Source organism: Rattus norvegicus, chromosome 4, assembly GCF_021556685.1.
Source record: "Rattus norvegicus strain SHRSP/BbbUtx chromosome 4, alternate assembly SHRSP_T2T, whole genome shotgun sequence".
Taxonomy (NCBI): Eukaryota; Metazoa; Chordata; class Mammalia; order Rodentia; family Muridae; genus Rattus; species Rattus norvegicus.
In genome coordinates this window covers 142,943,221-143,002,095 of record NC_141537.1, presented here as the reverse complement: position 1 = coordinate 143,002,095, position 58,875 = coordinate 142,943,221, and the positions used below count along the sequence as shown (strand labels likewise).

Here is a 58,875-nt window from a genome sequence, read left to right as displayed (position 1 = left end):
AGGGCTGTGGCTTTCTACACTTGGAGCGCCTGTAAGAGCTTATTTTGTGAGAGACAAAGGCCCAAGCAGTATTGGGGGTGGGGGGGAGGAAGAGAATGAGAGAGAAAAGTGACTGGACTAAGTTGCTGGGGACCAACTCACTCCAGTTCTTAACTGTTTCTGCCTCCCTCCCTGGAGCTAACACAAACTGAATATGAACATTAAGATATGCTTTGTTTCCTCCTTAAGCTACTTCTGTGCAAATTTTAGCTTAAGTTTATCTTGCACTCTAGTCAGCTGTCAGCCACTGTGACAGCAACTGTTCTCACGCTGTCCTGATTTTAAAAGATGAGTCTAATAACTAGAGAAAACCACCCAGCTTATGAAAAATGCTTTCCATGGCACAACAATAAGTGTCAGTAGAACAGGTTTTTGGAACACTATGGCGGTATTCCTATTTTATCTTCATTTTTTAAAAAACTAAAGTGGAGTATCTGTGACTGGCCCTCAGATTGAATTCATTCTCAGACTGAATGTAGCTGATGAAATTAAGACATCTCTATCTAATCAGAATACCCAGCCTTAAATATGAAAACAAATTCTGAGACAGGATCTCACTATGCAGCCCTAGTTTGCCTCCAGCCTGTAATGCTCCTGTCTCAGCTCCAAGTAAGATATTATAATCTTGAACCACCATACCTAGCACACTCTTGTTCTCTCTCTCTCTCTCTCTCTCTCTCTCTCTCTCTCTCTCTCCACACACACACACACACACACACACACACACACACACACGAGAAAAGGGTTGTGATAGGTTTTTCTAAATACATACATTCTCATAAAAATATCTCAGGACAAGCATGAAAGTCACTTTCATTTTAGTTATAGCTTTACTGTGCAGCTCCAAAGAGACAGCTGAGAATCCAATCAGAATCTTGCCTTCATAACCTTGCTAAGTTAGTTTCTGCACCTGTTTCCCCTGCTGCAAAATATTCCCCATTTTAAGACATAAACAATACCACAAACTCTCTCAAGCCCAAAAACACACAAAAAAACCAACAAACAAAAAACTTGTAGTAGTAGGCCCTGTTAAGAATGAGACTCTGTGTGTGTGTGTGTGTGGGGGGGGTGTTGGGGATTTAGTGCAAGGCCCTGGGTTCGGTCCTCAGCTCCAGAAAAAAAGAAAAGAAAAAAAAAGGATGAGACTGTATTTTGTATGAATAAGAAACTTGTAAGTCGCTAGGCAAAGGTTACTTTTATGTGGGTGGGACCAAGACAATCTCTTGTGGACTGTTAATTTCTGAAACAAGTAACTTTACCTATTAAAAGTTAACTTATCCAGCCAGCCGGGGTGGCTCACACTTTTAATCCCAGCACTTCATAGTCAGAGGCAGGCAAATTTCTTTAAGTTTGAGGCAGCTTGGTCTTCATAATGCGTGAAGTCCTCCTCAGATGTTAAGGAAAGAGGACTGCTTTAAGACCAAAAGACTAAGACTAGCCTGAGCAGTGTAGTGAGTCAACTGTCCCTAAAAATAAAAGATAGTGAGCTTCCTTCCCTTCCCCCAGTCCTGCTAGCCCAAATGCTGCACCTACCCATGAAGAACTGATATTATGTGTGTACCCTACCTGTGGGCACATACCCCCCCCCCCCGCTTTCTTACTTATACTGTCACAAAGGGAAATCACCTTAATGTTCAGTCTTTCTGTGGACTGAGGCAGACGGTTTAACAGACAATAGCAATGTGAATTTCTCTTTGAAGAATAGGACTCTAAATAAATTATAAAAATGGATATAAAGTTTAAAAGACACAGAAACAAAATAACCCATCATGTGGAGCATACTGTGTAACAACTGAAGGCTGGACACTGTCACAGATGACAAAAGGGAGGGAGATACAATAACTGACTGGCTGCCGTTCTGCTTCCCATGTCAAAGGGAAGCCAGAGGTCTGCATGGTTCTGTAAACCCAGTAAACACAGTCACTAAGCAAGTGGGGAGTGAGTGAGTGTGTGTGTGTGTACACGCACACACGTGCGCACACACGCATTAGCTACTATTCACACCTCTAGTGTGCCGGAATCACTAAGAAGCTTGGTTAGGAATCCTCATTGGATAGACTGGAAAGACTTCAGCAACTCACGGGGGATACCACCAGTCAATGACAAAGAAAAGGGGGCATTCCCCCAAGTGCTAATCTGACCCTCATCGGCATCAGGCATGAGCATGTTAAACTAATGCTTCTTCACTACATTCCCTTTTGCCAGTGACTCCCCTACTGCTTAGATTGAGTCTACTCCTGCATTCTATCTAGAATGTCACTGACCTGTTCCTCTTTCCCTGAGAAACATGAGGCATCAATGACAAGGGCACCCACTTTTATTAATAGCTCAGTTTTAAACAGAAGTCTGTGAAGGATATTTACCAACAGGAAACACCTGCCATGCACTGCCAACTTGTAAAAGAGCAAACTTAGAGGAAGTCTGTAAGGCTACTATTTGCATGACAACTTTTCTCCTCAGTCTCCTGACTCACAAGTGTGCACTGTTGGGGGCAGAATATTCCATTTTCAATAAAATGTTAATAGTTTAAATAACAAGCACGGTGATCTCACAGTGCTACATTTCCAGAGTCCTTGGCCAGCAGGGTGTTACAGACTGGCTTCTACCTTCCAGACCTTCTGAGAGGCTGTAATTACCAAATCAACATGCTTCAATGTCAGATGCAAAAGGAAATCACTTTCCCACACAAAAATAAAGTGCACTGGGGTTGGGGATTTAGCTCAGTGGCAGAGCACTTGCCTAGCAAGTGCAAGGCCCTGGGTTTGGTCCCCAGCTCCGAATGAATGAATGAATGAATGAATGAATGAATGAAGTACACTAAAGCAGCCATGGTCCAAAACACCCAGTTTACTTTATCATAGTCAAAAAGACAAAGTTTAGAAATCTATTTTGAGCCACATACCCATCATCCCACCACTCAAGAGGCTGAGGGTGCAAGATCCTGAGTATGAGTCCAGCCTGGGACACAAAACAAAACCTTGTCTCAAAACAGAAAAAAAAGCACTTGGAAATAATGAAGTTTCTGTTTCTGAACTAAGCTAAATGTGTACTTTGTATTCTCCAGCCCCTCCAGACTCACAGTCCTTATTAATGTCAATTTCTCCATAGTACATTCTTGTGATAGAAATGCCAAACCAAATACCCAGGGTTGCAGAATGACAGAACACACGACAACAGCCAAACTCAAACCACTTCTACAATGGCTCGTTTTAAAACTCCACATAGCTTATAATCCATGATAACATTAACGAAATGGGACAAATGCCTTACTCTATAAAAATAGGGCTTTGGAAAAAATCACTATTTTTATTTCTTCATGTGTATGGTGTGCATGCCTGTATATGTATATTCCCATGTATGGGAGTACAGAGGTGTCTACACTTGGAGCGCAGAGGATATGTTGGGTAACTACTGAGGCAGTGTATCTCAGATGGCCCCAGAGCTCGCTCACCTCAGCTAGTGTAGCTGGCCACATTGATGCCTCTCTCTCTACCCTGACAGGCTCTACAGTTCTGGGATTGCAGACAAACCATGATACAGGTCTACCACCTACTGCTGGGGATCCCAACCTCAGTTTAAGAGACAAGTGCTTTATCCATTAAGCCATCTCCTCAACCCCAAAACCAGAGGATGAAAATATTTGCATTCTGAAGTAGACATTGAAATTTGTTAATTATGGCTTTGATTTTTATTTTTAAAGCTGGGATGTAGCTCAGTGGTACAGGGCTTTCCTAGACTATGCAAGAGCCTAGGTTCAGTTTCTGACACTGTAATTTTCTTAAATAAGCTGAATGATAAAATTCTTGACTTGGCCCTACCACTGAAAAGTCCTAGATTTAGGGAGAGAAGTAGCACCAGAGTGCCTGCCTAGCATTAGCGAAGATTAGACTCAATCCTCAGTACCTACCCATCCACCAAGTGCCACTCACGACAATGTGTAAGTAATAGAATCCTCTCCGAGCAAGGGGGGGGGGGGGGTCATAGCAGAATTTTGGAGTCGCTGTAAACGTTTATTTCTAGTTCATCCCACCGACACCTCTGACAGCTGAAATGACGACCTTCCCAGCACACGGTCTGTGGAGCCCTTTCCACAGTGGTTATTCCCCCACTCCAGTCAGAGCTCTGCATCCTTCATCATGATATACATTTTAAGGTAAGACTGTCAATGCAACCCTCAAAATGCAAGTTTATTGAATAAAGCTGAGAGGAGCAGTAAACAGACAAAAAATGCATCCACACCTAAATAAAAAATGTACGTATTTACAAAGTTCAGTAACTGTTAGGTTTTCACATGCAGAGGTTATGCACAGGAAAATGTTGGTAGTAGCTTTTAGATGTCCTGAAATGCTGGAAAGCAATGGAAAGACACATAAACAAATTAAGGTTTCTATAGGTCAATTAACAAAAAGCTACACAGTCCCCGCTTAGTTAAACATTCTGGTTCCAATCCCTCCTTCTAGGCACAAGCAAGTTGCCACATTCTTTGAAATGGTTCACAATGACCATTAGTCATGTCCGGCTACAGGAGCAAAGTTTAAATATCCTTTTATTTAAACCACCTATCCCATTCAGGAAGAGTGCAACATGCCTCCATGAAAATAAGAAGAGAACTTTAAAGCCCAGATTCTACTCATTAAAAACGTGAATGGAGAAAACAAGTAGTGTCTGTGCAACACAGTGCAGTTATCTGTACAGAATGTTCTTAAGGCCGTGGCAGTCTATAAATTAAAGCGGTATTCAGGTACTATTGACTACACTTGGAGTGCTCAACACATATGAATATGTACTGTTGACATGGGTGCTGCTTGACAGAAGAGACAAATCACACACAGTGTGAGCAACACATAAGCAGGTGGGCCATGGGCTTTATCTACTACATCGGCATGAGTAACGGTTTCTAAGTCAACCATTATTAATATGTCCCTTTATGTACGTGGATCACTAAGCTACAAAATATGTTCATTGTAAGTTTTTGTACAGCTCTGTATCATAGAAGCAAACAATAAACAGCATTGGTTCCTCTGTTCTCGGTGTGGCCGGTCATTAAACAACCTGCAGACGTTGCACATGATTACATTAGATGAAGCAGGCAGGCCTAGAGTTGTCACAATCAGTAAGTCGAGTGGCACCAGTGAAAAGAGTGCCAAACCTTACATTGGTAAGAAAAAAATAAGAATTTGTTTATAAGTATCCTTTGTGCTGAAAGTCAACTTCATGACTAGATATAAAAAGTCAGGAGTTAAGGGTATCATGCAGCAGCACAGGGTGGGTGATTGGAGACAAATAACAGACGTGTGTTCATATGAAGTTAGACATTCTTAAAGGGTTTATTACACTAGCTGGAATGCTCTAAACTCATGAAAGCCTTTGGGAAAAAGAAAATCTGTGATTCCCATCCCTTTAAAAAAGTGTGTTAAAAGGGGGAAAAAAACTGATGATCTGGACAGATACAAAAGAGCATGCTGTAACTCCTCCCCATCTCCCCAGTGCTATCTGGTGACAAAGGAGTTTCAGACAGCAGTTTTTAAAACTCACCAGGTAGGAAATCTCCAGTGTTCTGTTCTGACCTGGTGCCTCTGTTAACTACTGGCAGACCAATTATTCCTACAGTTTAAGTCTACATTTCACATGCATGTGTGAGATGGGATAAACAGTATGCCCGTATCCCACAGAAGTCAGGCTTAAAGTTTGTCTAAATACTGTGTGTGGCACTAGGAATTCCATGCTGCATCAAGTCAGTACCAGTAGAAGCTACTGGACTCTGTAATGAAATAGGTAGACATTTACTGAAAACCACTACAAAAATCTGGCCCAGAAAGACCAGAATGGTAATATGCAATTTTCTTAATTAGGATGGTCAAAAATGTGGGTGTTTTTAAAATAGAAAGAAAGAAAGAGAACAGGCCTCAACACACTTGACACATGTGTGAAGCCTTTTAGTGTGCGCTGACTTTTATCATGACAACTCCAGCTGATTTGTTATGAAGGATAGGAATACACATCTTCAGCAGTGCACATGAGAAATAAACTCTGAAAAAGGCAATTTCTTGGGTTTAGGAAGGACCATGTTCTGGGAAGTACTTCAGAGGAACGACAGTAGTTCTAGGATTATAGCCAAGAAGGACTGGAAGACTCAGAAGATGTCTCAGCTTCTCCGGGATTTTGAGTGTTGAATAAGCCACTGAAGTGTGATATCTAAAGATGGGGAAAGTGAGAGTTAAGAGATCAGCATTAAGAAATCAACGCACAGATAATACATTAGATGTTCACAGTGCTAGGTCTCTTCTACATCTGCAGTGCACTGTCTGAGCTTCCACAGGGCAATGTGAGAAACTACCAGACATGGACCATAATACTACCCGTCAGATCAGGAGCTAAGCACAAACTGCCAGGAAGGCAGATATGAAAGAAACTCTCTGGGGTTGGGGATTTAGCTCAGTGGTAGAGCGCTTACCTAGGAAGCGCAAGGCCCTGGGCTCGGTCCCCAGCTCCGAAAAAAAGAACAAAAAAAAAAAAAAAAAAAAGAAACTCTCTGACCAAGAAACTTGTATTTGTAGTAGAAAGTAAAATAATCACTTGAGCTTTGAAGTCACTCAGAGATTGGCTTTCAAAGGAAACAACAAAAACACGAAGTCTCAGAAGACATCACTCACTGTAGAGGAGGGACTGCTAAGTCACAGCTAAGGCACAAGGAGAAGGGCATTGCTAGACCAGGGCTTCATATCCTTGTCATTGTGGCCCTTCAGGCTGAATGTTCCCATTTAACGAGGTGAAGCTTTCCTGTGCCCCACAGATGTTTTAGGGCATCCACGGCCTTAACCACTCATTTTGTGCCATTATCATGTCCAGTACCACTGTGACGATCAAAATGTTTCTAGACATTACAAAATGTCTCAGTTTTATTCAGTCATAAAGAACAAAACTATGCCATCTGCCCGCCCACACATGTGTAATCCCGCACATGTGTACACACGTACACACACACACACACACACACACACACACACACACACACACACACACACGAGGCCTAAAAATAGAGATGGGAGGGACACTTGGAGAAAAGTGAACTGAAAGGAATAGGGAGGGGACAAAGGGGAAGAAAGAATGTGAGTAAAGTATAATTTTTGTGCATGCAACTGTCATAATGAAACCCATCAGTCTGCACTAAAAATTAATTTAAAAGCAGTATCTCCTGGGGAAGCACATGTATTTGAAAACCACTAAGCTAAAGTGAGGCTAACAAGTTAGGACTTTATTCAAGTCAACAGGAAATTATTAGAGAATCTGAAATAAGGAAGCTATGTTAGCTTATTTTAACAAGCCAGCAAGTACAGTAGAACTGGGAGGGCTACAATAAGCAGCCTGCCTAAGCTGAACTGGACAGGACAGGAAGGAATAAAAACCTGAAGCAACCCAAGCACAGTATACAGAGAAGCTGAGGAAGAGGCAGACTGGGAAGACTCAAATCCTCTGGCCCAGTAAAATATTGTCTATTTACCCTGGCTAGCTTCAGGTCCACAGAAACACACCTGCTTCTGCCTCCCCAGTGCTGGGATTAAAAGCATGTGCCAACCATGCCTAGGCACAACTGGTTTGCTTCCCGAGTCGCTCTCACATCTCAAATTCTAGAGGATCTGACAAGAGGCATTTTAATCCTAAAGATCTGCAGAAGAGAGGCAACTAACAAGGAACCAACACACAGTCAAAGCTACAGGGCCAAGAGAGAGCCAGGGGAAATCCACAGACCGAGAAGGCAGCTAAGTCAAACACTGAATTACTGTCCTGAGCTCTTTAAAATGTACTAACTACCTCGAGGCTATGGGAGAACCCATTAGATGCAGCACTCTATCTATATATAGTTTGAAAGATAACTAAATTCAGTCTTACACATTCCCAGCTAATACATATTATAGAAATTGTAGACCACATATTCCAAGTATAGATTAGTGCTGGGAGCTCTACAAAAGTGACCATGATTTGACAATTGTTGAAACACATCTTTACATCTTTTACTACACCAGTGTGAAATCGAAGGGAAAAGTAAGCCTGAAGTAAAATGACCACATTATCATATTTAAGAAACTTAAAAAGAAAAAATTTCTATCCTTCAGAACCACTGGACAGAAGGTAAGATCCCAAAGACAGGTAAGATCTCAATGTCAGACAAAACACAGAAGGAAGATAAGATACTCTACAGTCACAGGGATATAGGAATAAACACTCTCTCTCATGTTTCCAGGACACAGTGCTCAAATCAGGACACCACCCCTGGCACATGAGGGGACAGTAAAGACACAAAACCATGTGCACGTAAATACCTTTTGGAGCAATTCATTAAATTCATATTTGTGGAACTAAAGTATGTAAGAATGTTGGAAATTAACATCTTGATAACTCAATATTCCATTTGGCTATCAATTTTATTTCTTGCTCCACATATATAGGCATTCTGATTCCTATAAAGCCCAGTTTGAAACTAATCTAGCTTTAGGAGTCTCAGTGACACTGAACACATGAAGCACTGAAATTACAAACTATTACTTCACCCTAGTGAGCCATGATCAGCCTCAAACACTACTCAACTCTTACCACCATGGCCAAACCCTTAATAAATGAACCCAAGACTTCCTTTCTCTCATCCGCCTGTCCCTACTCCTCTCTCTGAGACAGGGCTCTGCTACCAAGCTGTAGCTGGCCTAGCACTCACCATGTATCCCTGTCAGGCCTCAAACTCACAGTAATCTTCCTGCCTCAGCATCTCAAGAGCTAGGACTACAGGTATCCACCACCCTGCCTGGCTGACCATTTTGTTGTTGTTGTTCTTGTTCCTTTAGAAAATTATCTGGCTGATTCTTGACAGTAATAAAAGATTATGTTTCCTCCCAAAGTTTTCCATTTCTAATTTAGTAAATATTAGAAAATATTTAAAGTAGTTGGGTTTAAAGAAAAGTACAGAGCCCTAAAACGTGAAGTGAGGAGCAGCCTTCCTTCCACTGACATTCTGTGCTAATTCTTTGCTATAGGGATTGAGAGATGCTTAGAGGTCTCTATCCTTTCCAGTTATGAGAAACAAAAGAAAATGTCACCATACATTGCTATGTCTCCTAGGGTAATAATTAAGGTAACAGTTAAAAATATAAGCATACATTTAAAAGAAAAAAAATCCCACCATCTAACAATATCCTCATTCCCATACATACAGGGAAAAGCAGGGTCCTTCTCCATAGCACTCATTTTTTCCAAAACCACCATTCCTTACCTATATTATCCTTTTCTTTGCAAGAAATTGAATAGCAGCAAATTTCTCTATCTTGAATAGCAGACAGGTTCCTATAAGAAACACAACTGGTCAGCACTGATGGCCACTGTCAGGTTCATCACACTCTACTCAGGCTCATTCATGGTCACTACTATACAAAAGAATACTTTCCACTAATTAAGTTTTAAAGATCTACTTTCTTGTTGCCTAGTTCATCAAACTAAGAACATGGCACGATCATTTCTGAGTAACATTTTTATGCTTACAAAACAGAGGGCAGTCTATAATACACAAACACGCCTCTCAACATTGCTCTTCTTAGGACCTACATTTTTTCAATTAGCTGTTTCTCATCCAAGGCATTTGGAAGATCTCTCTTGTTTCCAAGTACTAGTACCTTTAAAAAGAAAAGATTATGAGTAAGTCTCATGTATAAAAAGGTCACAGAAACATATTATAGTATCTTAATACACCAAAACTGCTTTCATGTTACATATGCCTTAATCTTAAAGTGCACATGAGAAGTATTAAATAAATAAAAGCACGTTTGAGTGATTAGTAGCCAAGCCTCAATTCAGTCTGTGGCCAACTTTTATTTAAAATATTCAATGTCTGATACTCTTGGAGCTGAGAGATGGGTTAGTGGGGAAAGGCTGATGACCTGAGTTCAATTCACATAACAGAAGGGGTGAAAGGATTCCCATAAGTTGTGGGATCATCTGACCTCTAAACCCAAGCCATAGCACACATGCATGAAATCCAATGATTTAATCTACAGCATTAAACAAAAACTCTAAGGCTGTGATGTACATTCCGAGATGTCTACTCCATTGTTGGTGGGATTGCAGACTAGTGTAACCATTCTGGAAATCAGTCTGGAGGTTCCTCAGAAAATTGGACATTGAACTGCCTGAGGATCCAGCTATACCTCTCTTGGGCATATACCCAAAAGATGCCCCAACATATAAAAAAGACACGTGCTCCACTATGTTCACAGCAGCCTTATTTATAATAGCCAGAAGCTGGAAAGAACCCAGATGCCCTTCAACAGAGGAATGGATACAGAAAATGTGGTACATCTACACAATGGAATATTACTCAGCTATCAAAAACAATGACTTTATGAAATTCGTAGGCAAATGGTTGGAACTGGAAAATATCATCCTGAGTGAGGTAACCCAATCACAGAAAAACACACATGGTATGCACTCATTGATAAGTGGCTATTAGCCCAAATGCTTGAATTACCCTAGATGCCTAGAACAAATGAAACTCAAGACGGATGATCAAAATGTGAATGCTTCACTCCTTCTTTAAAAGGGGAACAAGAATACCCTTGGCAGGGAATAGAGAGGCAAAGATTAAAACAGACACAGAAGGTACAGCCATTTAGAACCTGCCCCACATGTGGCCCATACATATACAGCCATCCAATTAGACAAGATGGATGAAGCAAAGAAGGGCAGGCTGACAGGAACCGGATGTAGATCTCTCCTGAGAGACACAGCCAGAATACAGCAAATACAGAGGCGAATGCCAGCAGCAAACCACTGAACTGAGAATAGGACCCCCGTTGAAGGAATCAGAGAAAGAACTGGAAGAGCTCGAAGTTGGCTCGAGACCCCATATGTACAACAATGCCAAGCAACCAGAGCTTTCAGGGACTAAGCCACTACCTAAAGACTATACATGGACTGACCCTGGACTCTGACCTCATAGGTAGCAATGAATATCCTAGTAAGAGCACCAGTGGAAGGGGAAGCCCTGGGTCCTGCTAAAACTGAAGCCCCAGTGAACTAGATTGTTGGGGGGAGGGCGGCAATGGGGGGAGGGCGGCAATGCGGGGAGGGTGGGGAGGGGAACACCCATAAGGAAGGGGAGTGGGGAGGGGGATGTTTGCCCGGAAACCGGGAAAGGGAATAACACTCGAAATGTAAATAAGAAATACTCAAGTTAATTAAAAAAAAAAAAAAGAAAAAAAAAGAAAGAAAAAAAAAGAAAGAAAAAAAAAGAAAGAAAAAAAAAAAAAGAAAGTCATAACTTTCACTGTTGTCAGGTGAGGCAGAGGTTGGCAGATCTCTGTGATTCTGAGCCAGTCTCTCTACATATTTAGATCCAAGAAGTTATCTTTGAAAAGAAACAATCTTCACAGCTAAGGGTTTATGTGTCAATCAAATGCAGACACGGAGATTCCAGCTTTTCTTTCAACAACAACATGGGCACATAACCTAGAGTCAAAGACACCCTGAATACCAAGCTCGTCAACATTCTAGCAAAAAGGGGGAAAGAAGCTCAAATACCCCCACCCCTAACTGAGGCTCTAGTATAGATAATGGCCTCTAGAGGAATGTCAGTTTGCTTTAAAGGTGTGGACTCTGGTAAACTGACCATGCTCCAATGGATAGTCCCACATACATGAGAATACAGCAGCATAAACTGGATTCAGTGGGTCATCAAAAAAATCTATTTTTAAAGGGACCAAAGCTGAGTGAGGGTGGACTTGGGAGGAGTTAGGAAGAGGAGTGAATTGAAAATATGAACAAAATACATTTTATGAGGACCAGTTCTAGTAGCCACTGACTTTTATTCCAATATTCTGGAAGCAGACAGATATTTCACTGCAAAGCCAGCCTGGTATATGAAGTGAGACCTTTTCTATAAACCCAGACACACAGACAGACAGACAGACAGACAGACAGACAGACAGACACACACACACACACACACACACACACACACACACACACACACACACACTGAAATGTTCAAAATTGATAGAAGTTTCATAGGAAAAGAAAACCCTAAGAATTGCTATTACACAGAGCTCTTCCCATGAGATAACTTGGCTCACAGCTGCCTTCATCTCTAAAACCCTTCCCTGCATGTTGACTGACCTGAGCACTACCCTATCACAGAACTCCAAAGAAAGCTTCCTAAAACCATTCACATCATCAGTCCCCTCTTCACCACTTCAGCTCATTCTACAACAGTATCAGTGATATGTTTAAACCCATGCAATCTTTAAGTGTGTCACATGCAGATCACATGTCACTCAACTTAAGACATCCCCATGGCTCTTTGTTCTGGAAACTGCTTCTTTCCACCAAGGGCCTGTGCCTGGAACTCTTCCCTACCCACCAACAAGACACATCCTTCACATTCTACTCACCCTTCAGATCTCCATGATTCACCTTCCTCCTGCAGCTCTACCTATATAAATGTCTGCAATTCTTGGACACTTCTGTGCTTGTCTTCATACTGATTGATCACCAGACTGCACCATTAAACGCCCACTCAATCTCTCAATCTATTTCCCCCTTGGCATGTAGTATTCCCAGAACCAAGCACTGCTCTCACTACACAGTTTGGTGTCTATCAGGTTAAGGCATCTATGGACAGTATAATATCCAGGATCCAGCAGACAATGAGCAAAGGTGACCCTAGTCTTTGAGAACACACTCCAGAAAAGTGATTATTCTCCCACACAGAGATCTTTACATCAACACAGAACTTTTCCAGGCTGGCCTAGAACTCATAGCAATCCTGCCAGTTTCCCAAGTACAAGGATTACAGACATAAGCAACCTCACCAGGTGAGACAAACAATTCTTAACAAAAATACTTCAAATAATTGCTTCAGTGAGGAAATGCCATAAGCAGTAGAGAAAGATCTGAAAGATATATTCAATTTTACAATGTTGGAGCCATTCCTCTTAACCTTTACAAACAAACACATTTTACTAATTGCAAACATAATTATCTAGACTCACAGGCTGGGCTATGTAGCAAGATGCAGGCCTCCCTGAGATACAATGAAATCTGTCTCAAAAAAACAAAAAACTAAGCCAAAAAATATTGGGGGAGGGGAGAGTACTACAATTCCACTGAACGTACAGACTTCCCTTTGCTGAGGTTCCCTAAACAGCACAGTCAGCAACTATTACAGAGCACTTCTGCTACGTTACATATTATTAGTAATCCAAATGTAACTCAAAGAACATGAAAGAAGGTATGCAGTTTACATGTAAATACTATGCCATTTTCCACAAAGGACCTGAGAAGCCAGTATGGTGACAAACTACCATTATTCCAACACTTGGGAGGCTGAGGCAACAAAATCACATGTTCTAGGCCACCAGGGCCACATCATAAGGCTTAATCTCAAACAAGGATAAGAAAAGAAAAAAAAAAGAGAAGAGAAGAGAGAGAAAGGAAGGAAAGAAAAGAAAGGGTAAAGGGAAGCAAAAATCTTAAGGCTTCTATATTTGTGGAAATTTGGGATCCTAAAACCCATCTGTAGGGATATCAAGATTGACTCAATCCCAATGTTAAATATGTAACTGCAAATATAAAAAACAGAGTCTCCAAACTTACTGGGATTCCTTGTAACTGTGGCTTATCTAGAAGATTGTGCAGTTCATTTCGAGAGGCTTCTATCTTTTCTCGATCTGCAGCATCTATCATGTAACTTAAGAAGAAAGCAAAGTGATCTCAATATGCTATCACTATAGTCTCAATAAACTACAGTTATAGATTTTACATTTCTCAAGACTTACAATACTGAAGACTGCTGGTGAACAGACATTACAAAACAAATTCTTTGAAGAAAAGGGAGCAAAAGGAAACAACAACAAAAGAGGCAACAACTTACACAATTGCATTGACGCCTCTGCAATACCGCTCCCACATGCTCCGGAACCGGGGCTGCCCTCCTATGTCCCAGATCTGTGATGAAAACAAGGCAGTTCTTAATAAAGATACATCATAGTCATTGATGAGGAAATCACAAAGACCTGCTTGGACAAATATGATAAAGTGATGCTTAATCACTATTAGCCAATACAGGCCTAATCATGGATCCACACAACTTTAGGATAACAAGCTTAACATCTACAAAACCACACAACGTCCAGATGTGGATGTCAAAACAAAACAGCAGCTTGTCTACTAAAGGTGAAGCGCATCATTTTGAATTGCTCTGTAAGTACCAGAGTCAACATTCCTTCCCTTAGAATTTCCCATAAAAATATCACTGTTCGGCCTGCTCTATTAGGCACTGTGCTATATATGGTTACATAAAACTCATGAAGACTGTTGTCAAAAGAGCCACAGAGAACTTAGCAAGCACATCTGTCAACAAGAACTGGGTAAAATGGTCTCTGGTTCAGGCTAGAGGCCTAAACTCGTAGAATTACAGAATGAAAGTAAGAGCTACAAGAAAAAGTTAAATCCCCTAACAGGAACTAAAAAGAAATTATACTAAAAATGAGCTATACTTTTTACACCTATTTTGGTTTCCACTTTAAGCTTAATAATGAAGAAAAAACTGAGTTACAATATCTACTACCAGAAATATACTGAGCTAAAATTAATGTAAGTAATTACCAACTTTCAATATAAAACATTACTCAGGCAGAACATGGGACTGTTATTTTCTGGAACTCTCAAGATATGTTACTTCTACTAACCCATATGGTAAGTTGACTTTTAAGGGCTTCTACAGTTAATCTCTTAAACACTTTAACCTATCAGAAAACATCAATAACTGATCTACAGTCTTTCAAAACATGTCATCCATTACTGGCAATTGTAAGTAGCAGGTAAAAGCAGAGAAAACAGAAATTTTTCTGATTACAATTTAAATCAATTATAAAAAGGACAATACATAACACACATGCATGCATGCATATATACATATAGACACATACATATGAATGCATACAACATACATGTAAAGTATAAGAATCCAACATACCTTTATTGTGACGTTACCTTTAGTTACTTTCCTCATGTTGAAGCCCACGGTGGGTATCATATCTTCACTGAATTGACCAGACTAAACAAAATAAAACATTTTAAATTAGATTAATTAATAATAAAGAATCATAACATTATATAATCTTCTAGTTATCAATATTGCATTTGTATCTATTTTTAAAATGGAAACATCTGATTTTTAAAAGGGTATTTTGGAACCAGGGAAGCACTTGCTAAATGGGCCTGGAAACCTGAGGTCCAATCTCAGAACCCACATAAAGGTGAAAGGTGAGGAATGACTCCCCAAAGTTCTTCTCTGACCTCCACATATGCACTTTGGTAAGCATACTACACACATACATACATACATACATACATACATACATACATACACACACACACACACACACACACACACACACACACTACTAATAAGTGAATAAAAAAATATATTATTTTGAGGCAGACAGTACATCTCACATCTGTAATCCCAGAAGGAGGAGTGCTAAGGCAGAACAGCCACAGGTTTAAGAGCTGCCTGGCCTGGGCAACACCCCGTCTCAAAAGAAGGGCATTTTGGAAATGTACTGGTATTTCTTATAGATGTTCCTAAATTGAAAAGGGAAACTTTTGCCAAACACAGTAATATATATACCTTTGTGTCACAGGCATGTGTCTGTGAGTTCAAGGTCAGCCTATTCTCAACAGCCATCTCTAGGCCAAATAGGTCTATATATAAATAGAAATTGTGGGGGTTGGGGATTTAGCTCAGCGGTAGAGCACTTGCCTAGCAAGCGCAAGGCCCTGGGTTCGGTCCCCAGCTCAAAAAAAAAAAAGAAAAAGAAAAAAAAAAAAAGAAAGTGTGAGGGGCAGCTGGGGAAACAGCTCAGCGCCTAAGAGCACTGCCTGCTCTTCCAGGCGGCCCAAGTTTGATTCCCAGAACCCACAGGGCAGCTCATAACCGTCTGTAACGTCATTCGGTCCCAAGGATTTGACGCCCTCTTTTGGTGCGTGTGAGCGCTATATGCATATGGTAGAGATACATTCTTGCTGGCAAAATACCCACACGCATAAAAGAAATCTTTTAAATGCAGAAGAGTTTTTACAGTATGACATGAAAATTTACAAATTCTCACTTCTCCACACATTTTCACAAAGAAATGAGAAGTCAAGAGGAAAACTTTATAGTTTTTTCTTCGGTAGCTAAACTGCTTTGGCAATAAATGTTAAAACTTAATGCTGAAACAAACAGTTCTGAGAAAAAATACTGAAGAGTAGATTATTTCAGTTTGTCTCTAATAGAACTAATAAAATGCACTTTAATTTAGAACTTCATTTTATGAATCAATCAATTTGTTCCCTTTTTGGCTTAATTTTAGTATCTGTGTTAAGACTAAAATTAGATGCTTTACAATAGTTTTATTAATATTTTACATTCAAAATGCTTATCCGGGGCCAGCAAGACAGCTCAGCGGGTATAGGCGCTTACCAACAAGCTTGAGAGAAAGCAGAGTTTTTTGTGAGTCATCTGAACACACACATGCATGTCATGGTACGCATACACATGCATGCAAACACTCAACACATAAATAAATGGAATACTTAATACTCCTCTCTTTGGAATTTGATTATGTACTTTCAGAAAGTTTCTATTTTCAACTGGACGACCAATAACCATTATATCTCACTGCTTTTAAATCTACCCTTTCCTAATTAGAAACGGCATGCTAAACATCATACAGAGAAAAATAAACATCTGGGTCCTCATTTTTTCCCATTATTGTGTATTTCTGAATAAACAGTAGATTTGTGTTGTAATATTACAATGTATCAAAGATTAAAAATTTAGAATGGTTTCAAATTGTCTTGATTCATCTCCCACATTCCAAAGAAATCTTACAAATTAGTAACTTTGTTAACACATCAGTCAGAATTATTGCTACCCTTTGTCAGTGTTCAGTATTTAATGGCTACCAAATCACTCCACAAAGCACCTGATTTACCCACTGGGTTATTATTCTAATCTTTTACAGCTTCTATACACTGTCATATTACTCAGGAGTCTCACATTCCACACCATATCCTCTGAACCACGGTCAATGCTAAATGGATGTGTTTCTATCCTAGACACTTTACCGACTAGAAGCTTTCTCAGTTGAACTTCCGAACTGGTCAACATGGTGCTGGTTAAACAACAGGACTACTCTCAAGAGACAACTCAAGCAAGTAAGATTTTTTTTTTCCTGTGAGGCCCCAACACTGGTTTATTGTGTACTGTGACTTTATGTCACCCACACCAGCATTCTATACTTTTAAGTTCTCAGCAACACGGACTCCAACTTTACAAATTCATTTCCTGTGCAGAACTCAGAAAGTTTTTTTTGTTTTGTTTTGGTTTCCTGTCAGTTCAGCAGTGTTCTGTTTGATCTAGAAAGTAAAAATTTAAGTAACTGAAATCATTACTTTCGAATATATACAACATCACTCTCGGAATTTTCACATAATATATGTTTGCTTGAAATAGTCTCACTAAATAGTTCCAGCTGACCCTAAACTTATGCAAATACTCCTGCCTCTCTCTACCTCCCAAAAGCTGGAATTACAGTCATAGAACTCTACATTCAGTCCATACAAATTACACATTAAAAAAAAAATCTAGTGCTAGTTGGGCCATGGTGGCATACGCCTTTAACCCCAGCACTTGAGAGGCAGAGGCAGTAGGATCTCTTTGAGTTCAAGGCTAGCCTGATCTATGCAGAAAGCAGCCAGAGCTACAAAATGATCCACTATCTCACAAACAACAAAACCTAGTGCTATCAAAATGATAGCATGATGTGCGACACACACATAAGCCCATGAAAAGATGTTTTACATCACTAGTCATTAGGGAAACACATTTTAAAACAAAGATAGTGTTGTAAAACATTAAGACAGCTACTAAGAAAATAAAGTTTAAAATTCAGAAAAGAAGTGTTTCTAGGCTGGATGTAAATACACCTGTAATCCCATCTTGACTTGGAAGCTAAGGCAGTAGAATCACAAATGTAAGGCCAAAGACTGAACTACACAGGTGGATCCTGTCTGAAAAACAGAAAGGAAGGTTGCAAAGAAGCTGAAACCTTTGCTGTGTACAGAGGGCAGGAGACTGTGTTACACAGCTGCTAGCAGAAACAGTGTGGGGCTCTTCAAAAGCCAACAATGGATCTCTGACATGCTACAGTCAGGATGCAGCTCGTGTCCCTAGAATTCATGTTCAAAGTTTGACCCCATAGTGGCACTACAATGTGGGGTCTAGAAGACATGCTGGTTTATCAGGAGCACTACCTGAGAAAAGACTAGTCACTCCCATGCCTACCAGAGCTAGTTCTCAGAGACCAGCGCTGCATGCTAAGCCTGACCCTGAGTCTTGCAATGTGATCACTTTCTCTTAAAAATGCTCACCCTACTGTGAGGCCAACAGCCAGAAGGTTCTCACAGGAGCCAGAGTCAATCAAGGAGGTATATGCCTGTCAACACCTGGACCTGTGGGTTAAACTGACATTCTTTTTCTGTAAAGCTAAAGCTATTGCCTGAATTAAAGGTGGATGGGGAGGGTTTTATTTTTATTTTTCTATCCTTTTTTTTCCTTCAATTTATGACCATACTATTTTCTCCCCATATCCTTCTCTTAATGACTAACTGTAGAACTACCTGAATTGCACTGATAAATGGTACAAGCAGCCTGTAATCCCAGCACTCAGGAAACTGAGGCAGTAAGATCATAAGTTTAACACCACCTAGTCTACACCTAGTCTACACAGTGAAATCCTGTCTAAAAGGAAAACCAAAGCCAAACACAAAAGACCACATATATTATGATTTCATCTTTTACAAAATATCCATAAAGGGTCTTATGGGGAAAGAAAGAGTTAGAGCTATATGTCTATCCACAACTATGCAACTCAGACCATGTGTTGAAATAACTAATTTGCACATCTGAAATTGGTGAGTTTTATGGTAAGTAAATTGATACTTCAGTGATATTTTAATGAAGTAGGAAGGACCAAGAGCTAGAAGTCACTTAATAATGAGCATTTGCCCAGTTCTGTAGAAGACTGGGTTTGGTCCCCAGCAAGATAGACAACAGAAAGCACTGACACATTCCCCTTTTACTAGCCACTTCCTGGCCACACTGACAGTCACAATTAAGAGGCAATTGTCAATGGGACCTCATGAAACTGAAAATCCTCTGTAAGTCAAAGGACACTATTATTAGGACAAAGCGACAGCCTACAGATTGGGAAAAGATCTTCACTAACCCTACATCTGACAGAGGGCTAATAACTAAAATATATAAAGAACTCAGGAAGCTAGACACCAACAATCCAAAAAACCCAATTTATAAATGAGGTACAGAGCTAAACAGAGAATTCTCAACAGTGGAATCTGGAATGGCCATGAAGCACTTAAAGAAATATTCAAAGTCCTTAGTCATCAGGGAAATGCAGATCAAAACACCTTTGAGATTCAACCTTACATCTATCAGAATGGCTAAGATCAAACACTCAAAGGACAGCACATGCTGGTGAGGTTACAGAGCAAGGGAAGCACTCCTCCACAGCTGGTGGAAGTGCAAACTTGTGCAATCACTCTGGAAATCAATCGGTGGGTTCTCGGTAGATTGGAAATAGTTCTACCTCAAGACCCAGCTATACCATTCCTGGGCATATACCCAAAACATATGCTAGAATACCACAAGGACACTTGCTCAACTATGTTCATAGCAGCTTTATTTGTAGTAGTCAGAAACTGGAAACATACTAAATTAAATGTCTCTCAACTGAAAAAGAAATACAGAAAATGTGGTATACACAATAGAATACTACTTAGCTATTAAAAACAAAACATCATGGAGTTTGCAGGCAAATGGATGGAACTAGAAAATGTCATCCTGAGTGAGGTAACATAGACCCAGAAGGACATACATAGTATAGTATGTACTCACTTATAAGCAGACATTAGCCATAAAGGATAGTTAGCCATAGCAGGATAACCCCGCTATAATCAACAGACCCAAAGAAGCCCAAGAACAAGGAGGGGACAAGGGAGAATATTTGACTCTTTTTAAGATGGGGAAACAAAATAAGACACTGGAAATTGATGGAAAAGGGAAAAGGGAAATCAGTAGAAGGGGGAATGGGGAGGGGACCAAAGGAGGGGATGACAGGGAGAGCAGGGGAGAGAAAAGGGAGATCAGCTGGGTGGTAGGGGCAATCCTTAGGACTTGTCAGAGACCTGGGGTGGGGAGAAGCCCCAGAGGGCCTAAGGGGGGTGACTCTAGCTGAGACCCCTACCAGTGGGGAACAGATATGAACCTGAAGTGGCAACTTCTTGTAGCCAGGCAGGCCTCCCGGTGAAAGGAGAAGAACAACAACCCACCCACAAAGCCTTCCAAAAGATGTGCAGGATCACAGAGCAGAGACTGAGAAAATGGCCAACCAATGAGTGCCCCAAAGTGAGACCCATCCCACTGCCAAGAACCAATCCCTGGCCCTATTAATAATATTCCATATGCTTGCAGACAGGAACCTAGCAGTACCTGTCCTCTGAGAGGCTCCACTCCACCCAGCAGCCAATGGGAAGATGCAGAGTCTCACACCCAAACAGTAGATGGAGCTCAAGGAGGATTACAGAGTTGGGAGAAGGACTGAGGGACCAGAAGAGGACAGGGACTCCACAGGAAAACCAAGAGTCCACTAACCTGGACCCTTGGCACTCCCAGAGACTGAATCACAAACCAAAGAGCGAGCACAGGCTGGACCCAAGTCCCCCACCCAGCACATATATAGCATATGAGCAGCTTGGACTTCATACAGGTTCCCCAAACTGGAGCAGGGATTGTCCCTAAGCCTGTCCCTTGCTTGCCTGCCTGCCCACCCACCTGCCCCTAAATGAACAGCCTTGTCTGGCCTCAGTGGGGGAGGCTGTGCCTAGGCCTGAGCAACTTGATAGGGGGAGGGGGGATGACACCCAGAGGTGGGCTTCCCCTTCTCAAGAGAAAAGGAAGGGGGAATGGGAGGAGGACTTATGAGGGGGCACTGGCAGGGGGAGAGGAAGAGTTGATATTGGGTTGTAAAGGGAATAAATAAATTTAATGAAAAAAAGGGGGCAATTGTCAATACAAAGCAAAACCCAGCAGTGATGGAAACCAGATGCATAACCCACACACAAGCCACTGACTAATCAGGTTTTCTTCAATTTACAAGCACAAGATGCTCTGGACTAAGCTAAGAACTCACAACCCACATTCCAGAACTGGACATTAATGAACTACATTGTGCTCACCTGGTTCTGGTGGCACACTCGAAATAGTGGCAGACATCGACCTCCCATCCTCCAACACCCCATTTTTTCTGCTAATAAAGCATTCTCTACTCCTATCACTGTCTCAAGTTACTAGCTTTCTTCAGCCACAATCTTCTGCAGCCCCAGACCTTTCAATACTGTTGCCAAAAGTGAATTATTATTCCATATGACCCAGCAATTTTGCTTCTGGATACTAACTCAAGGAACTGAAAAAAAGCAGGGATTCTAAGAGATTTTTGTGAGCTCATGTTCACAGCAGCATCGTTTAAAATACTAAGAGGTAGATGAATTCCACAGGTACATGAGAAGACAGGCAAACTAATTGTGATATACATACAGTAGAATATTAAATACATGCCAGATGAGCTAAGTCAATCACCAAAAAGAACTCGCACATGTTCTTGTTGAATGAGGTCCTCAAAGACAGCCCATCTGTGATGGTGGCCAGTGGGCAGGCATCACAGAAAACTTTTTAAATGAACGCACACTTGGACACTTCTCACAACCTATGGACTGTGAGTCAATGTTCTTGTGTCCAGGGACTTCTCAACAATTAGATAACAACTAATCTCAGTGGGGAGATTAGGTACATAGCCCCAGCATAGATGGATGGAAAGTGGGGACAAGGGAAAAGGAGAGAAGGGGAGAAGAGTCTACCTGAGATTGATGTAGAATTCCAGCACTCTGAAAGACTGAGATAGATCAAACAGCTCATAGTATACCAGTAGGCCTTGAATTCAATTTCCAGTGCCACCAAAAATCAATAAGTAGGGCTGGAGAGATGGTTCAGCAGTTAAGAACAATGACTGCTGCTGCTTCCAGAAGACCTGGGTCCAACCCCTTGCACCTATATGTTGGCTCTTAACCATCTATAAATCCAGTTCTGGGAAATCTGACACCTCTTCTGGCCTCAAGGGGAACCAGGCACACACATAGTGCACAGATGTACATGCAGGCAGAACACCCATACACAAGAATAAAATTATTGAACAGGGTAAATAGAGAGTTCAAAGCACTTCTCTTACAAAGGACCCAGGTTTCAGTTCCCATGAGACTCTAACACCCTCTTCTGGCCCCTATGGGCAGTGCATGCAAGTATTACATAGACACATATTCACGCAAAACACCTTTGCTCATACTGGGAGAAAAAAAAAAAGATTTCTTTTTAATGAGGGAGAGGCTAGAAAGACTTGCAAAAGACATAGGTCCAATTTTCAGAAGCTGCATGGCAGCTCCAAACAATATGTAACAGCTTGAAGGAATCCAATTCCTCCTTCTAACTTCTTTAACCACAGGCATGTTCAGTTAGTTCACACACATAAGTGCAGACAAAACATTTAGACAAATCAAAAAATCTAATAAATTTTTTCTTATTTTAAAAATATGTAACAAATGAAGAGAGGAGAATGCAAGGAGAGTAGAAGGGGAGGGGACAGGCAAGCTTACTCTCCTGACTAAATATTTAAAATTGTGATCATCAGTAACGCTTCCATAAGAAAACACAACGGTGTAGAGAGCAGTGGTGTTCTAGGGTGTACCTGAACCTTCTTAAGGGATCATTCATGTCTTTCTTCACCAGTATTACTCAAGCAAATTACTGAAATGTACTGACAATAATATCTTGCCATCGCTACCAATAATCTACAACAGCTAAATAGTAAACTGCCCCAGCTGGAGACACCTCTCAGTGGGTAAAGTCTTTGCCCTGCAAGCAGACCTAAGAGTGGATTCTTCAGGACATACATAAAGCTGGACACAGTAGCCTATGGCTGTAAGCCCAGTGCTCCTACAGTGAGGTGCAAGACAGAAACACAACAGTCAGAAGCTAGCAGGCCAGCTAGCATGGCATGTGCACTAACAAGAGGCCCTGCTTCACTTTCTCTTATTTTGCTCCAGATACATTTTACTTAACCAAGTTTCAGGGATTCTATCTTGTGACTTTGGTTCATAGGGTATGCATGGATAGCCATACAGAACATCACACAACCAAATGAGTAAAATAAAATGCTGATAAGAGCTTGATCCTCCTGAACGGCATATGAGTGTTCTCCAAAATGCTTCTTAACTGCGCGATTTTTCTATACACTAAAAATAATTTCCAAAGATAGCATTATTAATTTTTTTGATGTACTAGAAATCCAACCTAGGCTTTTGGTCAAGCTAAGCAACTGTTCTTTTCAGAGCTACATCCCTGGGGGCAAGTAAACCGTGCCACTGGACAGAAGAGGTAAGGTTGTGTGAGCCCAAAGCCCATGAAACTCCAAATTGAGTACAGTAGGCACAGGGCCAGCTCCCAGCCAAACTCGCCTCCTCTGGAACACATAAGCACATCTTACTGAGAGGACCATGACAATTAGTCACATAGGGAAACACCTGACCTGCTTCCCCATGCTACTGCAGCATCACCAGCATCTCAAGCTGAGCCACTGGGAAGCATCTACCCCTGGATCCCATGCTACTCCTCAATGTTTATAATGTCCCTGTCCACATGGAACAAAGTTGTTTCGTCTGAGAGTGGCTGTTTTACTGAGTCGTAACACTTGAGGGAAGAGTTTTCTCTCCCGAAGCATTCACTGCTGGACTTTTAGACCTGCCTGGCAGACCAAGCTCACACCCCTGCCATCCCTGCTGCTAATACTGGCAAAATCATGGTAGTGGCCGAGACCTGGGACCCTGCTACCTGCCCTGCTCGGCTTCCCTTCTGAGATCTGTAACCAGAAACTCACAGTATCCCTACTGAAGACAAGACATCCTAAACCCTGAATGGCTTTTAAAACAGGGGCAGTCAAAAAACACTTTACAACTTCTTCTACGAACTGTGTCTGGTCTTAGAACACAAATAGCTTTGTCACAACACCTTTTACATTAGAGGCAGAGAAAATTCCATGATCACTCAATCATAAGAATTGACAGTTACTTCAGAAATAGATGCATGAATACAAACCAGATTGAAAATTTCTTCAATATTCCAACAGACACTAACTTATGTCTTGTAATAGGAGAAAGCATGCTTTATAATTTTTGTAGAAAGAAAAACCTTTGACTTTAAAACTGCCTGGTTTGTTGTTTGCAGCAATAGGAACTGATTTGCAATTTACTTCAATGTTTCCATTGTAACTTACAAGCCAGAAAGGAAAGTGTATGCGTGCATTATTTCAAGACCAAGCTCCTCTTTGTTGGGATATGCATATATCAACGCAACATGCTTCTCTATACAGCAGCTGCCGACACACACACACACACACACACACACACACACACACACACACACACACACACTAGGGCAGATGCCACTGTTAGGATGCTGTCTTCAGAATGGTGAGAAAACTCATCCACAGTTGCCCAGTCTAGTACCATCCTAAAGATCACGAGAGTCACTGTCTCCTCTTTTCAGAGCACTCGAGCACAACACACACACACCCATTGGATTCACTCCCAACTGGAGACACACTTCCTCCCTACTGCACATTAGCTGAAAAGTACAAGTTATGGGATTCATCTTAGCAATTAAATCTTACGATCAAATCACAAAGTCCCTCAAAATTCCCACGGCCTTTTGAGTGAGAACTCTCTTCAGAAATAGCAAAGTGAAGGAAGAATGTGTGGAACTGTAAAATGAGACTTTCCATCCCTACACATATAGGCAGCTGTGCTGCGCTGAGGCATTCTTTTTCTAAATGATCCAAATTCCCCACATGGGCCATCACACCAGATCCACCAAATTCAGAAACATGTTTCCCTGAAGAAAAAAAAAAATCAAACTTGTTGCAAAATCCTAACAATGCAAGATTTTTTTTTCAAAACCAGCAAAATTGGCAATAGCAGACTCAAAAACAATCTTGGAACTACTTTGTCCCTGGCAGAGACAAAGAGCCTTCCATGCATGCTGCAGACAGGACCCCTGTACAAACAAAATCGTCATACACTGATATATAGCTGGTTTTATACCTACCTATTCAAATCAACTGACTTCAACCACCGTGTGAGGCTTTTTATATCTAGAGTGTCTGTGTAGATGAAAATGATGTTTCCTAGGTGTACAGACAGGCAGGTAAGAGTAAAGTAGGACAAGCCACAGACACTCCATCACGGGCACCCAGTGTGCAGCTACTCCTAGCCTCACTTCTTCTGTGCCTTTGGCAGCATGTACAGTAACTGTGCCATGCACCTACTGCGCTCTTTCCTCTGTGGTTTTATAAAACCATTCAGCTACTCTGCCTCTCCCAGTATGCAAGCACTTAATCATTCACTCATTTAGTAAACAGAGAGAAGAGAGAAACTACAAAACAAATATAAAAGTACTGCCCAAGAACTATTAAAATAGTCTATGCAAAGGAGGTAGTAGTGATATAGAACAATGAGTATCCAATAAAATCCTTTCTAAAGTGGTGACTTTAACATCCCCTAAAGATAATTTAAACCTATTGGACAACTATAGAAAATAATACAAATTGCCCATTTCATAAAGCTACAACAAAGTGTTTTTTTTTTCTTTTTTTTTTTTTTCAGAGCTGGGGACCGAACCCAGGGCCTTGTGGTTGCTAAGCAAGCGCTCTACCACTGAGCTAAATCCCCAACCCCAACAAAGTGTTTTAAATGTTTTCACCATGAAAACAAATAGCAGGGGCTCCAGTGCTGTTTGGTGGTGGAGCTCGTGTCTGAGCACACCTGTGGCTGTGCGTTACATCCCAAGGTGTTTACCTTGACTAAAATGTTAACGCAATGTATGACTGTACATGTATTGTACACCACGGGGCACTACATAAATATGTAAAGACTGTTGTTCTCATGTATCATCTATATGAAGAGCTTTAAAAGGACAGTTAATGCCTTTAATCTTTGCATTTGGAGGCAGAGGCAGGTAGATCTCTCTGCTGTTTCCAAAAACAACAACAACCCTCAAAGACAACTGCCACATAGCATCCTGATTGTGCTACTTGAAAATGAATCTACAGTTCTAAACCTCAGTCCAGCTTGATTGATGTCCACTTTTGATCCCATATAGATATAAACAACTGTAACGACCTCTCACAGAATGGACATGTGATCTCTTTCTATAATTGCTAAGTTCCTATACCAGATCCTGCCTCATTGCTTCAAATGCCTACTGCTCCCTTTCCTCTGGCTTCGTTTTCTCTTCTTAGTCTCAAAGGCCAGCAGAGATTAAGCATCTTTGTTTCTTAGCAGCCACCCTTTAAAACAGTACTTAATTTAATAAGGTACATTCCTTTCGTCTGTTAGGCAAACCTACACTTGGGCAGTATGGTCTCTAACTCTTCGTAGCTGCAATATTCCCATAAGCCACTCTAATATTCTGCCTCTGATGAGCAGCTCTTGAGAGGCAAGCCTTGTCCAGATAGTGGCTGCAAAGTTTATTTTTCAAAATCAGTAGTGGTTAAGTTTTTAAATATGTACAAGTCATCACAAATAACTGTATGGATTCTAAGACAAATCTTTTGACTAGAAACACTAGTCACATATGCAAATTGAACATATCAGACCAAAATTCTCTACAACTTTCTATATAATGATACATGAGAACTACTAATGAAAAACCTAATTGTATTCCAATCTTAACTCACTAGAAACAACTAACTGTCCTTGCCTGCGTGTTCCAGGGGAGCCACTCAGCAACAATCTCCTTTTCAAAGACAACTCCTGAGGATTATAATGTTCTCCAGCCCCAATTTCAATTAGGAGCATGACACTCTCATTCTGCTAACCTGTATTCCTGAAGAACATTTACTTCTAAAGAGCTCGCAATGCTTCCTGTGTGCACTATACCCGTCACTAACAGCACTGGAATAGGCCTACAATTTTCAGTTTGCTCTGTGTGTAAATTCATTTTGCTATTTAACCAACCCAACAAGCAACCTCCTTGATAAGCCATCAAAATTAAACTGACACCCTAAAGAAATAAGTTAAAGAGCTATAGTAAGCATGTAATTGCAGCCCTTGGGAGACTAAAGCAAAAGAAAAGTTGTGACTTCCAGACCATTCTGGACTACAGAACTACAGAGTAACAGCCTATATTAAAAAAAAAAAAAAAAAAAAAAAAAAAAGCAGCCTGGTGTAGTGACACATCACTTTAGTCTTAGTGCTGGGGAGGCAGATGCAAATAGATCACTAAGTTCAAGGCTAGCTTAGCCTATAGAGTGAGGGCTAGGCCAGCCACGACTGCATAATGAGGGCCTGTCTCAAGATCGGGTAAAATGTATTATGGAAAGGAAAAAGAAAAAAGTCAAAATCCCAAGTTACCTTCTAGGTATCTATTAGAGCTTTACCGGGTAGTTATTAGAGGCACCCAGTGATAGAAATCAGCAGACTATGCAACGTGAGTCCTTTAGTCTAAAAGACACGACAAAAAGCTTCATGGAAAGGCTTCAGAATATACTGCAACTCTTTTCTCTGAAACTATCTTTTTAAGTGTGTGTCTATGTAGGGGTGTGTAGGGGCATGTGCATGTGAACACCAATGTCCTCTGAGGATAGAGGTGTCTGGTCTCTGGGAGCTAGAGTCACAAGTAGCTGTGAGTTGTCCAATGATTGTGCTAGAAATCAAACTCAGGTTCCTCAGAAAATTGGAAATAGACCTACCTGAAAACCCAGCTATACCACTCTTGGGCCAAAAGCTATACCCAAAAGATGCCCTGCCATGCCACAGGGGCATGTGGTCCACTATGTTCATAGCGGCCTTATTTGTGACAGCCAGAAGCTGGAAACAGCCCAGATGTCCTACAACAGAAGAATGAATACAGAAAATGTGGTTCATTTACACAACGGAATACTACTCAGCTATTAAGAACAAGGACATCCTGAGTTTTGCAGACAAATGGATGGAACTAGAAAATGTCATCCTGAGTAAAGTAACTCAGACTCAAAAGGACATCCATAGTATGTACTCACTAATAAGTGGGTGTTAGCTTTGAAAGTACAGAATACCAGGATACAATCCACAGAACTCAAGAAGGTTAACAAGCCAAAGGGCCCAAGTGAGGATGCTCCAGTTCCACTTGTGAAGAAGAAGAGCAATCAAAGGGGGTCGGGAGGGGAGAAGTTGGGAGGGAGGGACCTGGGTGGGATAGAGGACAAGAAGGGGAAAGGAGGACCATGACCAGGTATGGAGGGAGGGGGAGAAACAGGACTGATGTCCTGAGGGCCAACAGAAAAAATGGAAACATTCTTAGGAGTTAGGAGGTGGGTGAACCCTCTAGAATGTACCAGAGACCTAGGAGGTGAGAGATTCTCAGGACTCAAAGAGAGGGACCTTAGATAAAACGCCCTAGAGTGGGGGGGGGGGGGGAAGTGTAGAGTCCACCTCCAGTAGAAAGACAGGACATCAAGTGGAGGGATGGGGTTGCCATCCCACCAGCAAAGCTCTGACTGTAGATGGCTGTCTGTCAGCAGGTGAAAGACAAGGCTAGATAGAGCCTGTGATTAGACAGTGGAAAAGGAGGGCGGGCTGAGAGGTTCTGAGAGGGAAGAGAGATAGGAGGGAAGGAAAGGTAGGAAGGAAGATGGAGGAAAAGACAATCCAGATTCTGTGTGGCATTAAATAGCCACAGGTAGCTATGGATATCTTATAAGGGATGGATAATTACAGGATAATTTGTCTTATCTAGGTGGGCAGTTTATATCAATATCAAATTGGCTCTGTGTTCATTGTGTAGACATTTTGTGGGGTGAGAATTTACTGGTAAAAATCTGATAAATTACAAACCTCTAGAGTTTTGATTTTACCAGGTTACAGGGATTTTTGACTGCTAACCACGGGGGCAGATAGATGAGAATGTGAACAGAATCCACAAGAGAGCCAAGATATGTGCATTCAATGCATGGGGCTAACCATGGAAGCCGTGAGACTACTGAGACCAGAGAGTAGCCGATGCTAGGGTAGGATGAAGCCTTTGTTTTATTTTGCACAACAGATGGAGCCAAATGAGGGGCACGAACCCAAGACCCTGGGATTAAGAGTCATGCTCTACCAACTGAATTGTTTCTATCTGAAAGAACTGCAGAGACAAAAATGGAGACGTGTCTAAGGGAAAGGAGGTTCAGTTTCAGCCCACATTGGGATCCAGCTCAAGGGGAGGCTCCAAGACCTGACACTATTAACTGATGCTATGGTGTACTTACCGTAGACAAAAGCCTAGCATGAGTGCCCTGAGAGGTCCAACAAGCAGCTGAAAGAGTCAGATGCAGATACTACACCCAACCATTTGACAGAAGGTAGGGATCCCTGTGGTTGAATTAGGAGAAAGCTGGGGGAAACTGAGTAGGCAGGCAATCCCAAAGACCAGCAGTTTCAACTGAACTGGACAACCTAGATCTCTCAGACAATGAGCCACCAACCAGGCAGGATACACCAGCAGAGGACTGCCTGGTCTGGCCTCAGTGAGAGAAGAGGTGCCTAACCCTCTAGAGACTTGAGACCCCAGGGAGTGAGGAGGTCTGGTGGTGGTGGTAGGGACATCCTCTTAGAGAGGGGGACAGAAGGTATGGGATGAGAGTCAGAGGGCAGACTGGGAGGTGGAATAACAACTTCACTGTAAAAAAGATTAATGAATAATAAAGAGAAAGGGGGGAGGGGAGGGAAGAGGAGGGGAGGGGAAGGGAGAAGAAGAGAGGAGAGGAGAGGAGAGGAGAGGAGAGGAGAGGAGAGGAGAGGAGAGGAGAGGAGAGGAGAGGTGAGATGAGATGAGATGAAACTCAGGTCCCTACAAGAACAGCCTGCACTCCTAACCACCAAGCCTTCTTCTGTCAAGCCCTAAACTGCAAATTTTCAACCTTATTAAACATTAAGATGAATTTCACAATCCTAACTCAGCCTTCAGAATACTGGGATTACAGGCTTGTACCATTGTACCACCTTGCATAGCTTGCTCCACAAGGCTGAAATGAAATCTGGCGTCTCAAACTACATCCATAAAATCTCAGTCAGCCACCTGAGCTGAAGAACAACAGACAAGACAAAGTGAATGGAGGAAAGCTCATGAGCTCTCAACACCACACAAAGAAGTACAAGCACTGAGAGTGGGAGAAATAGTCTTCCACAGGGAAGAGCGCACCAACTGCTTATTCAATACCAGAAAACATACACACAAGTAACATTACACAGGCTCAACAGGTTATGTTTAGAAAGATTATACACACACACACACACACACACACACACACACATATGTAACAATTAATGAAAAAAAGAGGCCATGAATTTGAAAGAGTAAAGAGCAGGTGGTACATGGAAAGGTTTAGAGGGAGGAAAGGGAAGGAAGAATTATTATAATTATCTTATAAATATACTTAATTACATTATAATTCTCAAAAATGAAAGAAAAAACTGTCCAAAAAAAGTGAATGAGGGCTAATGGATGAGTGGGACACCACCAAGCTGACCAACACAAATATTTTGGAAATTCCAGATAACTCTAAGCAGAAACCTACACCAAACTATGTAAAGACAAAGACGGAGACTCCTGAAGGTAGCAAGCGGGAAGCAATCCATCACAGATTTGTATTAGCAGATTTTTCATCAAGTATTTTAGAGGCTTGGCTATGGAGTGGAGACCAGAGACAGACTATCATCTTAATATGCACTCTTACCCAATACCAAGAAGAGTGTAGGTCAGAAGGACTGTCACTCAGTGCGCTAAGAGTCGGCGGGGGATACAGTCCCATAGCAAACCTACCGAACCTCAGTAAGCCTGGGTCTGACACCTAGCACCAAAAGCAAAAAGTTAAATGTAATACAGCATATGAACAGAAAAGGGCTGTCCACATGATCACTGACTGACAGCCAGGCATGGTGGTGCACACCCATAATGTAATCCCAGCACTTCTAGAGAAGGAAAAGGAAGCTTAAGAGTTCTGGGCCAGTGGCTGGCATCAGACACCATCCTCAATCACTGTCCATCTTTTTTTTTTTTTTTTTTTTTTGAGACAGGGTCTCTCACTGGAGGTATGTGCCTGGGTGGCTGGCCAGCAAGCCCCAGGGATCCTCTTCTCCATCTTCCCATGTGCCCACACCCCAACTCACACTTGGGTGACAAAGTACTTAATTGTGCTCGAGCCATCTCAGCACTCATCCTGAGCTGTAAAGGTTCTGAGTACAGCAGGAATCATGGGTTAACTGTAACCTAGGCAACGGTTTCTGGGTGACTTCCTCACGTTTCTCACATTTGCTCAATTGCAGACCTAAATAGCCACTAATGATGTTGCAGTTTCAAACAGCAAAGTTTAGAATTCCCTAGAAGCAGAATGTGACCAACTTGACGTTAAGCAATTTATCTTGAAATCCATATTCAACTCTGCCAAATGAATTTTTCCCCTTTCTGGTTCTTTGAGACAGGGTTTCCTACAGTCTAGGCTGGTCCCAAACTCTTATCTGAGGGTGGGCTCAAACTTCTGGTCCTCTGCTCAGTCTGCAGAGTGCTGGGATTACAGGTGTGCACCACCATGCAGCATTTAATAAAACTGGGAGGTTTAACTTGACTATTACTACTGGGGAAATACATCCCCCAGCTCACTAGTGGAGGTCAGAGGACATTTTCGAGGAATGGGTTCTCTCCTTCCACCATGTGGTTCTGAGATTAAACTCGTTTATCCACTGAGCTATCTCACCAGTCCTACAACACTGTTTTGAAAATACTGAACAGATTCTAATTCCCCCAAAATACTTTAAACCATAATTCATTCCTTTCAGCTATTCTCTTAATTACTCCTCTATTGCTATGACAAAACACCATGACCAAAGGCACCTTATAAAAGAAAGCAGTAATTTGGAGATTATGGCTCTGGCATTCTCATTCGGGCCACCGGAGCTATATTTGTTTGAGACATCAGTAGGACATTTCTACACACACATCAGCCTCTCTCCAGAGGGGCAAAGCGTGACTGCAGAAAAAAGGATAACACAGATTCTCTTTCAATGGCTCCTCCCCACTCTATCTCTGGTTATTCTTGAAGAAACTTGGAACACTGCAAAACCATTTGATCAGCCCTGCCAGTTTGAACAGCATTGCTTTCAATGAGACTCGGCTCTTAAATGAAATACTGCTGGGTCATGGCATGTGGCACAGATTCCAAAGGGGAGTGCTTTCTAGATAGATACAGGCACCATTACTACAGCTGTCTACAACTCACTTACTATTATCAGAGAGGAGCAGGAAACACAAGTTCAGAAACAGGTTGTAGTACCAAGAATGTTCCTAAGGACACACGAATTTTTTTACTAAGAATACATCATTGCTCAAGCCAGGTGTGACAGCACATGCCTGTAGTCTTAGCACTCAAAAAGAGGAGGCAGGAAGGTCACCAGCTCAGAACCAGCCTGTGCTACATGTTATAAATGCATAAATAAATGCAAGAAAGAAGGAAGGAAGGAAAGAAGGAGCAGCTGGGGAAGGAACATCATTATAATTAGCAGGATACCTACTGCTGATGAATACTATTCATAAAAATAGTATTGCGGTGAGCTGAGGATGTAGCTCAGTGGCAGCATGCTTGCCTAGCATGCATGAGGCCCTCGGTTCGATCCCCAGTAGCATATGTTAGTAATAGTAACCTCAACAGTAGCAATAACAGTAATGACAATACATCATCCACTTCACTGACCTCATCTTACAGAAACAAAAATTTGATATCAAGTTCACAAATACAATTAAATGGCGTCAAAACTGTTAGTTAAGCCCAAGTCTAGCTTTTAAAAGCTGTAAAGTTATGCTACACTGAAATATTATCCTCAAACCCTTCAAGGTTATTTCCTACCAGGCAAGCAAGCATCACTGCTTATGGGGAAAGAGGAGTCAGTGTTAGCTAGCATGCTGGGCTAGTTACCTCTTAGCATCACCATGACAAAAAATGACAAAATGTTGGACAAGTGACTTAGAAGAGGTTTACTTTGGCTCCTTGTTTGATGGAGGCAGGTGACTGATGGCAGAGGAGCAGAAGCCAGCAGCTGTGGAAGCACAAGCCTGCTCACATAAAAAGCAGAAATCCAATTCCTCCAAGGAGGCCCCACCTCCTAAAGGTCTCACAACCTTGACAGAGTGCCACCAGCTAGGGCCAAGTGTTCAAACACATGAATCCAGAGGCCATTGTACATTTAAAGCATCACTCAATGGCCATTTGAGAAGTTTTCACGGGGATAAAGCTGCTGGCATTCTCCATTCAACACTGAGAAAGAGCATCAACTTCAAGTCACTGCAGCGTCATCTACAAAACCAGGGCTAGAAATGACAGCCAGTTTTGTTAGCTGTGAAATAAAAGAGATGAGTGAACTACTCGGCAGGATGGTCTAACACATGTACCCACATAACCCAGTGGTTATGGCAAAGGCGCACTTTAGTTGTTCTCTCTCAGAATGAGCAAAGATTTGCAGAAAGAAAACTAGTGCCAGGCATGGTGGATCATAGTAACCCTGCTGTTGTAAAAATATAAAAAATAAAAAAGTATGGCTGTCTTTTACCTCGCTGGCCATAGCTGAACCCACTGTGGGTTCAGCACCACAGTGCTCCAAGATGTCTGCTAGATATCTTAAGTCTCAGTCAGCAAAGTGTCTCATCGGCTTTGCTCCATCCCAATTACACTGCCAAAGGCCTCTCTCTGGGCCTGGCAGCAATCTCTCTACCTATCTAGTTCCTAAGGCAGGTTTCCATGCCAGAAACACACATCCCAACTCTGTGGTGGCCCAGACCAGCCACCGCACACTTTCTTACACTTAAATCGCTACATGAAAGAACCCACAACACAATAACCTTTGGCCCAATTGATAAGATATAATTGCCCACCTAAACATACAAAATCCAATACACATCCATCCCTTAAAAACATTCATAACAACCTGTAAAGGCACAGCATGGAATCTTATTGACTGCTTTACTGCTCACAGCAGTTCTTTTTTCTTTTTTTTTTCAGAGCTGGGGACGGAACCCAGGGCCTTGCGCTATCCCCAACCCCCACAGCGTGGAATCTTAATGTCACCTGCCATATTGTCCTGCCACTGCTTCTCTCCCTCTCCCTCCTATTTCTTCCCCCTTTCCATTCCAGTCTCCTCCTCTTCCTTCAAATTTCTCTCCCATCCATCCTTCCTTCTCATCCAATGACAGGCCTCCTTCTATCCTGTTCCTGCCCCTCACCTGTACTTTACAGACTCAATGGGGAGAAGATTCTGGTGAAGTCTCCTGAGTCCTGAGTACAGACTAGGTAGCTGTCCTTGGGGCAGTGGAATTAGCATCAAAATACAGATTACTCAAGGGCAAACCACAACATAACCCTAGCTCTTGGGAGACAGAGGCAAAAGGATAATGTTGTGACAAATTTAAGCCAACCTGAGCTACATAACAAATTCCAGGCTAGCTTGGGCTATATAGTGAGAACCTTCCTCAAAGGGTATCAAAAAAAAAAAAACAAAAAACAAAAAACAAAAAACAAAAAACAAAACAAAACAAAAATAAATACATAATTAAGCATTTCCCCACACAGCTTCACTTTATTAAGTCGGTAATTACAATGTATCTGCAGAGTCAGGCTCAGTGCTACATACCAAGAGAGTCTGTTGTACAAGCAGAGTCAGGAATGCAGATACTTAGCACAAATAACTCCAATTCTGAACAAGTAACAAAAAAGAAAACAAGGCATAACTACCTTTGCCTAGGAGACAATTTGAGGTCCCACAGATGTAAGACCTGAATGAATGTGTAAGCAATGCTATCCAAGGGAAAGGAGAAAAGACAGGCCAAAGTACTGAAGGCAAAGGCAAGAGCTCAGGGGGCTGGAGAGAGACCTCAGCCGGAGGACCCAGACTTAATCCCTAGTACCCACATGGTAGAGGGTCACAACCATCTATAACTCAAGCTCCCAGTGACTCATGGACTCCAGATAAGCACATGTGCCCAGACAGACATGCAGGCAAAACACCCATATACATAGTAAGTAAATACAATGAAAATCAATAAAGAAAAATGGAAATGGCGGCATCTCCTTCTGTCAGCACCACAGTCAAACACTTACAAGGAAGGTCCATTTCTGTCTCTCTCCCCACACACATCTTGCTAATTCACCTGCAAATCTTCCAAAGCTTGCCAAAAGAAATGCCAAAATCTACATGTTTATAGGAAGGCTAATACAGTCAAGGACCAATTAACAGTGGCTTCATATGTAACAAGAAGGCTAAAGTAAGCATATAACAATGCAACAGGCCATACCCAATTTCCACACTAGCAGTCCTTACAGGTCCTGAAGGGCTGATCTTATCAAGTGGCAAAGCAACACTACAGAGTCGTCTATGCTATGAAATCACATGCAAAGTTCAACTACTTTATGGACTTTATGCTAAGTGGGCATGGGTGGCATATACCTGTAAGCCCAGAACTCAGTAAACAGGAAAAGGGATTATATAGTTCAGGGCCACCTCAAGACTCATAGTGAATTTGAGTCTTCTTGGAAGTACATGAGACCCTGTCTCACAAAACAAACAAAAAGTGCTTTGGGCTGCTCTCAAACTCACAATTCTCTCGTCTCAGTTCTCTAGAGTTCACTAGAGGCGCATGCCAGGCTTAGGTCAGTGATGAAGCTCTTCTCAGTTCTCCTCTCACATGGTGAAGATAGGTGTCAATACTCCTGTCACTGGAACATTACAGCACTCATTGTAGAAACAACAGTTTTCAACATGAGGTTGGATAATACAAGTATCCTGTACCTTGCCCCACTGTTCACGAGTTAAGGGATTACAAACAAGTCAGCTAACCAACCTTACCACTGTTCAGTTCTGATGTTTATGGAAACTCAGGAATGATTTGAAGACCTGGAATCTTGTACCTTAGATTAGAACTCTGAGGCTAGGAACACAGAACTAAACCAACGCTGGTGAGGAAACCTCAGTGTCTTTTAAGGAAACAGTGATGTGATTTGCATCTTTATGCCACAAGATGGTAAGGAGACAGAGGCCATAGGGAAGAAAGAACTGGCCCTTAACCAAGGCCCCTCCCTCCAGAATGCTGGAGTTCTGGTCAAGGGCATGCTTAGATGGGACTTTCAGGGAAGACTATAATGTTACTTTCCATTTGTGCACATAGTAATTTTAAAAACTTGCAATCCCCCTGCCTCAGCTTCTAGAGGTGTAGAGGAATTTTTCCCTAATTGATTGACTGGGTAATAAAGATGACAAGAAGCCAACCACTGAGCAAGGAGGAGGCGGGCCTTCCGGGTCCAAGAGGGGAGAAAGGATCAGGCGTTTTGGACTGAGAGGAGGAACAAAGCAAACAAGATGTAGGCCGGGGATTAATAAATCTGGTGGCAGAATTCACCAGGATCCACCACCAGGAGATTTCTAACATAGAATAGTTGATGAACTTAGGATGATAGATTCCACACCCAGCAATTGTATTATCTGTTGATTCTAAACTAAGATTGCCTGGAGTTTTCCATTCCGCAGTGACTCAGGTGGGCCAGAGGGAAAGAACTTAAGTGAGGCAGAATTCAGCCAGGCTTTGGGACAGGAAGATTAGGCAAGGACTGAGCTCAGGGGGAAAGGTAGCGATCAGAGCGCCGGCTGGTGAGAGCACACCCACAGCTGCCCGCAGGGACCAAGAGCTATCTCAGAGCTCTGGAGAGGCAGAGACAGCATTGGTGAGAGAGGCTTTGGCAAGGGGAAACATGTGGTCTCAATCGGCTGTGTACCGGGCTGAGAACAGACCCGGACCACGGACCAGTGCCTAGCCGGCGACAGTGTGAATTGTTTTTTAATAATTACAACGTTGAGGGGCTAGTATTACCCGCCTGCACTGCCAAGCCAGCTTAAATACACTATTCACACATCAAGTTTAGCCAAGAAAGAAAATGAGGCTGAGAACTTAGCTTAATGGAAGAGTGGTTGCCTATCATAAGGTTCACACTCCAAAGCCTCGAGGAGGTGAGCGATTACTAGTTAATCTAGGACTGAAGATCTTTTTCAGTCTGTCTTAGTGTGATTAAATTCTACACACTCAAAAATTTCCAAGGACTAAGCAAAAAAGGCTTACTTCCTAAACAAAAGCTACTAATCCAAGTACTATCAAGTGAAATTTGGACAGGAATTGAACCTAAATACCACACAAGGAGCCTTAAGTAGTGACCATTTATTGAATATGTTCTAGCACTAGCAGAGTGCTAAGCAAGCAGTTACTTATTTAATTCTCAACTCTGTAGCTTAACGATCATCTCACTTCCCAGAGGAAGGAAAGGAGCTGAGAGATACTTCCACTAATGCGTTCTGGCCACTGAAATATTCAAACCCAAACATGCTGGCTCCAGACCCCCATTTGGTGTTGTCTCCTCACCCCCCACCCCCACCCCCTTCTTTTTATTTTCTGAGACGTGGTCTCATTTAGTAGCTCTGGCTGGCCTAGAACTCATTATATAGACTCAGAACTGACAGAAATCTGCCTGCCTCTGCCTTGGAGCACTGGGATGGATTAAGGTGTATGCCAGGGTGTCAGGCATAAAACCTACCCTTAACATTATACTTTGATTTTATATTAAAATTTTAATATATAATTAATTTATATATTAATATGTATTTATTGATATTTTATTATATTAATTTATATTATATTAATATTAATTTATATAATTAATATATTTTATATTTTGTATACTATTGGTTTACTGGATAACAGAGCTGAGCACTCAGTATGTACCAAACACACTGGGCAGTCAGAGTGTTATCAGTGAAAGTTATCAGTGTTATCACCCCACTTTTGAGGTGAGCAGATTATAGTAGTATGATAGCTAAAACGTATGGTAAATCTTGTCAGCCTGACTAGACGGAAATATGTAGAGCAGTAAAACATATCTCTGGGATGTGCATAGGCATGATGGGTATGTTTAGGTTTTGTTTAGTTTGAGTTTTTTAGACAGGGTTTCCTCTATAATCCGGGGTTAACCTAGACCAACATTGCTGAGGCTGGCCTGTAACTCCTTCCTCAGACTCCTGAATGCTGGATTTCAGCCATGAACCCCCACACTGAGATGAAGCCCTTGATGGATTCATAGTATGACAGTATTATGCAAAGTAGACCAAAAGTAGGAGGTAGGGCCTGGTTGGGGAAAGGTCATGACAGCAAATCCTTGGGAAATAAATATACCTTATCCCTGATCCCTTTCTGTTTCCTCTTTCTGCTCCCAATGCCAAGAAGTTAGAACAGGACTAGCGAGATGGCTTAGTGGATAAAGGCACTTATTGCCAACCCTGCCAAGTTTGATGGACCCATATGATGGACGAAAACAAGCAACTCTCACACGTGTGTGTGCACAATTTGTACATACATGTGATTTTTTAAGTTACAAGTATGCTAAGCCACACAATCTTGCCAGTTTAACATTCTGACTAAGAGCATGGGCACTAGTGAACACTGACTGAAGCCTCTCAAGTCACAAGACAAAACAAAGAACCATTCCTATAAGATGAGGTATCTCAGCCAGTGACACAGGAGTTACAAAAATAGTCTCTTCCCATGTGTCCACTGCTCAGAGTTTTTATATACTGACTCAACCACGCTGGAAGACACACCCTACTTTACACACCCATTTTACACACAAGGAATCAGGCACTAGGGTGTGCTGGTCAGGTTTTGTCAACCTGACACAAACACAGACATACCTGCCAACAGGGAACCTAGAGCCAAGGAGTTCTCTCTGTCAGAGACCTGAGGGCACGACTAGGAGGCACTTTCTTCATTAATGACTTTTATAAACTTTCTTAAAAAACAGCAAATAAACAAAAATATCATGCACCAAACTTAACCAGGCTAAAACTCTATACAACTTAATAAGCTTGTATATGGCTAGAATTGGCATATTAAATTTTATACTGACTCTACCATGCTGATTTCAGTATAAAATGTATTTTCTCATTTAGCTACCACCAAACCCATAAAAAATCCATGACAGAAGTAAAACTAGAAAAACAATTAGATACATGTTTGTGTCCACTGCTTTAGTCATCCTTCCTCATCCTCTTACGTTTTTGGCTTTTCTTCAAGTTATTCCATATTCGAATATGCACTCATCGTGAGTGGGGTCAGCCCTGGGCCTGTGGTCCGAGTTGTATAAGAAAGCAAGCTGAGCAGCAAACCACGGGAACCCACCTGTAAGCAGCATTCCTCTGTGGCTTCTGCTTCAGCTCTTGTCCTGACTACCTCAGACATGAATTGTTACCTTGAAGTATAAGAATAAATAAATCCTTTCCTTTTCCAACTAGCTTTTGGTCATGGTTTTTATCACTATAACATTAGAAAGCAAACTAGAATAAGAGTTAGAGGTCTTGCAAAGAACAGTGCAGCAGAAGTCGGGTCTTAAACCAGGGAGTATAGCTGGCTCGTGCTTCTTAAGCTGTACCCTTCTAACTCACATAGTCACTTCTAAACATAGATCAAGTAAACTGGACCACACAGAACGCATATGCTAATAAATTTAGCCTCATAGTAATACTTTGACCATGTTAAATTAACTATTGTTAAGTAAATTGATACGGAATATTTTACTATCATTCTACAAACACATGATTTCCTTTCTAACCCAGCTTAAGAGGAAAAAAAGTCAATTTTTGAGAAAAAAATGTGACTTTTTTTTTTAAGATTTATTTGCTTTATGTATGAGTACACCGTAGGTGTCTTCAGACACACCAAAAGAGGGGATCAGATCCCATCACAGATGGTTATGAGCCACCATGTGGTTGCTGGGAATTGAACTCAAGACCTCTAACAGTCAGTGCTCTTAACTGCTGAGCTATATCTCTCCAGCCCAAGGCTACTTCTTAGATACCTGAAGCCTACAATGACTTTGCCGTATACTTCTAAAGACATGTTTATAGGCACACTGTTTTACAGAACTGGGGACTGAGCCAGTCTTGGACAGCCAGCATGTCAGGTATATCAATGAGCTCCCTTAGAGAATACTAAGTAATCCCTAAATCTCTACTCATTTTTAAAACTTAAAAGTTTTTTTCTTGATGAGAAAAGAATATTCTGGGGGCTGGAGAATCTGCTCAGTGGTTAAGAGCATTGACTGTTCTTCTAGAGATCCTGAGTTCAATTCCCACCAACCACATGGTGGCTCACAACCATCTGTAATGGGTTCCAATGTCCTCTTCTGGTGTGTCTGAAGAGAGAGACAGTGTATTCACATACATAAAATAAATAAAAAGTCAAAAGAAAGGAGAGAGAGAGAGAGAAAGAGAGAGAGAGAAAGAGAGAGAGAGAGAGAGAGAGAGAGAGAGAGAATATGAATGAATATCATTGTGGGGTAGTAAAATGGCTTGGCAGGTAAAGGTACTCACCACTAAGCCTGGTGACCTGAGCCTGATCCCCAGGATTCACACGGTCAAAGGGGAGGATTAGCTCCAATGGGCTGTCCTTTGACCTCCACACATATACACACAGAAGAGATAATAAAATAATAGAAAAGAAAACCATTCTAGTGTATTACACTAGACAAACTATGAAACTAGATCCAAGTACAAGAGCCAGCATCTAATTTAAGAAGCAGAACCTTTAAAATAGAATGCTCTTAGAGCATAAGGCTTGTAGTTGGGACTCTGAAGCCTCTGAGTGAAATTGTCACATATTAGAAAAACTAAAGCCGGCCTGGGAGGTGGGGAGGCACACCTTTAATCTCAACACTGAGGAGGCAGAGGCAGGAGGATCTGAGTTCTAGACCAGCCTGGTTTTCAGAGTGAGTTTCCAGGAAATCCAGGACTTCACTGAGAAACCCTATCTTGAAAGACAAAAACAAAACACAAAAAGCCTCAAATCTTTTACCTGAAATAGTAGGCAAATGGGTTATATATTTCCCTAGTTTTTCTTAAATATGACCTTCAAAAACACAAAGTAACTTTACAATTACAAACAATATGCAAGTGAATTCTTGATTATACATAGAGTGTGTGGTGAAGTCAGAGGACAGTTTGCAGGTCTGTTCTCTTTCCATCTTGTGAGAACTCAGGGGAAAAATGATTGTAAGGAAGGAGACAGAGGCAAGCAGCATCCCAGCACTACCACAAAACCAAAGAGTTAAATAAGGACACTTGGAAATACCAGAAATCTAGAACATGCCATCCACAAGGAACTGTACAGCAAACCACTAGAAAGCTAAGACGATGAGCTGTACTTCAGTCTGCCTGTAAGACTCAAAGAAAAGAGAAAGCTTTTCTAGAAAAAAAGCTGCCTAGAGTCCCAGTGCCAGCAGCTATTGACACAAAAGGAAGGCACTCCTTAAAATGTGCTCTGCCTAAACACCAACAAATGGCAAAGCAGTTTCTAAACGCTGCCAATGTAAGAGCTGTTTACCTTGCATAAAGCAAATGGGCATTGCTCCCGATGTCCAACTTTAATGTAGAGATGTATCTATTCAGAAGAGCTCACCACTGGAATTCACTTTCTAGAATGAAATCTGGCCACATGATAGAAGTATGTTCAAATCTTTTCATTCACTGCAACTCCAGAACTCGTCCTCAAGAAACGCAGGACTGAGGTAAAATGGCAAAACCCTGAAAACCATTCATGTTCTATGATGAGGAAATGATCAAATATGTAAAGTGTAAAGCACTGAAAAGTTCAGCTACAGTGAACTTTTTATAGCACAGACTGCTATATTCTGGCCTAGATTGCTGCTGTACCAGGGAAACACCTCCTATTACTGTGGTGCCTTTCCCTGATGGCAGGCCTCCTGCAAGCCCTAAAATGTGTCACCTGAAATCATATCAACAGTGCAGGTGTTTGTAAGCATGGTGAAGCCATTTACAGGTACAAAGGGCTACCAGTTCCTGAAGGTAGTGAGGTAGGTGGTGGCCTCCAGGTCATGAGAGACGCTTTTCCTTGTCCTTCCTGCAGCAAATGCAAAAATGGATTTTATATGCTACAATGACAAATTTTTCTGTGACAAACTAGGCTTTTCTTGCCTGGTTCTAGTTAATGCTGTTGATGGGTCCCTGTCCCTGAAGCATTCTATCAACAGTAATGACTGAACCCTAGCTCAAGCCCTATAGCCTGCTGCAGAAATTCCTTTAGTTCTAAATCTGTGTGTGCATTTGTCAGGGTATGAACACATGAGAATTAAAGTGCCCGAGGAGGCAAGAGGGACCAGATCCTCTGAAATCAGAGTTACAGGCAGTTGTGAATTGCCTGATGTGGGTGCTAAGAACTGAACTCATGTCTTCTGCAAGAGCAGTACACTCCAGCCTTTGGGCCATCTCTCCATTCCCTACATCCTGATTTTTTTTTTTTACATACATACATACATACATACACACACACACACACACACACACACACACACACACACACACACACATCTTTGCAACTGAAAATAAAAGAAATTTAAAAAAAAAAAAAAAAGGATGGGCTGTACTTAGACAGTCTGCCTGTAAGCTTGGGGAAGCATTTTATAACACATTCTGCTATATTCTGGCCCTAGATTGCTCCTGTACCAGGGTGAGAGAACATGAGGCAGTGTCTCTGTGGAAAACAGAGGGCACCTTGCAGGACTGGATCTCTTCTTCCACTATGTGGATCTCAGTGATGGAGCTCAAGCTTGGTGGCAAGTGCTATCTGCTGAGCATTCTCGCCTGCCTAAAAGTTCTTAAAAGGAATTTGGACACACACTTGAAAATAGTAAGACAAAAATGCTTTGAAACACTGACGTGAGTTCACCTAGATGATGGGAATACAAGTGGTTCCTTCCATATCTCTCTTCATAGCCCTTCAAATTCCAAGCCGCCTGTATTAACCTCAAGAACCACGGCAGCAGCGATGGAAGCCTCTATGGCTGAGTACATAATACATAATCAAGGCCGGTGTTCAGACCCCCGCACCCCTGTAACAAGCCTGGTGCCCCACTCACCTGCGAACAGTTGTGCATATAACCAAACACAGATACACACATGAATAAATAAATTTTCTTTAAAAAAAAATATCAGGGAAGCTCTCTAGGGCTTCCAAATCTAAATTTTATATAGTATATAGGCACAGTCCTCTCTGCCTCCAAATTCAGTGATAATCTGGGAGAAGCTAGGAAGTTCACTAAGTGGTCAAACAAGTCTTTAAACACCATCATCTACAATGGATTTTGATGAGAACAGTTTTGCATGATTCTTAGATTACACAGAACAATAATCAAAGAACTGACTGAATCTAAGAACCAGAAAGGGCTGACCCACGGCAGAATGCCCCAGGCTCCTTACCTACGAATCTAAGACATACAGAAGGCTAGCCTCTACACTAGATGTGCACTACATTTAACATATAAACATAAGACAGCACATTTAAAAACAAAACTGATTTTGCCATTATTACCCCAAGTTAAAATAAGCCATTTTACATAATTCAAAATTAAAACCAAGTATGATTCTATATATCTGTGCCTCAAAACTCAGGAAGCAGAAGGGTTATTACAAGTTTGAGGCCAGCCTAGGCTATGAGGGAGTCAAGATTAGCCTAGGCTATGAGGGAGTCAAGATTAGCCTAGGCTATGAGGGAGTCAAGATTAGCCTAGGCTATGAGGGAGTCAAGCTTAGCCTGGGATACGGTGTCACCTTGTCTATAAAAAATAACTTAAGGGCTGGAGAGATGGCTCAGCCGTTAAAGGCTAGGCTCACAACCAAAAATATAAAAAATAACTTAATATGAGTCTGCTTTGGAATGCTAAAGACAGCTCAATAACAATGTGCATTATTAGCTAGCTATGTAAATATCCATGATTGTCCACTGCTCCCGCCATTCATGAATAACCGTTTTCTCCTAATTTATGCCACTATATCAGCACCTTGATTAGGGGTTGGGGATGTGGTCAATTGATGAGAACCATCCAGAACTGCAAAACACCTGGGATCAGTTCCTAGCATCATCATATAAACAATATATGAAATCAACATATCCCTTTACTTTATAGAGAGAAAAATGCTTTTGAATTATGTGTAAGTATGTGTCTGTGTAGCAATGTAACACAATCACACATAACTCAGTTAACCACAATTGGCAGAACAGTACAAAATTTTTATGACATCCACTTTTAAAATATGTGTTTCTGTGAGTCAAGGTGTTCTCAGAGGCCAGAAGAGGGTATTGGATCCCCTGGAGCTGGAGTTATAAGGAATTGTGTGGTCCCTGACATTCGTGCGTGACTGTACTCAAGTCCTCTGGAAGAGCAGCAATGGCTGAGCCATCTTTCCAATCCCAGAAAAAGATTTGTAAAGGATCTATATCTTCCCATTCTCCACTCTATAGTTCTAAGATAGACTGAAAGTGGCAAATGAGAACAGTAAAATGCATTAGCCTGTGCCTAATTCTATGCTGGCTACCCGTCAGCTTTGTCACTGGAACCCTTGGCTTTCCCAGCCACATCAGTAAAATGAAGGTAAAATCAGATGATTTAAAGTATCTATAAGCTCTTAAATATGTAAGCTGGCCGGCCGTGTGTGGTGCTACAGACCTGTAACACTATCAGGCCAGAGGCTAAGGAAGAAGAACTCCCAGTTGGAGGCCAGACTGAGCTATATAACCAGACCTCATCTCAAAAGAAAACACACTAGATTTAGGCTTCTTCAATCTTGCCAAGTATCTTTCCCTAACTTTTAGCAGTAGTAAACTTATCCTTGGACTAACTTCAATTAATCACAATTTGAAGAAATATACACTTTTATAACACTATCCATTTATAAGATACATAATGTTTACAAGAGTTTACCTTATAATAATTTGCAATTACATATTTCTTAGTAAACATACTGTGACCCATCTAAGTGTCCCAGTAAATGATTACTCAACAAAACATTACATTACACATATAGGACACATGACTGATTACACAACTGCACCAACATTAACACAGTAACTAGACATATTTCATTTCTATCATATCAGAAAATTAAAGTCTAGAGGTGTTTCAATACCATCCAGAACAAATGACAATACTCTGCACCTCATGTCTCTCAATAAACAAGGTGCCATCTCAGGTTTAAAAGCATCAGAGAAACTGAGAATCTTTGTTCTTGAACAGAACAACTTTTGGACCAAGCCCCACATAAAAGAAAGTAAGCTTCCCAATCTTTGTAAAGTCCTCCACTTTTTAGGTAGATGCAGGGACTTTAGATAAAATGTTTATAATCCCTCCACCTGGGAGAGTTGGGCGGGTGGCTTTCCAAGTGTTTGCCAACCCAGATTACCTGATGAGTTCAAGGACAGAGGGCTGCAGAGTGAAACTCTCTCAAAAGAACAAAGACTGGATGAGAGACAAGTTAAGCTAGTAGTATCTAAGGAGTCAGCCCCTTCCTCAGCATTTTAAACCCCACTGCCAACTTACAGTCTAGCCTTTTTTCTTCTTCCCTAAATTATTTTTTCTTCTTAGTATGTGTGTTGGGCGGGGTTCAGATGTGGATCAGACTTCCAACTATCATTCTGCCTCAGCCTCTTAAATGCTGGAATTACAGGTAAGCATCACCAACCATGTCTTGGGTGTTAACATTTTTAATTGACAGACCATAATTATGTATGTGTGTATGTGGGGGATAATGTAACATTTTATGATATAGAGAATTTGGAATGATTAAAATGAGTTAAACATAGCCTCTCTTTTTTGTGGGATCTTTTCTTAACAGAGACTATCTCCATCATATAGTCTAATATTGACGGATAACAGAGGGTCACTAACTTCAACAGCACTGCTGACATTTGATAGTTGTTAAAATGAATCTAATTCAGAAGGGAGGGGGGCTTAAGAAGCTTCCTTCCCAAGAGCCATAAATCTGCAACTGCCGACCACACTGGCCTGAGAGTCAAAGGAAACGAGGCCTGCTCCGTCCTTTCTCAATGTATTTTCCATGTACCTGCTTTGGGTAGTACAGCCACTAGAGATATCTACATGTTATCACTTCCCTACTCCTCCTGGTAAGCCCTTAGAGCAACTCTCTTAAGAAATCTATTGTTATCTGCACTTCATAGATCAGAAAACCACAATCGACTCAACCAGACCCAAGGCTGCTAAGTGGCAGATCCAGATTTCAAATCCAGGACTGCTTGGCATAAAAGTTCGGGTTTGTTGTATCAAGCTACACTGTCTAGTGATAATATATGCACAAAAGTAAGCAGTATGTCTCTTGAATTCTACTCATTGATGCAGGTTCTTGCATTAACTCCTCCTCCACAGCAAATACAAGTGACCATACCAACACACCCACGATTACCAATTCAATCTTGTCGAGGAGACAGGACTGCCAAGGAATTGCCAATTCTTATCTTGGTTATATAAAACGAACAGCTCGAAGTCTATATAAAAGTCCTGGTATGAAAGAAAGCCTGAAGTTTGTTCTGCCTTATTCTCTTGGGGTGTGGGTGGGGGCAATATAGAAAGAGCCCAACACGAAGCATAGGAATTTCCCTCATAGTTATATTCAGCCATCTTCGAAAAGAAATTTTGAGTCTCTGCTCCTGTCTTTCACGCCTGTTGCTCTATTACTGCAGGGACTGAGTCACAAGTTACCTAGTTTCTCCCATGGCAGTGTGCAGCCAAACCAGTCTGGCAGCTCAGCTGTCTCTTGTGTGAGGATTCCAACAAGCCTCTTGAAGGTCTGAGAACTGCGGCCACTTCTCATCGGAACAACTGTAAAGTGCAACCCTCTAAGTACAGCCCTAAGACTGTGCAACGACTCCTCAGCTCCAAAGACTGACATTCACTCCCATTCCTTCCCCCGACGCAAACTCAAACAACCACTCTCCCACTGAATTAACCACATTATATTTAAGTGTATTTAATCTCCAAGCAATTTCCCCGAGCCTGCATAAGCTACGCCCCAATCCAAACAAATTCCTTCTCTAGGAGGAAAAAAAAATCTCTCTAAAGACCAAACCCTGCAGGATAGTTAACTTTATGTTGAACGCAGATCCATCTATCCGCCCGTTTAACACAATCACTCTGGAGAAACAGAGACTCGCCTCGCCCTTACTCCCTGCCTTAATAAATACTGGGATCTGGATGGTCACGCCAACAGTTTCCATCAGTTTGATCTCTGACTCTCCGTGGACCAGTGACAAAGACCAAGCGAACTGGAGGCGCCAAGGCTCCCCCTGGCATTCACAGATGCGCCCACACCGGTTGCCTGCTTTCACAATGCGGCTCCTTCGTCCCAAGTGGAGATTTCAGAGAGGCTTCCCGGCCGCAGGCGTTCTGGAAAAGGCCGAGCTCACCCGTCCGGATGAGCAAGTGACAGGTTGGAATTAACCCTTCAGCCTCCACAGCCCGAAAGGCGGCAACTGTGACAGACTCGGATTAACTCTTTCCAGGCCGCCTTAAAGACACAGCCCCCCCACCAAAACGCAATGTGGAATTGACCCTCCGGCGCTGACCCTCCGGCTAAAACCTCCCAGGCCCACACCCAAAGGATCGCACGGCCCGGCCCTCAGGGAGGTGACAGGCCCCGGACGCCCGCCAGGCCGACCTCATAGGGCTGCTCACCGCGATGACATTGACGAAAGTGGTCTTGCCAGAGTACTGCAGCCCCACCAGCGTCAGTTCCATCTCCTCCTTCCAGAAGAGCGAGCGGAACCAGTCCAGCAGGCGGGAGATGAGCGCCAGCATGGCGGCGGCCGGCAGCGAGCGGGGACGGGCGCGGACGACGACAGACACTGCTTCCCACGAGCGGGTATCGGCCCGGAACCCGCCAACGGCTCTTCAGCGGGCCCCCCGGCGCGACTCGGGTAGACACAGATAGGAGGCTGCGACGGCCGGAGCCAGGAAGCCCAGCGGGTCATATGATTCGCCCTACCCCCCCACGCCCAGCCCTGCGCAGCCGCGGAAGCACACGGCAAGAACGGCGAGGTCCCATAGACTCCGAGCGCCCGCCGGCGACATCGCCACCTGGTGGTGCGTCCCAAGGCACAGTGTCATCGCCTTGGTGTCAATTCACTTTGTCACATGTTTTTTCTCTTTCATGGTGGGTTCATTCACCATTTTTTTTTTCCCAACTTATTGGGCTCCTCACAGTCGCAGGCCAAGGATTTCAGTACTAGAGAGGTGTAGGCAGGAGGATCAGAAGTTCAAAAAGCAAAAACGGTAGTGTTACAGAAATGACTCGGAGGTTAAAGGGCTTGCTGCTCTTTCGGTGGACCGGAGAGTTCAGGACCCAGCACACACAGTCTGGCAGCCCTCAACAACTTGAGCTCTGAGGGGGGGGGGGGGGGGGGGGGGGCAGATCCAGGGCTTTCTGACCTCCGTCGTACACTCTGCAAGCACGTGCACATACTCCCACAACAAAACACATAAATCATAATAATCTTAAAAAAAAAAAAAGAGTTGGGGCTTGAGAGATGGCTCTATGGTTAAGAGCACAGACTGCAGTTCAATTCCCAGCAACCACTTGGTGACTCACAACCATCTGTAATGGCATCTGATGCCCTCTTCTGGTGTGTCTGAAGACAGCAACAGTATACTCACATTAAATTAATTAACTTTTTAAAAGAGTTGGTCCTCATTCACTTATTGACTGAATTTTTCTATAATTGTTTGTTGACAATGTACCCTGAAAGAAAATGTTAATACTCTGAGTAGTTGAACACGGAATAAAAAAAAAATCAGAATTTGGGTTGGAATGTAGCCCAGTGGTAGAATGCTTGCCTGGCATGTATTGAAGCACTGGGTTCTGGGGAGGTTGGAGGGGGTGGGGGGCAGGGAGTGATCAGGAGGCAAAGTGAATAAATTAATTCATGGGAAAAAATTCTTTCCCAGCACGTAAAAGACATGGGGTTCGTTTCTAGCACAGCAAAACAATAGTAACAGCAAAATCCCTGCCCTCCTCTGGCTTACAGTCCAGTGTGGAGAACATACAGCAAACAGAGGAGAAAATGCTTCATGGTACTTCACGTTGTAAAGAAAACTGAAGAGGAACAAAGAAGAAGCTGGAACAGATTCTCTTGTCTTTAAGTCAGGTGGTCCTGAGTGGAAAGGCTTGAGGGAAGTGAGAAGGAGAAGCAGGCTGACCTTTGGTTGAAGCACATTCCAGGAAAAGACCCTGAATGGGGAAGGACAGTGAAGTGGTTTGGAGGTTGAAAGACGGTGTGCCGGAGGCAAGGGGGAAATGATGGAATTATATTTTAATTGAAAATATTTTTTTAAAAAGACACTCCGGCTGACTGCCCCAACTTCCCCAGTTGATATCTGCTTCGTATTTGTAAACCTCTAACTTGATGCTTTCTTGTTTAGCTCTCTCAACCAACTACTCTAGTCGCCTCTGCTGGATGTTGTGAGCTTGCTATTTGGTAGAGCCTGGCTACCTATCGCTACTTGCTATTTATTCTTTTACTTTTATTTGCTGTGTACTTAATAAGTACATTCATTTAAAGCCAAAAATGCAGCCAAAAGTTTATTCTTGGAACAATACAAAACACTGGCGTAGATCAGTGAAACCTGGAGTGGGGAGAGGTAGAAAGAAAATTCAGGGACAGGGGGAGTGGGACACGGGGCCCTAGTTTGGATTTGATGATAGAAGATGGGAAGCCAGGAGGTAACCTGAAGATTTAATTGTTTTTATTGTATGTGTGATTTTTCCTGCAGGTGTCTCTTTGCACCACATCCCTGCCTTACCTGAGAAAACGAGAACACATTGTATCCTCTGGAACTGGAGTTACAGACAGACAGTTGTTAGCCTCCATGGAAGAGCAACAAGTGCTCAACTACTGAGGTAACTCTGTAGCCCCTGTGGACTGACGTGTGTGTGTGTGTGTGTGTGTGTGTGTGTGTGTGTGTGTGTAAGACAGAGACAGACACAGAAAAAAATAGACAGAGGGAGATGAGACAGAGAGACAGAGACAGACAGAGAGACAGAGACAGAGACAGACAGAGAGACAGAGACAGACAGAGTAAGGAGTGATCAGGAGTGTATTCATGCCACAGCACACATGTAGAGGTCCAGGGACAATTTGTAACAGTTGACTCTTCTCTTCTACCATGTGGGTTCCAGGCTTCACAGCAAGTGACCTTACAAGCTGAGCCTTGTTTAGATTCTTAGAGCTCAGTTTAGATTTTTCAAGGTTCACTGGGAGTGGATGAGGAAAATTGCTGCCAAACCAGACAACCTGAGTTCTATCTTCAGGCCTCTCACAATGGAAAGAGAAAAAAATAGCTAGTTGCTCTGTGATCTCCACATGCACGGCATGGCTCTTGTGCACAAATCAATACATAAATGTTAAAAGAATTTGTTTCAAAGTTCAATGAAACAGGTTTGTGGAAAACTGTCTGTGGGAGGACACTGTGGGTTGTCCTTCCTCTGTCCCCTAAAGGACAGGACACTTTGGTTTGAGGTTTCTCACCTCCAGAACTGTCAGAAGATTAACACTCTGTGATTTTTAAGCTGCTTAGCTACTGGAACTTCAGCTCTGAAACCTAATAGAGGAGATGAATGGAGGCCGAGTTGGAGGCCAGCTCAGAAGCCTGTTTCTCTGGCTTATGAAGTGAAGATGGTACCTGGCCTCTAACTCTGTGAGCACTGCGTGCTAACTTTCATGGAGCCTCCATTCCAGGAAGCTGTGTAGAGTAATTAACCCAGTCTTACTCTTATTCATTGGTATTCAGGTGCTGAGCTCAAGCCTCATGCTTATAACCAAGGGCTCTACCTCCTATCTACAGCCCTTGCTCACACTAAAGTTCGTTCTTGTTTGAGACAGCGTCTAATCTAGCTTCAAGTTACCTGAAAACTTACTCTGTAGACCAGAACAGCCTTGAACTTCTGACCCTCTGCCCTTCATTCCCTGAAGCTTGGCCTAAAGGTGTGTACCACATTGGGCTCCAAGCTAATTATAAAATGAGGAATGTCCTTCATCTACATTTACTGTAACTCTTTCCACTTCTGTCATTTTTAGTCATGGAAAAAAACACTTTTCAACTGAAGAATCTAGTATTCTATTTAAAAACAAAACAACTTATGTAGGCTGGGGAGATGGCTCAGTTGATGAAATAGGTGCTGTGCAAGCCGGAAGGCCTGAGTTCAGATCCCGGGATCCACATTAAAACAAAAAACAAAACAACAGGAGTGGCAGCACACGCCTGTAAACACCCCACCCCACCCCCGACCTGGGACAGAACAGGGTCCTGGGCAGCTAATCTAACCAACTAGTGAGCTGCAGGGTCAGCCCTCATCTCAAAAAAAAAAAAAAAAAAGGCAGAGTGACTAAATAAGCCACACCACCATAGCCTCTGGACTCTGTCCACAAATGCACACGAGTTTGTGCCACACGTACACCACTGGCACATTCGAGTACCCACACGCAGAAAGAAGACGTTGAGCTGGGGTGTTTGACTAGCATTCACAATGCTCTGAGTCAGATCCCAACCACTGCATAAACTTGGCACAGTGGCAAAGGCCTGCCATCTTAGCGCTTTTGAAGTGGGGACAGGAAGATCGGAAATTCAAGGTCATCCTTGGCTACAAATGGAACTCTGATGTCAACTTAGGCTACATGAAAATAAAACTATCAATTTGTTTTTATCTTCATGATGAAAATGATGGCTACGAAAAACTTCTTAATGAGATGGGAGGGGGTCCATCCGTGTTCTTTCTGCACTAAAGAGGCAGAGACAAGAGAGATTAAAGCAGGTTCAAAGCCATTTCATCTGCATAGTGAGTTCCAAGAACCAGCCAGGGGTGCATATAAATAAACGAATGTGTAGTTTAAACTTTTCTGAAGTGATCAACACTATTTTTAGGGCTTTTTTTTTTCCTGAGACAGGGTCTTCTGTAGCTCAGGATGATGTGAAATGGTAAGCGGTCCAAGATGACCCTAAGTGCTGAGGAAAGCCCAGCTGAGACCACCATGGGGACAGTCTTGAAGTCAAAAAAGAAAGTCTTTGTCACAGCCAGCGGCGTCCACATAGGAAACTTGCCCAAGCCATGCAGCCCTGAGCCTTATAGCCCTTCATCTTTTACGTACAAACCCCACGTCCTGGTTGTCACACTTCATGTAGCAAGAAGAGGAACTACAGAAGCCAAAAGGCAAGGTTAGTGTATTTAGGGACTTCCCTGGAACTGTGGGCTAGATCTTTGATGGATTAGGTCTTTATTCGAGTTTTGGCAGGTGTTGGGCCTACGTGTGGGCTGGGTTTTATAGTCAGAATGGTGCATCTAACATGGTATCCATTATGCTAGTTCAGTGGGGCTGGTACGTTGTCACACGCAAGTGTGCCTTACAGATTTTTTTTTTTAATGCATTATCTTTCTTCCACCCCACATGTTTACCTTTATGCTAAATAACTCCTCAGTTCGGTCCCATGCTGAAGTTTCTTTTTGTAACAACAAATCCTGGCTTCACCTGAGTGGAGGCCTCAGGAATGAATTTCTCAGGCTGCTGAAGGTTGTAAGCAGGAAGCTGTACTTTAGCCACATCCCCATTACTGCCAATTGAAAGAAAATTCTGGGTCGTGTATTCAGACACATGACCTATCGGCTGATTGGAGATAAAGATTGGACTTTCCGGGGTGCCGGGACTGTGGCTGGCAGAGGACAGGACAAGAGATAAGACTGTCCATGGTGTTTGCTACATGGCCATTGCATAAGAATAGTAAAGTTCTGTGTACTGTCTGGTTTTGTGTGTCAACTTGACACAAGCTGGAGTTATCACAGAAAAGGAGCCTCAGTTGTGGAAATGCCTTCATGAGACCCAGCTGTAAGGCATTTTCTCAATTAGTGATCAAGGTGGGGAGGACTCAGCCCAATGTAGGTGGTGCTGTCCCTGGGCTGATGGTCTTAGGTTCTAAAAGAAAGCAAGCTGAGCAAGCCAGGGGAAGGAAGCCAGTAAGAAACATCCCTTCATGGCCTCTGCATTAGCTCCTGCTTCCTGACCTGCTTGAGTTCAGTCCTGACTTCCTTTGGTGATGAACAGCAGTGTGGAAGTATAAGCTGAATAAACACTTTCCTCACCACCTTGCTTCTTGGTCATGATGTTTGTGCAGGAGTAGAAACCCTGACTAAGACATTCTACAACACTGGATCTACACAAATTCATGAAAACCAAGCCAACATTCCTAAGAGAAAGAGGAGGCTTGGTGTATGGCTTAGTAGTAGAGTACTTGCTTCTGTTAGTTGCTTAAAAAAAAAACTGATCAAAACCAACCTTGGACCTAGGGAAGGAAGTGTTTATTTTAACTTAAGAGAGTCCTTCGGGGTTGGGGATTTAGCTCAGTGGTAGAGCGCTTGCCTAGGAAGCGCAAGGCCCTGGGTTCGGTCCCCAGCTCCGAAAAAAAAAAAGAACCAAAAAAAAAAAAAAAAGAGAGTCCTTCATAGAGGGAGGCCACAGCAAGAACCTAGAGGCAGGAAGTCAAGGAGCAAACTTATTGGCTTGCTTCTCTCCTGGCTCCTGGCTTGCTCAGCTAACTTTCTCATGTGGCCCAGGACCACCTGTCTAGGATGGCATGACCCACAGCAAGTGAGCTCAAGGCTGCCTGGTACAGTGAGTTCTGGGACAGCCAGGGCTGCAAAGACAGGAAACAGGCTCTGTCTCGAAAACAGCAAATACACACACACACACACACACACACACACACACACATACATTTTAAAACAAACAAATAAGAAAAAGCCATTTTGAATGAATAAGTCAGTCAGGTGGAGGTCTTGAAATCCCACTTGTCAAACCTATGTTTTATTCATTTTGCATTTATCTAAGGAATTATGGTCTCAACCAGATGTTACAATGGATGAGATACACTGTACTGATTCTGGTTGGTGTGATTATCAGCCTAGTGACCTCTAGATTGACACAGCATAAACTCAGGACACTTCTGTATTGCACCAAGCCAGCTGCACAGTTACAAATTAACCCAGACTGCAGAGCTGGACTGATTCACTCACTGAGTCTGTTAAGCAGATCATCAGTTCCCACTATTCCTTGTCACTCTGAAACATGGGCAAATCAACCTTTCTGTTAAAAAAAAAATCTATCTCAGCACTAGGGAGGCTGAAGAAGGAGGAGCATCCAAGTTCGAACCTATCCTGGGCTATGAAGAGAGTCTCTGTTTCAAGGAGGAGACTGAGGCAGAAAGGGAGAGAAAGGGTGGAGTGGGGGAGAGTCAGATGAGACTTGCAAAGGCAGAAAACGGCCCCTCAGTGTAGTGTGAGGTGTGGAAGGAGGACTCTGCTGGTATGGGGGGTTGCTACTCAAAATAAAAGTCTTGAGTTTAAGAGTTATTATCTTAGGTCAGTGACATGGCTGTGCACTAAAAATACTTGCATCTAGTAAAGCAAGCCTGGATTCACATTGTAGAAGAGAATCAGCTCCCCAAAGAGTTGTCCCTGACTCCCCACCAAAACACACACACACACACACACACACACACACACACACACACACTATGGCAACTTTCCTTGCCCACACACAAACACATCAACAAACATATAATTTTTAAATGTTTAAGTTTTTATCCTGGGCTCAGCATGTTAGCACACACCTGTAACAATAGAGGCAGAAGATCTCCACAACTTCAGGGTCAGCCTGGTCTACATAATGAGTTCCAGGCCAGCCAGAGCAAAGGGAGACCCTGTCTCCAAACAGTAAGACAAAGACCAAAGTTCTTAGCTTGCCTTTGAAAACTAGGCGGTTACGGGACCTTAGGTAAACTACTGTTCCTAGGCTTTACTTATCTAGGGAATAAACGATTAAATAACATCCTGTGTTTCTAAATCTATGCTTTCAGGGCCGGAGAGATGGTTTAGGGGACAAGTACTTGTTTTGTAACCCTGAGGACCTGAGCTCAGATCAGCATAAAAGCTGGCACAGCAGTGTGCACTTACAACCTGAAGACTGCAGGGACAAAGGCTGTCAGATTCCCTGAGGCCACAAGACAACCAGTGTAGCCAGGCTGCTAGCTCATGGTTTAGTTAGACGCTTGGGGGCAGGTTAATTCTGAAGATTACACTTTAGGTATTGATAGTATATGGTAGTGACTGTTTATGAAGATAACATCTAACAGCACAAAATACTAGGATTAAGTCATGGGTATAACTAAGAACCCTTGTGGGATCGCTGTGTAGAAGATAAGAGGGTTTGGGGGCCTCAGGTTTCCCTTTTGCAACTCGTGTTATTATAACACCTTGATAAAGACTTGAAGCTGTTCTGAATGAGTATCTCATCTCATCTCGGTGTTGTGTCTGTCTGTCTCTTTGTATATGTATATGTTATCTCTCTCCCTCTCTCCCCTTCCCCCCCTTTTTTTTTTAAAGACCTATTTATATGTATATGAGTACACTGTAGCTGTCTTCAGACATACCAGAAAAGGGCATCATTACAGAAAAGGGATCTCATTACAGATGGTTGTGAGCCACCATGTGGTTGCTGGGATTTGAACTCAGAACCTCTGGGAGCAGTCGGTTTTCTTAACCACTGAGCCATCTCTGCAGCCCATCCTTCCCTCTTTTCCCCCCTCTTCTGTCTTCCCTCCCTGTTAAATCTGGATGTCTATCAGCTGCTCTCATAAGGATACTCTAAAATAGATTTGACTGAGGCAGGAAGATGCACTCTTACAACAACGACAACAACAATACATTAAAAATGAAAGCAGAGCTAAGAGTACAGTTCAGAGGTAGAATACTTGCCTACATCTATCAAGTCTTGGGTTCAATCATCAGCAGAAAAAAAAGAGACTAGCCCAACACACACACACACACACACACACACACACACACACACACAAGTGCGCGCGTGCACACACGGAAAGAAAAGGTGCCACACAGAGAGAGGGTGCTCTGCCTATAGAGGGGGCTCACAGCGCTGATGCTCCCCTGCTTACTGGGAGCTTCCCTTTTCTATGTCCACCTAGCAGGGCTGTTAGCCAAAAGGAGAGCCTGGGGGGGGGGGGTTACCCTGCACGCCATTCTCATGGTCCGTTTGGGGGTTGTATTTCTTCTGTTGTAATGTCTGGGCCAGTGTGCTGGTTGCTTTTTGTAATCTTGACACAAACCTAGTTGTATCTGAGAAGAGGGCATCTTAACTGAGAAAATGCCTCCCTAGGGCTGACCTGTAGGTAAGTCTGTGAGATACCTGATGTTGGAGGGCCCAGCTCATTGTGGGTGGTACTACCTCTTATCTGATGGTCCTTTTAAAAGTAGGCAGAGCAAGCCAATGGGAGCAAGCCAGTAGGCACAGGCACACCCCTGACACACACACACACACTCTCTCTCTCTCTCTCTCTCTCTCTCTCTCTCTCTCTCTCTCTCTCACACACACACACACACACACACACACACACACACACACACACACACACATCCTCTGTATCAGTTTCTGCCTCCACGGTCCTGGAGTTCCTGCCCTGACTTCCCTGGATTGTGGACTACGATGCTGTAAAATGTAATAAACCCTTTCCTGTCCGACTCGTTTTTGTTTCATGGTGGCAATAGAAATCCTCGGTCCCCTCAGCCTCCCCACTAACGGTCTTCTGAGGCCAAAAGAACTCTGTTGGGGTCACTACCCTGTGCAATGTGGGGTGCTGAACAGCAGATGGTCCAATTCCCTGGCTCTTGTCTTTGTAGCTGTGTAAGCCTGGCTGGTCTGGAACTGATTGTTTAGACTAGGCTCGCCTGGAACTTAATCATCCTTCCTCACTTTCTCCCGTGATGCCATGAAAGGTGTGCACCACCACTCCTGATTCAGTTTGATTTTCTGTATTTTGCTTTTCATCTGTTTTAGTGTGTGGGGCAGGATCTCATGTAGTCCAAGCTGGCTCAAACTCACCTAGTGCCTCCACCTTCTGCCTCCACCTCCCTAATGTTGCAGTTACAGAAGTTCGCCACCACACCTGGGTCAGTTTGATTTTATTCAACACAAAGCAGCCTATGAAGAATAAGAAGACGTACCAAGAAAAATGAGCTGTGTGTACTTGGGCCCAGATCCTGAAGCGCTGCCTCCAGTAGTTCCCAGATTGTCCAGTTAGAGTACCACACGTGGCTTTCAACGGATGTTGGAAGCCCAGGGCAGGCTTCCGGGTCTCCTGCCTGCAGGGCGGCGCTTAACTCCTCCTTGTGGCATAACGGCGCACTGCAGCGGTTTCTGCAAGCTGCAAGAGGCAGGAAAGGACCACTTCCAAGCACTTGCAGGGCCTGCTGGGTTGCTCAGGGAGATTTTCATAAGCTGCCAGCTGAAGTTCAAAGTCTGGCTAGAAGCTTTCATCACAGACAAGCCCGCCCAAAATACCTTCAGCGTCGATAGGGCATCGACGGGTGGTCTGTTCCTCCAGTGTGCTAGTGAAAGATAGACAATGAGGCCAAAGAAGGGATTATTCATAACATCAGGTCTTCAAGTTGCTCTGGGGAATATATGTATACGTGTGCGTGTGCGTGTGATACATATATATATATATATATATATATATATATATATATATATATATATATATATATATGCACGTACATTGCGTGCCATGGAGCAGAAGCCTCGGGATAGACCTTTCAGCTTTCAGGAAAAGAATTCATTGTTATTTAAATATTGCTTGTAGAAGTTATAGTTTGTGGAAAATACTTCAGTGAGAGGGCTTTTTGGGTGCGAGTTGTTTTTTTTGTTTTTTGTTTTTTTTTTTTTTTTGTTTTTTTGTTTTTTTTGGTTCTTTTTTTTCGGAGCTGGGGACCGAACCCAGGGCCTTGCGCTTCCTAGCAAGCGCTCTACCACTGAGCTAAATCCCTAATCCCTGGGTGCGAGTTTTATTGAGACAGGATCTTGGTAGGCTAGACTGGCCCCACACTCGCAATCACCTCCATTAGCCTCCCAAGTGCTGGGATTACAGATACAATGCATCAGGACATCCACTGTTGTTCTGACCGCTATCACTTCCTTCTTTATTTTATTATTATTTTTTTTTTTGGTGCTGTAGATTGAATCCAGGGCCTTGTGCATGCAGAGACAATGCTTTGACCCCTTTTCCGTCTCATTCATATAAATATAAGCCCCTCAGAAGACAGATAACATTCCCCAGGTTCCACAGCTGCCTGCATGGTTTTCTCACTGTGGGTATACACATATATGTAGGTGTATGTGCATGTGCACATATCCATATTTACTTCATTCTTTTTTAGTTAACTTGTTGAGACAGAGTTGCAAGAAGCCTATATTTGCCTCAAACTTGCCATGTAGGACAAGGGTGAGCTCGAACTCCTGACCCTCATGCCTCCTCAGTGCTAAAATCACATGGTTGCACCACCATTTATACACCATTTATATTACTTTTGATGGTATTGTTTAAGAGGAAGGTCTTTAAATGTGTAGCCCAGCTTGGCCTAGAACTCACTATGTAGACCAGGCTGGCCTCAACATGTGGCAATCCTCCTGCCTCTGCATCTCAAGTGCTGGGATTACAGGTGTGCACCACTATATTGGCCTTAATTTGTTTGTTTTTGTTTTTTTTTTTTTCCTTTCTTGAGACAGGGTCTTACTACATAGCCATCTCAGGCTGATCTCAAGAACACAATCCTCCT

At 42.5% G+C, this 58,875-nt stretch overlaps 1 protein-coding gene across 4 annotated transcripts; it reads right to left on the bottom strand.

The window, feature by feature from the left end:
• Positions 1 to 4,199: 4,199 nt before the first annotated feature.
• Positions 4,200 to 48,188, bottom strand: Arl8b (ARF like GTPase 8B). Of its 4 annotated transcripts, none has more exons than XM_087658870.1 (8): positions 36,157 to 36,209; positions 35,908 to 36,026; positions 15,056 to 15,136; positions 13,952 to 14,025; positions 13,675 to 13,768; positions 9,631 to 9,698; positions 9,302 to 9,372; positions 4,206 to 6,234 (listed from the first exon to the last, which is right to left on the bottom strand). In XM_087658870.1, the coding sequence occupies exons 3-8, from the start codon at positions 15,113 to 15,115 to the stop codon at positions 6,185 to 6,187; spliced, it is 417 nt and encodes a 138-aa protein (XP_087514996.1). In that variant the 5' UTR covers positions 15,116 to 15,136; positions 35,908 to 36,026; positions 36,157 to 36,209; the 3' UTR covers positions 4,206 to 6,184. The 4 variants fall into 4 exon arrangements, with proteins under 4 accessions (NP_001019503.1, XP_087514996.1, XP_087514997.1 ...); XM_087658871.1 differs by having other exon boundaries at positions 36,152 to 36,187; NM_001024332.1 differs by lacking the exons at positions 35,908 to 36,026; positions 36,157 to 36,209 and adding an exon at positions 47,883 to 48,188 and having other exon boundaries at positions 4,200 to 6,234.
• Positions 48,189 to 58,875: the final 10,687 nt, after the last annotated feature.

What these genes read in the sequence shown, in the direction of transcription:
- Arl8b (NM_001024332.1), bottom strand. Translation starts at nt 48,005, where the DNA reads ATGCTGGCGCTCATCTCCCGCCTGCTGGACTGGTTCCGCTCGCTCTTC. An exon ending in AAGGTAACGTCACAATAAAG is followed by an intron (nt 14,026 to 15,055) that starts GTATGTTGGATT and finishes TTTTCATCACAG; the next exon opens with ATCTGGGACATAGGAGGGCA. An exon ending in CACAGTTACAAGGAATCCCA is followed by an intron (nt 9,699 to 13,674) that starts GTAAGTTTGGAG and finishes TTCTTTTTAAAG; the next exon opens with GTACTAGTACTTGGAAACAA.